This window comes from Eupeodes corollae, chromosome 1 (genome assembly GCF_945859685.1).
Source record: "Eupeodes corollae chromosome 1, idEupCoro1.1, whole genome shotgun sequence".
NCBI lineage: Eukaryota > Metazoa > Arthropoda > Insecta > Diptera > Syrphidae > Eupeodes > Eupeodes corollae.
Genome location: NC_079147.1, coordinates 96,587,443 through 96,656,314, shown reverse-complemented (window position 1 = coordinate 96,656,314; position 68,872 = coordinate 96,587,443). Strand labels below are relative to the sequence as shown.

The following is a 68,872-nucleotide window of genomic DNA, read 5'->3' as shown; positions in this document are numbered from 1 at the left end:
TTATTTTTCGTTGTAGATAAAATCATTTTGTATACGTAAAATTTTCGAGGTGACACATTTTTTTTCAGTTTTTTTTTTATTTTTAAAAAACCGTTCATTTGATTTTTTCCAAAAATATACTTGTTTGGTATCACGTTACAATTTATTATATAAAATTTAATTCAAGTTTCTAGCTTTTTTGGTTCATGAGATATTCAGGGATAACCAAAATGTTCACCTTTTTTTTAAACTGAGATGGTAAAAAAACCAGCGAAGCAATTTTCTTGAGAGACCTTTCTGCATCTTTCTGCCTTATTATCAAAATAACAACATTAATTTGAAGTCAATATCTCTTTTGGTTCTTAAGGTATGGACAACGAAAAAAACGTCGCGAACGTACGTACTCACGCACGCGAAGACATCTTTCTAAAAATCTTTTATTTCGACTTTAGGGACTATAAATTGTTAAAATTGATTTTCGAAAAAATTTCACACATGATTAATTGCGGGTTATCCATTTATAAAAGTATAGGCCTAGAATTCGACATCCGTCAAACTAAGTTGTTAAACATTTTTTTTTTCAGTTAAAAGTCTGACATTTACGAAAATGTTATCCCACAACGCATAACAATTGTTAAAACCTCTCTACAATAATGGAGATTCTGCCACAGTCACATATCGTGCAATTGGCAAAATTGTGAAGAAGCAACTGGATTGATTACAGATATTGTAAGGCATGTGTATCATCGCTTCGCTCGTACCAATTAAAATATCGCTCCTTTAAGTGAAAGTTTTGCCGAAGACCCCAATGTGTCGATTCCTCGTCGTTTTATGGGGTTACTACTGTCCATATAAAGTCCAGCAACACCTGAAGCCAGCTGACCATTAAAAACGCCGCGGTCGTAGATACGTCGAATGGGTGCGTAAACCACAGGCGGTGGACGGCGATTTTTCGAACAAAATTTTCTTCAGCCACGAAGAACATTTCAAACTCGGTGGTTATGTTAATAAACAGAATTGTAGTATTTGGGGTTCTAAGAATCCTCAAGTAATTGAAGAGAGGCCATAACATCCACAAAAAGTCACAGTTTGGTTCGCTCTTTGGTCCGGAATTGTGATTGGACCTAACTTCTTCGAAATGACTATCATCGTCAATTCGGAGTGCTATGGTCATATGATAACCTACTTTTTTCGCCTGCTATTGAAGAATACGACTGAAAGAATGTGTGGGCTTTCAACAAGACGGTGCCAAATGCCACACAACTTTTAAGCAAATATGGCTTTATTTCAAGAGACATTTCCTGGCCGCATAATGCGTAGTGACGATATCAACTGGCCACCACGATCATGCGATTTGACACCGCTGGACTTTTTTGCGCAGCTACGCTAAAACCGTATTTATGCAAATAATTCTTTAACTCTTAAGCAATTAAAAAACAAACACTCGTCAAGTTTTGGCAAAGAAATCCAAAAACATGTGTCAAAAGTGGTCGAAAATTACCTCAATGGGATGGAATCGATGCTTGCAACAATTCATGGTGGTCATTTAAATGATGTAGTGTTTCACACATAATGTCAACGTTCAAAGTATATAATAATAAAAAACAAATATCATGAAGAAATATATTTTATATGTGTTTTGTTTACGTTTACTTTTGAAACCGCAAAATGGATAAGAACTGCCCATACTTCCCATAGTTACAAAAGGCTTGTTTTGACCATTCTATAAAAATTCATTGTATAAAACTAACGTTTGTAGCATTTTTATAATGCTTAGTTTTGGTGAATCACAAAATTGGTCACGCTTATAATAAACAAAGTACAAATTCTCTTTAATTGCTCTCATTTTAATTGTTTTCTTATTTTAAGGCATTATATTCCTTACATAATTTTTATTTCTTACAGTTTATAGCGGTTTTTATTCTCTTCTACGCAAAAGTAAGTTTTACTGTATGACTGCATTCGCTGTTGCATCGTGATCGTTTTTGTGAGTTAGATCGTAAAGACTCCATTTCTTATTTATTGATCTTAATCTAATAAAAAAAGTGAAGGATCGAACAATAAACCAATAAAAATAACCCAAAAAAAGCAGGTTGATGATTTTTTGAGAAAAGCAGCACGACATCGGAAAATTACGGAATTACGTGTATCACTAGGGTCAATCAGTAACATTTGGCAAAACCTCGAAAATTTACATTGCAAAACCAAAGCTGGGCGAAAGCAAATCTTGTCTTCGGTCAAAGAACGGATAATCGTTCGAGATTTAAGAATGAACAAATTTCAAAACCAAGACCAAATCATTCGCATTTCAGCGGAAACAGTTCGCAGGACACTAAGATCCGATGGTTTAAGAAGAAGAGCCATAGTAAAAAACCACTTCTAACTAAATGATACCAAAAATTGAGGCTGGAATTCGCAAGAAAATATTCTTCTTGCGGGCGAGAGTAGTTTGGTTAGATGAGAGCAAAATTAACCGTTTTTGGGTCGGATGGAAGAGGATGGGTTTAGAAAACACCAGGAGAAAAGTTAAAACCTCGTCATCATTTTATATTGAGATTTTGAATTGTTATTTGATTGAATCGCTGGTAAAATTCGGTGTTGAAGCTTCGGACATTGTCTTCCAGCAAGACAATGATCCAAAGCATACTGCCCAGATCACCCAAAAATGATTAACAGACCACGGCTACACAATGTTGATATGGCCACCGCAACCCCCAGATCTTAACCCCATGGAACACTTGTGGGGTGTGTTAAAAGGGTCCATTAAACCCTGGCCGAAAATAAAAACAGCGTGGGAAAATTTAAGCCCAGGGATATGTAAAAATTTGGTTGACAGTATGCCCAACAATACAAAATATTAACTATCCAACGCTTTTGAAAAAGAAAATACTTAAAATAGATCAAGATTTGAACATTTCTTTTTTTTTATATTTGATATTTTGAAATAGAAAATGCAATTATTTCTAATATTTGAAATACAATATTCATAGGAAACTTGAAGTTTTTCATTCACTTTTTAGACTTGAAACAAAATATTTTCATTTTTCATAGAAAAGCGTGATCAATTGTGTGATTCACTGTATTTACATATGTATGTATAAAGAAAAACAAAAATATTTATAGAAAAATATTGACGATAACGCATTTTCTAAAACTGAACTGTTTATTTTAAAAAGTTTTGTAATGAACTGGAATATGTATTCATCCACAAATTTTAATTTTGATTTGGGTTAATCTTAAATGTTAAGCCCCACTTCAATTTTAAGGTACTTATTATTAAGTGCTAAAAACGTATAGAAATATCCCTCCCCCGAAGATTTCGATTTTTTTTTTTGAAGTGAAAATCAAATTTTCCGGGAGTAATAATAATAAATTGATACAATTTTCTAGTTTTTCTCATATTTTGGCACTATTTAATTTTTCTGCGAATTTTGGTTCACGTTTTCCGTATAGAATTAAATATTTTTTAATTTGATCTCCTGTTTTCACATTAGAGGAATTTTACGTTTAAAGCTTATGAATTTTAAACACTTCGCTTAAAGAGCGATAAAAAGAGCCAATTTTGAATTCAAGTTTGCCGCCACAAATACTTTTAGCTTCAAACTGTCACATTACAGAACAAGCTCATTTAATCCACTCATTAATTTTTACAATGAAACAAATTTAAATTCACCTTAAAAATATAAAACACTTAGATCTGTTGCATGCATAAGAACTTTCATATTTGTATAGAGTTATTTAAAGCTAAGACAGCCATAGTTTTTTTCACACGATTATTTTTCCTCCTCAAACTTTTGTAAAAAAAGACATTTTTCTTACAATTATTGATTATTATTTTATTTCTTAAGATGTCATGTTGATGTTGTGGAATTTTGAAACCACCGTCTTCTTCGCTTGAATTTAAATAATTCACTTAATTTAAACGATGACAATGATAACTTGCCATTTCGACTCAATCCAAGATAGCTTAAATTCGTTCTCGTAGAATCCGATGTGACTGTCGATGACTTGGATGGTATCCTCAAAAGACTCCTACTCAAAGGTTCATTTGCTATTCCATCTAAATACTTAAGGCTTGGAATTTTATTGAAAACATAATCCCTGTAATCATTGTTGGGTTGTTCATAGAGTAATTTCATTGTTGCAGGATTTCCCATTATCGACAATTGTTGAATATTCGGACATTGGTCTTGTATCCGATAGAGCCATATGTCTATATTTGTGATATTACAATTGTTGATCCTTGAAATAGATATAAAATAAAATTTAAGCACTTAAAATCAAAACTATCAAATCTTACCAAAGAATCCTTAAGTTAGGCAAAAACGGCAGAGTATTAACATCCAAGCGTGTATTTCGATCCAGGATCAGAGTGTGTAATCTGTCGAAAAACATCAAAAACGACAAATTCGTAAAGTCATTGTTGCCCAAATCGAGAAATTTCGTCTTCGATGAAAACTTCTCGGCGATCCTTTTCGGTATTGATCTCAGATTCTCATAGGCCAACGATATTCTACCGTTTTCTTCGAGGATATCATCACCAAACGAATCGGTCATCGAGACCATTCTATAACAGTCGAATGTGGAGTATTCTTGCACGGAGGCACTGCACTCCGAGTCATCGGTTAAACTGTCGATCGATCTTCCATTGACGCAGTCCTTCAGTATCGAATACAGACTCTCACTGGAGGTGTTCAGTAAAAATAAAATACATTAAAAAAAGAAAAAGTGAAAAAAAAAAAAATTAAAAAACAAGAAAGAACCCATTAGGCTCGGATCATTGATTGGAAAGAGTATCAACTAAGATGACCCCCATCGTGATAAATGATCCGGTCCATGGTTTCGTGTTGTTGTTGTTGCTATTAGTGTCCATCGCTTAAAGTGACTCACCTATTATCAAAGTTGGAAAAACTGATCTTATCTGACATTTTTGTATGATTTTATGTACTTTTTTTTGTTTTCTTCTTTTCCAAAGTCAATGAACGTGGTTTTTCTTTTTCTTATTTTACCTACATGGAAAAAATAGTTTTTCATGTGATTTATTTATAATGTTTTTTACTAAGTGCTTTTTATTTTCTCTCTTATAATTTTATTAATTTTTAATTTTTGTTTTTCCAAAAGACGTTTAAGACAAATCCGTTTTATTCGAACTGAGTACGTGAGTAAACTTCTAGTGACTGTCAACAACACTGTTATCAGACTGATGCTTTGTTGTCATTTAAAGATGATTGTCAACGCGCTCTGAAATGGGTATCGGTAAGTCAAGAAAAAGTCCATGATCGTTCTCATCAACCAACCTAATAAAAAGAAGAAATATGCTCTATACAGCCAGGGTTACCAACGATTTGTATTTGTTTCTTTTTATTTGATGTTTTTTTAGTTTGATATATGTTGTTAAAATTTTATTTGTTTCTAACCATTAATTTTCCTTTTTATCATTTAAGTTAATATGTTATTTACTATGTAAATAAATAATAAAATAAAATAAAATAACTACAATTTTTATTTCAATACATTTTTTTTAATTTTACTGTCAATTAAATATCTTTATGTTATGTTCTATTTCATTTGATTTTCTTTAATTTCCCTTCATATTGTTTATTTTAAAATTTTATTATTTACCTTTAATACAATTTAATTTTAAACCATACAATTCTATTTTATTTGTATATAAAGTTTTTGTTCTTATACTTTTGTATTATTATTTGATTTCTTCATTTTAATGTATTTTCTTTTATTTCATTTCGTCAAATTTATTTAATATTATTTATTTTTTCTCGATTTTTTTTTTTATTAATTTCCATTTTTCTTATTAATTTGATTTATTTAATATTCTTCTATTTAATTATATATATTTGTAGGAATATTACTTTATTTTATTGTATTCTTATTTTCATTGTAATTTATGATAATGCATTTTATTAATTGAATTTAGTTCTTGTTTTGTACATTTACTTTGTTTTATTTATCATTAAACTGCGTTTTACTGTATTTTCCTTTATTTTACTTTATGAATTTTATTGAAATATTTGACTCTACCAAATTTCATTTAATTTATTAAAAAAAGTTTACTTAATTTTTTTTTTGTAAGTTTCACTCTTTCTTAAAAATAAAAGACTAGCAATTTAAACTAAGAAAAATAATTGAAACTTTATTTTCACATTTTGGTTGTATCTACAAGAAAAACACGTAAGCCATATCAACAGTTAATTTATTTATACAAACATTTGATTGTACAGGGTCCGGCAAAAAGATGGGTCCGGCAAAAAGATCACCCATATTTTAAAAGGCAATGACAGATAAATAAACAATTTAACAGATAAATTTTATTGATTTTTTTCAATTAAATACAATGCAATTTAATTACTGTAATAAATTAAAATAAAATAAATTAAATTGGGTGGCGCAACAGTCCGTTGAGAACTACGGCCTAGTGACTTACATCTCTCAACCATTCATGTGTGCTAGTATTGTTGTCAGGGATGGAGGGGACCTACAGTTTGACGCCGAACCCGAGCGGCTAAATTGAGAAAGCATTTTTCATGACAAGAATTACTCTTGGAGAATTTGTCAATTCCTCCAAGAGGCAGTACCCGTGAAAAAACTTTAGGTGGCTTAGTCAGGAATCGAATAGTTTTAAACATTACCATTTTGTCTATAAATAGCTTTAAATATAAACGTCTAAAAATACGGGAGGTTTTTTCTGCCGGATCCTGTGTATAACGCAAAATAGTTACCCCACTTTTTTAACAACACAAAAAAGTTCGCCCAATAAAAATAATATGTGTTTGTTTTTAATAACGGCTGCAATTTGACTTGAGAGTGTTTCCACAAGTGTATAGCAAAATTCAGAAGGTTGTGCCATCCTAGATCTTTTGCTTTAACTAGCTTAAGTTTTTAGCTAGATTTATTTTCAGTACTTTTTTCATTTTCCCTCCACACAGTCTCAATTGGAGACAGATCGGGCTTATTTGAGGGACGCGTTAGCACTAGAATGTTGTGTTCTCAAAGGCAGATCATATTTCGGTTGGCTGTGTGACATGAAGCGCCACCTTGTTGAAAAGTAAAATAGTCATCTTCTGTTTTCAGCCTTTGAAAGGAAGTTAGAAGATAGTGCTCTGAGATGTCCTGATATTTAATGACATTCACAGAGCCTTCGACAAAGCAAAAGTTGTACACTTCTTGGGCAGATTACATCCCCACACTATAACTGATCCGTTAAATTTTGTTTTTCGATGAAAGCATATCTGGGTGAAATGCTTTATCTTTCGTTCTTAAGACTCTTGATCGTGAGTTTCCAACACAAAGCCCGAACCGTACCTCATCCCTCCATATAACACTTTTCTATTGCCGCAACGTCCAGATCTGATGATCACGAACCCACTTTAGGCGCTTCTTTTTTGTGCAAATAAGTTAAAAATGGTTTTTCTTTGGCGTGAGGTTCGATTTGTAAGAACAAATTGTTTTCAAAGACTAAATCAAATGTATATAGAGGTAAAAATTACTTTAAAAAATATATATACCATTTTCTTCATTTTTCTAATATATGTAGGTGTCTCTGGAAACTTGTTTTTTGAAAGCATTTTTCCACTCTAAGGTGACATTTGTGGTTGTAGCTCGACGATCTTTTTTTAAGAATCTTTCTTAAAGTTCTTTTGTCACTGCTGGAAGCAATTGGTGGGCTCTCATTTTTCTTCAATAGGTTCACATTTCCGGTATTTTTAAATAAATTATTTATATTTCGAATTGAAAATCTTGAAGTTTCCTGTATTTTCCGTTATCGTACGTCGTAAAATGTTTGTTTGTAATTTTTTATTATTTTCTCACGCATTTTTTCCGACAGGCATTTGTCACGCGCCGTGGTAAATTTTTAATTCGGATGAAATCGAAGCATTCTTCACTAATAACACCCTCACTTAAAAAACGCAATTAAAATGGCAAACTTCAAAGAAGAGAGGCATAAGCAAACCTAGGCTAACTATTCTCGTCTGTAAAACTTCCGAGACAACTGTTTTGGAATACAAAACAAATCAGTTTATATTAATAAAAAGCAAGAACAAATTTATTTTCTTTTAATTGTTAGTTAAATTATAAAAACCACATACTTATGAACCATATTATGAAATAAATATTAACTTTTTACTAATAAATAAATAAACTAGGTGGATCAACAGTCCATTGAGAACTAGGCCCTAGTGACTTACAGCTCTCAACCATTCATGTGTGCTAGTAATTTTGTCAGGAATTGTGGGGACCTGCAGTTTTAAGCTGAATCCGAACGGCTAATTTAAGAATGCACTTTTTATGACAAGAATTACTCATGGAAAATTTGTCGATTCGTCTCAAGAGGCAGTACCCGTGAAAAACTTTAGATGAACAGGCAGGTATCGAACCCAAGACAGTAACCATCACGCCACAGGTACTACCACTTAATTAATAATTTATTTTGAATAATAAAAAGACATTTGGAAATTAGTTTTACAAATATTATAATATCAGGCCAAATATCTTGGGTTTTTGGCTCTTATATCTTACTTTTAATTTTTATATTATTTTCTATTATTTTGCACAAATTATTTCATTCTAATTAACTTTGTAGTTTATTTCACTTATTTGATTTATTTTGCATTTAATTTAAATAAACTTTTTTTTTAAACAAACCATTTTAAATTGGTTAATGAAACCACATAATCGAATAAAATTAAATTCTTTGGTGGAAAACCCAATGTAAATAAGTTCTTAGTCAAAGAATCTTAATACAGATTCTCTAAATTTAAGAGCAATTTGAATCTAAATTTGGTTAAAAACAAAACCACAGATGGCAACCCTTAAAACACCCTGTGGAATATTTATTTTTCTTGTTCAATTGATAAGCCACTTACTTACTTACTACTTACATGCTGTAGAGGAGAGTAAGGTGTATATTGTTTATTATAAATATATTTGTTGTCTTTTGCTGAGAGCAAAATATTTCTGGGATACATATTTAAATACGAGATAGGGATGTTCTGTACCAAGCTCATCTCATAAGTCGGATAGTAAAAATAAGAATGAGAATTTAAATTGTGATGTTTGTCTTTCTTTTCAATTATGTATAGTAGTAGTTTGTTAAGAATAAGATAACAATATACGTATTTTTGTTAGCAATTTATTCTGATAATGTAGAATAGTGAGAGTATATTATTATTAAATATTTTGTTATTAAATATTTATATGTTTTAATTTGAATAAAGTGGATGAGCAGGTTGGATGGACTTGATTTGTGTATTCATGTTGCGTTGATCAAGTGCGGATGTGGGTAATTTTTGTATGATTCTTTTTAAAAATATAATAATGTTATTCGAATTGTGAACGTTTCTAAATATCTATTAGTGGAACATTTTGTTTAATATATTAAAAAATAAAGGATTTTGGGATGTGACCCAAACTGATAACTTCCCATCCCGTCTGTCGATTTGTCTTGCTTAAAACTTGTGTCAGTTGAATTATTCTAAAAAAAATCAAAATAATGAAATAGTTATATATCAAAATCTATTTTTGCTAACGAGATTTTCAGTCGTTTACAAATTTGAGTTGGCAGCCACCGTTTTGGAGAAGATGTCAAGTGGTGTTAGGTTTAAAAGCACTTCCAGTGCTGGGGTTGGTGTTGAGCGAAGTGCTCCTGTGATGCACATACTTGCTGACCGCTGGACTTTGATGAGCTTATTTAGATTTACCATCTTGTCCAGTGCGGTCCACCATACGACAGCTCCATAAATGAGTATCGGTCTGAATACCGATGTGTATAGCCAGTGGGTTATTTTTGTGGAGAAGCCCCATTTTGATCCTATGGCCTTTTTACAAGTAAAAAGTGCTACAGTAGCCTTTTTGACTCTTTCATCAATATTTGCTTTCCAATTTAGTTTTTTGTCTAAAATGAGGGCCAAATATTTAGCTTGGTCGGAAAAGCCTAATGGTATTCCTCTAATCTTGGGTGGGCTAATCTGAGGAATTTTATATCTTCTCGAGTATTAATTCTGTTTTGTGTGGGTTGACGTCCAATCCACATTGCTTAGGCCATTTAGTTATCCTGTTTAGGGCATTTTGTAGGAGTTCCGAGAGAACTTGCAATATCCCAGATACGGATATTGCAACGTCGTCAGCACAGGCAATCACCTTGAAACACTCTGCTTCCAATGATGTAAGTAGGTCGTTTACTACCATGTTCCATAAAAGAGGCGAAAGGACTCTACCTTGGGGAGTGCCTCGATTCACCGATCTGGTAGTAAAACTTCTCATGTTAGAAATTATTGTCCTGCTTTTGAGCATGAGACTAAATTAGTTTAGAGAATAAATTAGTTTAAAGCCAATATTTTTAATTTTCAAAAGATATCTGAGTCGAAAGTAAATGTTTACCAACTTTTGTGTTTAGGTTTTTATTTTTCATAAAAACTGTCAATTAGTTTTTTCTCAAAATTTTATCAGATGTTAAAATCGTTACTCTTCGTTGCAAAAAATTGTTTTGGAGATAAAATAGTTTGTTGTTTGTAAAATTTTCGAGGTGACAAATTTTTTTGCAGTTTTTTTGATTTATACAAAAATCGTTAATTGGATATTTTCCAAAAATATATTTGTTTGTATCACGTCACTATATAATATAAAATTTAATTCAAGTCACTAGGGTTATTGGTTCGTGAGATGTATAGGGTTAACCAAAATGTTCACCTTTTTTTTAAACTTCTATAGTAAAAAAAACACCAACGCAATTTTCTTGAGAGCCCTTTTTGTATTTTTTTGTACTATTATCTACATAAACAAATTTAGTTGAAGTCGATATCTCTTGTGGTTCTTGAAGACGAAGAAAACTTCCCGAACGTACGGACGTACACACAGACATCTCTCTAAAAATCTTTTATTGCGACTCTAATATAATTTACCTTGAAACGTCGAGAAATGCCAACATTTTCAATTCGACAAACCGGACCGATACAATAACTTTTATTGCTTATAATATTATATAAATGAATTCTCGAAAATTAAAATTTTTTAAAATTATGCAGTAAAATATAAAACGAATTAACACAAAAATTAAATTAAAAGAAATTATCATCGGAAGTCCAATTGTATCTGTTTTTTTTTTAACAAAAATTTTCGATATTTCAAGAAGTACCGTCGTTGGGTTTATTTTTCAGAATGTTAACTTGTTGTTGTTTTAGAGATTTTCCCTTACATTTTTTTCAAAATCATTTAAAACATCTTCTTTTTTTTATGTGTAAAATGAACCCAGTGCCAATACAGAGTTAAAAAAGAGAATATGACGCATGAATTTTCTACTCAAAAATAGCTCAAAAAGAACTAACATATACTTACTAATTCAGTGTTGCGGACCTGGGCCTCAAGTAACATGCGTCTAAAGTCAGCTCGACCCTAGTTAGCTGTCTCCAGTTTCGCACGGCAAGTTGGTTGAGATCCTCTCCTACCTGCGTGCCTCGCCTGAGACGCGGTCTTCCTCTATTGCGCCGCCTTCCTTCGGGATTTTATATTATTCGCTCTATATGACACAGCTATCTAAGTCGTTGGACTTATATTCTTTTAACCAGGTCAGTGTCGCTGTACAGCCCGTAGAGTTCATCGTTGCATCTTCTCCTCCAATCTTCATCTATGCACATTCGACTAAAAATCGCACGAAGTATGTTTCTCTCCAAGCATCCTAAGACGCTCTCTTATTTCTTTAACAGAGTCCAGGCCCCAGCGTTATGAATGAGGACCAAGATGATGAGTGTCTTATGACTTTTCTGCTCAATTGTCTTCTAAGTCCAAAGAAGCAGCGATTTGCAAGAGGCAATTTTCTTTTGATTTCATCGCTGGTATCATTGTTTTAATTGTCCTCTTTTGTCGACAAAATATACTCAGTCTTGTCTCTTTGACCACTTAATCCATCTTCTCCGCTTCCGTCGCAATGCTCAAAACGCTCGTTCAAAACAATGTGTTGATATATCAATGATGTCAATGTCATCGGCGCTCGTATCCGAGTAATTGGATGAACCTTAGAAGATTTAGTTTTTCACAATTCTTTTTTGACATCAAATGCATCGGTGAGATTTATTCCGACCTTGATTGAGCAGCTTGCATTCTCCATCGTCATTCAGTACAAAACGGATAAGTTCGACAGGGATGCCAAACTATACATTGCTCTGTAAAGTTCTTCTTTAAAACCGATAAAGAGATGGTGTGCATTTATTTGAAGTCTATGTTTTTTTTTTCAAGATTAGACGTAATGTGAATATTTGGTCAATGGTGGAATTTTCTGGTCGGAAGCCACACTGATATCGACCTATCAGGTTGTTGTCGAACGGCTTCAGACGTTCACATAATAAGACAATAAGGATCTTATATGCCATGTTCCGGAGACTGGTGATTCTGTATTTGTCGCAATTCGGAGGGTCTTCTTTCTTGAGTACTGGGCTAACTATGCAGAGATTCCACTCATTCCACTGTGCCGTCAACACCAGTAGCTTTGTTGGACTTCAGTTTCGATATAGCTATCTTCTCTTCGCAATGTGGGGTAGGCAGAATTATTGCTTTGCGTTGGCTAGGTTTAGTTGTTCTATCTCCCTTACAGCGGAATTAGATTCGCAATTGCAGTTAAAAACGCTTCAACATTCCAATCAACAAAAATGGCAGTCATAGTCCGTAAAACTAAATAACTTCTGGGTCTTTTTGGGCGGGAATAATGATAACTATAATTTGAGCCATTGGGACAAAAATGAGTTTGTAATTTGAAGAATCTGCATTAATCAAGAACAACTTAGAATATTGCTGTTATAGTCCGTAGTGTTGAGGAAAAACAATTGATATAAAACCTTTCGACTATTTCTAATTCTCGGGACCAGGTGAAAGATATAATCTACTAGCGGCCTGGTACGTGCTTCGCTACGTATAAGGCATAGTAATAAAAAAAATGATTATTAAGTTCTTTTATTCAAACAAAAAATATTTTAAATTGCTAGTTGTTTAAAATTACAAATGATCCAAATGATATATTCTTTATATCATATTTATCAGCAAAGAGTAAAAACTAAAAAATAAAAAAGAATTTGGTGCTCTTACTATGTTTGGTCTATATAGGTTAGTCTAAAACATTTTGATAAACAATATTTTTAGTTTTTCCATTTTGAGCATTAATAAATAAACAGTTGGGAGCATTCCGACTCTGGAATAGGCAACATAAAGGTGGCCATGTGAAAAACATGATTCATCAAAATTGACACCACAAACGTGAAGTGTTTGCCCTTGGACCTTATTTATGAACATCGCAAATGATAAAGGCACATGATATTATAATCTTTTGGATTCAAATGGCATCTTTTTTTTTTTTTATTTATTTTTTTATTTCATTTGAAAAATACTTAAAACTATATAAACTTCAATCCATTAATTTTAAGATTATTTACAAGAATGAAATAGTTAAGTACAATCTGTTGGCCGAAGACAAGAAGCGAAAGTACTATGCTATATAAAATCTCAGTTAGAATCATAGGTATAATCGGTACGGTATCAAACACACTTCTCCTTTTGATTTACCAGTTAATTGTAGCTTAAATCAAATTTGACAATAACTTTTTCACTGCAAATCTGGTGCAATTACACAGTTTTGGTGGATTAATATTTCGCAATAATTTAATCAAAGAACCAATTTTCAGATTCAAGCAATGCGGTGGTATACCAGCCGGTCCCAATGAATTCAAAAATTCAATTGTCTGACGAAAGTCCTCTGACATCAATATCAGAGCACCAGCAAAAAGCTGTTGATTACTGCGTAAATCTTGGATTTTTTATTCGCCATTGTACACTCATTCCATGAAATAATTGACGATAATCGCAGAACTTTTGCCATAGCAGAATTTCTCGAAATATTGCAAGTTGGAGTTTCAATCACCCGTACATTCAATGGCAATTTTATTTAATGCAGAGTGTGCGGTCCCACCACATTCAAATAATGTAGCAGCAATTCCCGAAGATGCAAGTGCCAATGCAAATTCCTGTTTCGATCGAATAGTCGCTAAAATCGAAGATACAAGGAAAGTTTTTGCCTGTAGCACCAGGTGCATCCAAGAAATATAATCCACTGTATTATTGGAAATGGCTTGCATGATTGTGTCGTAAACATGTTTTTGTTGAATATTCAATTTGGTTATATTCGATTCTTTAAATAAAAGTAAATCATTAGAATTGAACTCCTGCTCACACACTGGAAATAGATCAATAATTCACCTGCTCGTGAAACTATCACTAGTATTATGATATGGTAGCCATCGTCACCTCTCCAATCAATATTGGGTATTTTAATGCATCGTTACTACGATGCAGTTCCGAAACACGTTGCAATTGATCATTTCTGCAATGAAGTACAAATTCAAGGGATTGAAACTGATCATCAAGAATAACAAATGCAACCTCATCAATTGTCGGTGCATTAAATCGCCTTGCGTTTTCTTCAAAATGTGTTTTATCAGCCATTATTACAATTTTGTGATTCTCAGATGGCATACGATCAAGAGCAGTTTTGAACAATTGAACTAATGCGTTATGCTGATGGAAAAACCTTTGTAGCTCACGAATAATTTCTCGTCTTGTATTTGAAACTATTGCACAACGTTGATCCAATTCACAATTTTCGTCACCAATAAAATAAATTTGTAAATATTGATGATCAGCGTTGGGGTATGGCAATAAGGAACCAGCTTAATGATAAATCTGGCCCTGAATCTGTAAAATATATGCAATTTTAGGTAGATGTTGAATCAGAATTTTTAAGACTTTATGATTCAGATTGCTATAAACATGGGACAATCCTGTTGAGGTATTTACCTTAAAAGTCGGCATAAAATTATCTCTAATAATTTAAATAGCACCATGAGTTGAATACAAAAACTGCTTCGACGTTTGAGATGACCCAAAATAAATGAGTACAATGGTATGGGTGGATTTTCTAATGTTGGCAATCTCACTTTACCATTAGCACAACGCATGCTGGGCGTTTCACCTGGAAAGTTAGCCGCATCACAAAGTGGAAGTATTGCGTCCATCCATTTGTAGGAATTGGTCATGAAAAATTGTATGAAAAGGATATGGTGCTGTAACCATATCCATTTGAAGCCATATTGTTTCTGTTGTTAATGTTTAAGTTGAAATTGTAGGAATTGGTCATCCGTTCTTACAAAGAATTGATTTCTCTACACAATAACTTGTTATTTGATACCAGAAATAAACTTTTTTTTCTTAGTCATCTATTATATCTTTGCTCAAAAAATAAAGAATCTTAAGTCGACTTAAGCTGTTAATCCTTTTTTTAAATATATTCTCTCTACAAACTATTTTTCTATTATGTCACCCTCGTTGATAAATTTTCCAATACAAGAAAAACATATTGTAAAATAGCTCAAATTTAATTCGGAGGGTTTTTCAAAAGGTAAAACAATTTAAGTAGAGTTTGATGCGGCTTATGTATCAATTTTTATGTATTATCAGATAATAAGCAGATGTGATTTTCGTAAAATATCTTAAGTTGTTTCTATGTTCGATCTAATCTTAAAAGTAAAAACGCTTATGTCAACTTAAGATATTTTACCACAAAACTTTTCTTCCATTTACATTTTTCATATTGACTTACTAAATTTAATAAATAAGAAATAAAAACACAATAATGACTTAAGAACATCTTAGAACATTTAGTAAATGAGAAATTGTAAAAGCACTTTTGATAAAAAATTATCAAAATTTATAAAGGCAAAATTATTAAAAACTGTATCTTCATTCCTTCTTGTATTTTTTTTTCAAACAAAAATTCTAAGTTAAAAATCCAGTTTCTGAAAAACTATAAAAATAGACTTAAGAGATTTTACCTTTTGACCACAGATACTATGGCGATGGTTATAAAAATACGTTTTTGGAAGTATTAATAGTTAATACATGTTTCCAATATCCGAGAAACTTAGAGAAATTAAAATATTGAGGTTAAATTTATTTTAAAATTAAGGAACATTAAAAAAATCTCATAGTATGAATTATGAAAATATTGAGTATTAACAGTGTTTTTGGCGCAGAAAAAAAATTATTGTAATTGGTAAATTCTGTCAATTAATTATTTTAGTTTCCAAATTAGAATACCTTTTAAGTTATGTTAATATTAATTTATTTTTTTTTGATCACCTTCTTTATATTTAAAACCCCTTTAGCCCTGATAGACTTAAAAGTTGTCACGGTTGATAAGGTGAATCAATTTTTAGTTTTTCAAGGGAAATAAATATTATGTTTATTTGAACTTATGCAGGATGAAATTTGAATACAATTTTACAAACTTTTCTCAAAAGCTTCGCTTGGTTTAACTCCTTATACCATATGCCTATTGTTGTAAGGAATAAGGATAGACACAAATTAAATCGTAGTGCTTTACTCCACCTGAAAACTGAGATAAGGCACTGGTGCTTGTACATTACACATTTCATTAAGTCATACATTTCGCTTAATTTTACGCTTCTTCTTTTATTTCCTTTTATGAAAAAGTACGAATGAAATAAAATCGAGCTATTTAATTCGTCTAGGTGAAGCTGATTCTGTCGACCTGTTGAATGCAAACGTGAGGGGTTTATGGTCGGTCCGTATGCAGAAGTCTCTTCCCTCGAGAAAATGTCTGAAGTGGTTAACTCCCGCGTATATTGCCAGAAACTCGCGGCCATACACGCTCAAGTTGTGTTGTCTGTCTGTGAGCTTCCCAGAAAAAAATCCTATTGGTTGCAAACTTCCATTGACGACTTAATGGAGGACAGCACCGATAGCGACGTCTGACTCATCGGTACTTAGTGAAAGGGGTGCATCTAAAACAGGATGATTGAGGAGTGTTACCATTTGCACAAGTGAATCGTTTTATCGTTTTTGATGTTCCCGTTTATGAGCTTTTGTAAGATCATTTGATTATTTACAGCATGAGGTATGAATGATCTATACAAATTAATCGTTGCCAGGAATCTTTTTAAGTTCCATGGTGATAAAAGGTTTTTTTTTAACTCCAAAATTACCTTAACTTGATTCCCTTAGATTTAATTTGATGACCAAGGAACCTTATCTCTGATTGTCCAAAAACACATTTAGATGAATTGATTTTAAGACCATAATTGGTGCCCCGGTTCACGCAAGATTAGTAAAATGCTGAACAATAATAAAATTGTCAACAACGAAGACAAAACCAATAACTCCAAAAACGCTACAGCACCGGCGACAGCATAAGAAGATGCATCAGAACCAATTACCCAAGTTGCAATCCGTATACCTCCATTTTGGCACGTGAAGCCCCAAATATGATTTGCATAAATCGAGGCCCAGTTCAAACCCGCAAATATCTATAAAGATTCTTCGAAATTCAACACCATCATTGGTGCAATAAAGTCTCAAGTAGGTATTGAATCAAGTCTATGGTGAGGTATTAAACCCACCGAACGAAAACAAATACGAGAATCTGAAGTCAGTGATCATAGAACGATTCGGAGACTCTGAATAACGTAAGATCAAAAAACTACTTTCTGATGTCGATCTTGGTGATAAGAGACCATCACAGCTTCTTAACAAACTCAAGGAGCACAGTTCAGCACTGACATGAGGCACATCTATGGCAAAAGGAACACGGTCGCTGACACACTATCCCGAATAAACACAGTACCCAAGATGAAGTCCACAGTACTAGAAGCATCAACCATAGTCGAAGAGCAATCGAATGACCACACTTTCTTGAATATTATGAGTGAAGACAAATATTGTTCAGCATCACTTATTGTCAAACCTTTTGTCATTTCAGGTAGTACTAAAACACTCTACTGCGACACTATAGTTCTACTAGAATTCGGCCAGTCGTCCAAAAACCCTACGCAGTCGAATTATTTCCCGCTTACATGGACTATCGCATCCTGAGAAGAGAACAACTTTTCAACTGATCTCGGAACGTTATGTGTGGCCAGGTATGAGGAAAGAAATTACAGCGGCCGTAAAGTCCTGCATTCCATGCCAAAAATTGCAAAATTTAGCGATATAACAACCAAGAATACGAAAGTGGAAACATCATAGTGGAACCGCAGTCAATGCTGAGGATATGGAAGGACCACTTCTGCAGACTGTATAACGGCGACAAAGAACTGAATTCTGTTCTGTTGACGACGAAAATAAACAATCCCGTCCTCCCGACTTAGACGAAGTAAAGATTGCCATATCTAAGTTGAAGTCTAATAAAGCCGCTGGAGCAGATGGCTTGAAGTCCGAGCTCTTTAAAGCAGCTAGAGATAAGTTGGTTAGGAGCATGCACCAACTTATCTGTAAGATATGGTCGGAAGAAAACATGCCCGATGAATGGAACCTCAGTATTGTTTGCCCTATCCTGAAAAAAGGAGACCCTCTAAACTGCACCAACTATTGAGGAATCAGTCTACTTAACATCGCCTATAAAATCTTCTCTGCCGTAATATGTGAACGTCTAAAGCCCATCGTCAACAACCTGATAGGTCCTTATCAGTGTGGTTTTAGACCAGGAAAGTCCACAGTTGATCAAATATTCACATTATGGCAGATCCTGGAAAAAACTCAAGAACACCAAATCGACACCCACCATCTTTTCATCGATTTCAAAGCCGCATATGACAGCATCTACAGGGACGAGCTGTATAGAGCCATGTCTAGTTTTGGCATCCCTGCAAAACTCGCCGGTTGTGCAGGATGACTATGGAGAATTCACGCTGCTCCATAAAGGTTGGAAAGAACTTAACAGAACCTTTTGATGTCAAAAAAGGTTTTAGACAAGGTGATGCGCTGTCATGCGATTTTTTTAACATCGTGCTTGAAAGAATAGTGCAGAGCTCACACGTCAACACTAGAGGCACTATCTTTCAAAAGTCTGTGCAATTACTGGCATATGCTGATGACATTGACATAATCGGATGAACTCAGCGTGATGTCAATGGGGCTTTTGTGAGTATTGAGGCAGAGGCGTCAAAAATGGGTTTAACGGTTAATGAGGGCAAAACAAAGTACATGCTGTCGTCTAGAAAGGACATACAACACCGACGTTTTGGTCAAAACGTCACAATCGACAGACGTAACTTTGAGGTAGTCAAGGACTTCGTCTACCTAGGCTCCGCTGTAAACGCAGAAAACAACACCAGCGCTGAGATCAAACGCAGAATAACTGTTGCTAACCGCTGTTTCTTTGGACTAAGAAAGCAATTGAGTGGTAAAGTCCTTTCTCGAGGGACCAAAGTGTTGCTATATAAGACCCTTATCATCCCCGTCCTGCTATACGGTGCAGAAGCATGGACCATGACAAAAGCGGATGAAAGCACCTTGGGTCGCTTCGAGAGAAAAGTTCTTCGTGTGATCTACGGTCCCGTATGCATCGAAGGGGAGTGTAGGAGAAGATGGAACGACGAACTGTACGGGCTGTACAGCGACGTAGACTTAGCCAGAAGGGTAAAAGTCCAACGACTAAGATGGCTGGGTCCCGTAGAGCGCATGGAAACCAATGCTCCGGCCCGGAAAGTCTTCGAATCCGCACCCACAGGACAGCGGAGTAGAGGAAGACAGCGGATCAGGTGGCGCGCACAAGTGGAAGGTGACCTCACCCAACTTAGAGCGGGAAACTGAAGACATTTAGCTAGGGACCGAGCTAGATGGAGAAGTTTGTTGGGTGAGGCCCTAGTTCACACAGGACTGTAGCGCCACCTTAAGTAAGTAAGTAACCACCAAAAATATGGTTCATATTCGCAACCTGAAGCCCGCTTTGACTACATACATAAACATTGATCTGTTCGGACATCGCAAGGTTGCCGCTACATCCTCACAAGTATCGACCAGTTTTCGAGATGGACTGAGGCTTTTCCTTTACCTGACATCACCGCTGAAACCGTAGCAAGATCATTTATAGCTGGCTGGATAGCGCATTATGGTATTCCTCATAAAAATTACGCTTGGACGCCAGTTTGAATGTAACATTTTTAAAGAGCTTACACGTTCCTTAGGCATAAAACATCGTAAGACAACACCCTACCGTCCCCAATCGAATGGAATAATTTAAATATGGCATCGGACGTTAAAAACAGCAATTCAGTGTTATGAGACGGATGACTGGCGTGGTGTTTTGCCTATGACTTTGCTAAGTTTACACTCCACCTTCAAGGATAACATCAAAGCTACTCGTGCAGAAATGATGTTTGGAACAACAACGCTTCGCTTACCAGGAGATTTCTTCGGCAGTCAACGATAAATCTAAGATCAGACTGATTTCGTGAAGGATATGCGCCGAACAATGTCCAACCTTTAGCCTTCTTTCACATCATACCATGACAAAGCTAAAATATTTGTCTAACCCAATATTCAAACAGCTTCTCACGTTTCCGAACACCTCTACAGCAGCCGTATGAAGTCCTTAGCCGTAAGGCAAAGTATTTCAAGCTGAAAATAAGGAACCGAAATAGAGATGGCTCAGCGATAACTTTATTGTTCTGTTTTACGCCTCGTGCAACAACATTTTTGTAAGTTTAGGTTAATTAATACATTTGATATATTTAGAGGAAAAGTGTTAAAATGGGTTGTCAATTTACAAATTCCATAAGTATACTCGTAAGTATATTTTTTTTTTAATTTTTATTGAACGCTCAACTACTTCAAATGTGTGCGAATATTAACATACCTTTTCTTTATGGTTCAAACAAAATCTTAATCAAAAACTGAGTAAAAATAATCAAAAATGTAAACAACTACAAATCATGTTATCAAAAAATCATCTTTTCGAGGTTGAAAATGGTAGTAAAATTAATGAAAAGGAAACAAAAGGAATAATAAAATACGTAATTAAAAAGATAATACCATCCACTTAATTCAGGTTCTTATATTTAACAGCTTATATAAAGAATCGGACGATTCTTTAATTAATCATCAAAATATACGATTTTGGTTTAAATTGTGATACTTCGCTTATTATTTTTACTTGTAACGACGACGCAATTTCTTATCTTGCAATTTAATTACTTCACAAAGTTTTGTTTGACATTTTTTGATGTTGACCGACATTTTTAAAGCTTTATTACGTATGAATAATTACTGCTTAAATCGAATATTTAAAATAATTGCTACAGTGACGTAGTTTTTGATTATGTTTGTTTAAAATCTGTATGTTTTGCTAAAATAATGTTGATCCTATAAAAGATTGTTTAAGGCTCATAAATCCTAAACTTGATGATTGGGGTAAGTTATTTTGAATAGATTATTCATGCACAATACAACCATGATCATTTTATCATTTAATCAAAATTGTCTTTCGATTAATATTATATTTGTGATAGTTTGGTTCATATTTTTTTTGCATCGTTAAAGAGTTCAAAGTAAGTAAGTGAAATGATGATTCGAATACTAAGTCCTAAACATAAAATAATAATAAAATTCAGTCTTGGTCCACATGCAACTGCAATGTCATTAAACGCATGACCGTTGCGTCTGCCTTTAATGTAGAACTTGATTAAAGCAATTTAGTTCTTCTATCTGATGTTTATTAAATTTCATCACATAGCATAATACGACCTAAAATTAGTGATTAAAGGCCAAATTAAGTAGGTTTTATGTATGATAAGAAAAACAGTTTTTTGCAAACATGTTTTCTTTTTAGATTTGCTCGCTGACTCAAAGACATTAAACGGTTCTGCATAGTGAAGTAGCTAAAAATAAAATAATTAGGCTACATCTAATTTCTTAATTATGTGTTCATATCATAAGTATGTAGTTAATACAAAACAAAACAGGGTGTTATATAATAAAACTTTTATAAACATAAAATGTAATATTTACGTAGCAGATTTGCTCATTTTTTAACACATTTTTAACATCCCATAGGAAGTTATTGTAATGGGTCCGATTTGTCAAATTGAAAATTTTGACATTTCTCGACGTTTCAAGGTCCCTAGAGTCGAAATAAAAGATTTTTAGAAAGATGTCTGTGCGTGCGTATGTACGTTCGTAAGTCCGTACGTCCGTACGTTCGCGACATTTTTTTGTCCTCCATAGCTCAAGAACCAGAAGAGATATCGACTTCAAATAAATGTTGTTATACAGATAATAAGACAAAAAGATGCAGAAAGGAGAAAGGGCTCTCAAGAAAATTGCGTGGGTGATTTTTTTACCATAGCAGTTTAAAAAAAAAGTTGGAAATTTTGGTTAAATTTTATATAATATATTGTAACGTGATACCAAACAGGTATATTTTTGAAAAAAAATCAATATAACGGTTTTTTTATAAATCAATAAAACTGAAAAAAAATTTGTCACCTCCAAAATTTTACGACTAAAATATGATTTCATCTCCAAAATAATTTTGTACAACGAAGAATAATGTTTTTGACATCTGATAAAATTTTGGGGAAAATCGAATTGACAGTTTTTTTTATAAAAAATAAAAATCTAAGAAAAACATTAATCAAAATTCGTTAAAATTGAATATCGATTCAAATATCTTTTCAAAAACTTGAAATTTAGGCTTCAAGCTAATTTTATCTTATAAGAAATATTATTTCCAACATTTTGAAAAATGTTGAGAAAAAACGAATTGACAGTTTTCTTACAAAAAATTAAAAACTAAAAAAAAATTTACAAAAGTTTGTAAAAAATGATTTTCGACTCAAATATCTTTTCAAAACTTTGAGATAACAACTTCTAACTAATTTTTTCTTATAAGAAATGTTTTCAACATTTAGTACAATTAAAAAAAAAATTCAAATTGACAGTTTTTTTCTTACAAAAAATAAAACTCTAAAAAAAAACAATACTAAAACTTGGTAAAAATTTACTTTCGGCTCAAATAGCTTTTTTAAAAAATTAAAAATATTGGCTTCAAACTTATTTTATTTCACAGAAAATATTGTTTTCGATGTTCATTAATTTTTATTTAAAAATCCAACAGTCCGTTTTTTCATAAAAAATAAAATCTACAAAAAATAGTACGCAAATTTGGTAAAAATTGATACGAGTACATATAGACAAACTTTTAATCAAGACAAATCGACAGACGGATGGGAAGTTATCAGTGTGGGTCGCATCCCAGCCTCTTTTTATAATATTGGTTTGGTTCAACTATGTATGCAACAAAATATCGACCAAATGTCCGCTGCGACCTCGGCGTCACACCTCCATCCGATGGTCCAAATTTTCGATAACCTTAATGTGCCGAATTATCTCATTGTTTAGCTCTTGAATTTTTGCTGGCTTATCGACGTACACTTATTCCGTCAAATAACCCCAAAGAAAGAAGTCCAACGGTGTCAAATCACTTGATCTTTGCGTCTAAATTAAAATCGCCACCACCACGTGAGCCATTAAATTTGTTGCGCAAAAGAGCCATTATTTCGAAAGCTGTGAAGCAAATGGTATCGTCCTCTTAAAACCACATATTGGACACATTCATATTTTCCAATTCGGGCCATAAACAGTTCGTTCAAATTGAGTTAGTCTGAAATTAAGAAATATAGATTTACAACTCAAATATCTTTGCGAAAATTTGAGATTATGGCTTCCAACTAATTTAAGCTTATAAGAAATATTGTTTTCAACATTTGTTAAAATTTTGAGAAAAATCGAATTGACAGTTGTTTTACAAAAAACTAAAAACCTAAAAAAAATAATCAAAGTTAGTAAAAATTGAATTTCGACTCAAATATCTTTTTAAAATTTGAGATTATGGCCTCAAAATAGTTTTAATTTATACAAAATATCGTTTTCAACATTCGGACAAATTTTGAGAAAAATGGAATTGACAGTTTTCCGACAAAAAATAAAAACCTTAAAATTGATTTTCGACTCAAATATATCTTCAAAACTTTAAGATATAGGCTATAAACTACTTTTATCTTTAAAAAAATATTGTTGTCAACATTCAGTAAAATTTTGAGAAAAATCTAATTGACAGTTTCCTAACAAAAAATAAAAACCTAAAAAATACAATGCTAAACGTGACTCAAATAGCTTTTCAATAATTGAAAATAGTGTCAAACATTTTATTAAATTACAGCAAATATTGTTTTTGATATTCAGTAATTTTTTTTTTATAAAAATCCAACAGTCCGTTTTTTTCATAGAAAAATAAAATCTACAAGAAATAGCATGCAAATTTGGTTAAAATTGATGTTCGGTTCTTGATATCTCTCAAATTAATTTCACTCATACAATTTGTAAAAATTTAGGAAATACTACTTAAACATTTGTTTTCGACTTAAAATCTATTTAGCAAAACTAGATTTTCAAACTTAACTGTTTCTTGATGTGAAAAATATTGTTGGTTCAACTGACAACTTTTTTAACGCAATATGAAAACCTGCAAACTTTTAAGCAAGACAAATTGACAAACGGGATGGGAAGTTATCAGTGTGGCTCGCATCCCGGCCTCGTTTTAAATTTTTAGTTATTGAGTTTTTTGGAGAATGAAAGTTACACATTGCGTGCAAATGACAGATATTTTTGTTAACTTTTAAAAATGTAAACTTAATCGTTCATCTGAATTTAAAAATTGTACTTGAAGTTCTTGAAAGACGTACTATTGTAAGGCAATATGTTTCAGTGATGATTATACTTTTTTTTTATATCAATGTAAGCCTTCAATTCATTATGCAATTGAATTTGACTTTTGAATTTGTAAAAAAGTTAACATGTTTTAAAATAATAAATAAATAATAAAACAAACATCTTAATTAATTGTAATTGAAATTTAAAAGATGCACTCATCAATTATATGTATATAATTATATGAAATGAAGTTGATTTATTCCAGTTCTTGACGAAAGCACTTAAAAGGCACAAGGTAATTGATTTCCTTATATTATATTTATTAATTCTAAGAAACACGTATAAAAGAACTTAGTATCTCAGGAAATTATCTTGTAATAATCTTTAGTGAACCTACCTTTTTGATCATAACTTATTTTTTAACTTAAATGTATTTAATTTTGAATAACATGTAATAAGTAATTAAAATTCTTTAGTTTTTAGTCTATACAAATCTAGTATAATTTTGAAAAAAAAGGCTGGGGTGCGATCTGTTAATTCGATTTTATCAAAATTTTACCAGATGTTAAAAACTTAATTTTTCGTTGCACAAAATTGTTTTGGAGATAAAATCATTTTTATTCGTAAAATTTTCGAAGTGACAAATTTGTTTTCAGTTTTTTTGATTTATAAAAAAACCGTTAATTGGATTTTTGTCAAAATATACGTGTTTGGTATCATGTATATTACATAAAATATAATTTTAGTCTCTAATGTAATTAAAAAAACGGTAAAGTAATATTTGTCACCTCAAATTTTTTACAAAGAAAAATGATGATCGAAAAATAAAGTTTTTAAAATTTACGAAAAATAAAAACTTTACAAAAATGATTGCTAAAAGAAAGTTGATTAAAATTGATTTTTGACTCGATTTTCCTGCAAAAATTAAACATATTGCTTTCAAACTAGTTTCATCATTTAAAAATATTATTTTCAACATTCAACAAAATTTAAGTAAAGTTGCTTTTTCATAAAAATTGATGTTCGATTAATATATGAAGATAATGCCTTCATAATGATTTCATTCTGTTCCAAATTTAATTTCAAACGTAAGATCCCAGAAAAATACAATCTGTATTTTTTTCTTTTAAAAAATGCTACTAGAGTTGGTAAAAATTGGTTTCCATCAATAATCAGAGGCACAAACAGATCTGTGTTGGTCGCATCCTAGCCTCTTTTATTTTACTCGTAAATGGGTTGTATTCCAAAAATTTTTTTTTTTTTTTTTTATTTATTTATTTGGTGGAAATACTGGTTTTGATATTTTAGTTTTATCAAAATTCTGCATGATATTGTTTGGTCATAATTCTTTATGTCCTTTCATATTTCAAAAGACTGTTAAAAAATGCCAGTACTTGATCTCCAAGATCGTGGAATTTAACACCGTCTACGCAGTTAAGTCCTAGACGATTGACGTCCTGGAATAGAATATTCGGGGCGTTAATTCGGTCATACAGCCCTAATTGGTGGTTGAATTCAGTTGGAATAAATAGGATTATTGTTGTTAACCGGGCTAGGTGATGAGTACAAGCCTATGGTCTTGGGCTTGGTAAGCTCTGGAGTCCAAAATATTGGATATTTAATAAAAACCGAACTTCCACAATATAAAAAAGATGATGTTCTTGGTGATGACGCCATCGGTTTCTTTGGGAACAAATCAAGAAGAGAATTGTTCCATAAAAATAATCAACGTCGAACAACTGACTTCAAATGTTTCGATGTAAACAAACACGGAAGGTAAATTCTTTTTACATCTTTTATGGTGAGTTTAAATTATTACAACAGCCATGATTGTTTAATTAACTCGGGAGCTTTGGAACATGTGACAAAGCGAAAAGATTGATAAAATATTTAACCATAGTCAAAAAAGTAGAGTTACCGTTGCTGATGCTTATAACTTGGACGTAGAGGCAAAAGGTGACGCCAATTTGGAAATTTCTGTCGAAGGCCATTTGAAAGCTATTACCGTTAAAAAAAATCTTTTATCCGTGGACAAATGACAAAAAATTTTCTTATCATTTCAAGAAGTTACATATTAAATTTCGAACAAAAGAACCTGGGTTGCAACTGGAAACAGAATCAACGGTAAGCTATTCAAACTCAATATTTCATAGCAAGTTTAAAATGCAATTAGTATACTTGCGGAGAAGAAAATGTCTAATGAGTTACGGCATCGAAAAGATGAAGAAGGGATCTGTAAATGGCTTCGATTTTATGAATGAAATATATCGAAGATAAGTACTGAAGAAAGTCTTCAAAATCTTCAGAATCGAAAACAAAGTTCAAAAAGATCAAGAAGATCAAAATTTTTCAAATTGACAATGGAAGCGAAGTTCGTAATAACGCATTTGCCAGTTTTGTAAGCAAATATGGGATAAGGTATTAAACAACTGTTTGTTTTACGCCGCACCGAGCCGGCCGCAGCAAATGCTGATGATGAAAAACATTTTTGGGGAGATGCACCTGAAGAGATCTGGTCAGCCAAAAAACCAGATGTATCTCATTTGCGAGTCGAATCGATAAAATGTTTGTCGACTGGTTACTGTGAAGACTCAAAAGCTTACTGAGTGTATGATCAAGAGAAGAGAAAGCTTATGAAATGAAAAAAGAGAAGAGTAACAACAGCAATTAATATCATGAAACTAGACTTGACCAAAATGAAGAGGAATTTTTTTTAATGAAACCTATAAAATTTAATGATTATGTTACATATTTAGCTAGTGATAGAAACAAAACCGATCCTTTAACCTACGATGACGCTATTTCAAGCAAAGAAAAAGAAAATTGGAAAGAAGCAGTCAATAGTGAATATGCTTTCATGTACTTGTGTACTTGTGGTAAGATGTTGTAATCAACGGTACGACAAAGATTACGAAGAAACATTTTTTCCCTATTGTGAGATATCAGTTCATCCGCCTTTAGCTTTGAAAGAATTCGGAATGAAGCAATCAGAACTTAAGAAATAAATCAAAAACTAACGAAAAAGATGTCACCTCAAACTGAATCCGAACGAAAAGAAATCTAAAATATACCATATCAAGAATTAATAGCAAGTCTTTTATTCACTGCACAAGTTTCACGACAGGACGTCAGCTATGCGTTTGATTACTTAAGCCGTTAGATGTGTTATTCGAGAGAAGAAAGAAGTAATAGCACAGATAATAAATATATATAAATTTATTATCTGTGGTAATAGTTTGATCACTGGATACTGTGATGTCGACTATGCTGCCATTACTGTGTGCAAGTACTGTTGTGGGGGATGGAGGGGACCTACAGTTTTAAGCCGAATCCAAACGGCAATTTTGAGAAAGCGTTTTTTATGACAAGTATTACTCTTGGAGGATTTGTCAATTCCTCGCAAGAGGCAGTACCCGTGAAAAAATCTCAGGATGGCGCAGGCATGAATTGAACCCAAAAACTCTGGCATGACACTCCAACGCACTTTTCTTTTTTAATTCATTTTTATTAATTCATTTTTAAACATGTCTTAAAGCTAGACAAAAATTCATTAAACTAGCCTTAAATATCCATAACGGACACTCTAAGTTAAACCATAACTCTTAATACTAAGGCCTTTCGGCCCTAAGATCTATTTTACTTTTTGTATTTATTAGATAATTAGAAAAAAAACTAATATCGATATTCTTTTTTATTTTTACTTAAAAACTACTTAAAATAAGGTCCTTAATAAAAAACTTAAAGCTTACTTAAACTACCTATTCTACCTATAAACTACTTAAAACTAGAACAACCACAGAAACAAATCTAACTAACTAACATTTTTTGTTTTTCATATTTTGTTGGCTTTTTTTAATTTTTTTTTTGCCACCATGCAACCATGCCACTATTCTACTTAAAACTAAACCCTAAAACTATAAAACAAGTATGTAAGCCGGCCAAAGCTTAAAACCTAATCCCGACTACCAACTATCAAGTGCCGATTGAAGCCACCAACACTGGTTCTCCTGCTTCACCCTATCAGTTTGGTCCCGTTCGGACACAGCCTTACTGAACACTGAACAGGGCAGATTCGGCTGTTCGATATAAGCCAGTACAGCGTCGTAAATACTGCCGTGTGAACACCCGAAACTTCTTCATCTAGAAAGGGGCAACGTTGAACCACACAAGACAACCATAAACAATCATCGGCCGTATGAGGGCCATGTAGCCATGTCATGTGGTCAAGCCGACTGCTATAAAACAGCCGTTTCGTTAGAGCCTCTGTCCCTGGTCAAGGCAGCATTTGTATGTCTGTCGAACCAGATACCGAGGTACTTCACTACACTTTTGCGCGCTAATGGCTGCCCGTGAAGATCAACGATAACCAACTTGCGCCAATTCTTGCACGTATCCCTCGTGGCCCTTGCCAACGGAGTCCGGAACAGAATTGTCTCCGACTTCTGGACATTTATTTTCAGTTTCCAGTCGTCGCAATATCGCCGAATGTTGTCGAAATCACGCTGCAAGAGAATTCTAATAACCTTAACCTTGTGGGGTTAACGGGCCGTTCTGTACGCAATTAGATGTACGCATTTACATTTGTAAGACTACCTATCAGATCGCTGGTGTAAATGCTGAAGAGAATCGGCGAATTCACCGCTCCCTGTTGAAGACCATTTTTAATTGAGAATGTTGTGGTAGAAGTTACATTGCCACTTTTGACAACAAACTTTCTACCGTTAAGCATATCATAAAGTATATATGTACAACAATGACTTGCTTATGCCAAGCCTGCTCTGTTGTAGGTAAGGACCCTCTAACCATACGGTCTCAAAGGCCTATTCCAAATCAACCAGAACAGCACCTGTTCATTTGATGTATTCCATTGTGTCATGACCCGCCTTGAACCCGAACTGTTTATCCGGAATTATTTTGTTGTCCTCAGCCCACTTAGTCAGAGCCCTGTTGATGATCTTTTCGAAAATTTTGCTGATGCTCTTAAGAAGAGTTATCGACCGAAGATTTGGTGGGTTGAAGTTGTCCAACGTACTAACAATCATGCCACGGGTACTGGCTTTATCAAGAACCGAGGTGATGAATATGACAAAACAAGAAGAATTGTGGTTAAATGTGCTTCAAAAAGAACTTCTTTCAGATAAAAAAGACGATATAATTTTATTTTGCGACAATCAAAGTGATATAGCACAATCGTCTATCATCTGCTAATGTTTATCGTGCTAGGTCAAACATAAAGATGTAAGACACTGGAAATTACATCAACGATTAACTTATCAAAATTCGATATTTGGCAACTTCAGATATCATTGCTGATAATTTAACATAGAGCCTTTCAACTGGAAAAACAATCAAATTTGCAAAATGAATGGGTTTAATACATTTTTCCAATTATTCATGTTACAAGCTCCAACAAAATAAGTTGTTTACGATCTGGAACAAATTATTTTCTTTAGATTTTTGCGATTGTACACACATTTGGACGATTAAATTGACCGACAAAATTACGAAATGAACGATATGCAATTTGATTTGAACACACATAAGTATTTATAATTAAATGAAACGACATGACGTTTAGGTGTCGTTCATATTCAACAAAAAGCTAAATTCTTGGCCGTAAAAATAAATTACATGTTGAGTTCAGGGCAAATTTTTAAATGATCACAATGTCTGAAAATTAACTTGTCTATAATCAAATGACATGTAGTGTAGTACAAATGCCACAGTATCAACAACCTAAACAAATACATATACCAAAAAAGAAAAAGAATATATTTTTGTTTTGCTATATTCCAGCTCTAGACCAGCTGACTGACAGAGTGGCAAAGTCAGTGGCAACGAGCAACGACAACGACTATTGTTTATGCTACCGTCTCTCAAGTCTCAACTGAACTCAATTCCATCGATACAAGAAACAACAACAAAACGCAACTACGAAGCTAAAATAACGTCAATAGTATAAAGTCGGATTTCTGATATAGGGCATCCGCTGAATACACTTGGAGCTCTAGACAAACTGAGAACTTGACGGTAGTCTAGGCAAGGCAGTATGCAAGCACGATTCAAATTGAAATGTCGAGTAGGTCGATTAGCTCCTCTGTTACTGTCTTGATATTGTATCGGTCTTCTTCGCATTAAAATCGAAATAATAAAAGGAACAACAATTTTTTCCAAAACAAACGATTACGTACCGACGAGTATTTTGATTTCTTTTCTTAGTTTTTGTATATTCAACTTTTGCCAATATTAGTTGTCATTCAAAAATTCGTTAAACAAAATAAATAAAGTATCTAAGTTCCTTTTCGTTTTTAACTTGAAGCCTGTTTCCATCATCATCTCAAGGCGTGTGTGGTTTTTTTTTGTTTCGCTCTCTTCAAATATTAATCAGCGAAATAAGTTCCAACGAAGTGTGGTGTCATAGTTATTTTATGTGGCGTGTTAACCAAAACAGAGGCCAAGCTGCTAAGTGATAATAATTAAACCTCTATACCTGCCCTTAGACTAAGGGTGCTTGCTACCTTACCTACGTTATATTAAACGTCGGTCGTCTTCATCCCTGCGAAACTCATCAGCATACTTTTTTGCAGGTAGGTTGAGTTAAGTTAAGTTAAGTTAAGTTAAGTTGGTGCATTAACACAAAAAGCTAGTTAAATTATGTAACCTTGGCATTGTTGCGGCATGTACTCAAGGCCTTCGTGTTGTTGCTGTTGTTTTAAGTTGTGTTTTCTTTTTACTAAGAAAGGTGACCATCTTCTTGTATGTACTTATTTATTTTAAAACAGATAGCATTGAGTAATGCAAGTTCTAAGTACGATACATCAATCATAGTCACATAGTAATTTAAAATACTTAGGAAATGATATCTAATGAGGAATTAAGCTAGCTTCAATATTTGCAAACTCGTATAATTATAAGATACTCAAGGCTTTGTTTTTCAGCGGTCAGTTAGATAACTCTGGGCAATAATAAAGTCAAGAAGCAGTCTTAAATAGATATGGATACAAAATTAAGAGCTTTGGCTTGGTTAATCTCGAGAGTACTTCGGAATGTGTGCTAATCTTTAATCCCTCATTGTAGAACCGGGCTTTGAGACCGTTTTCTATTGGTTCTAGTTAAATATCGCTAATCAACTAAGAATCGAATGATTAGATAAATTTGTGATTAAGAAATCAAGTTTGTTTTGTTGTTTTAATAATATTTTGTTGTACAAGTGTGCGGTGGATGATTCACCAAGTGAAATAATCGTGGATTAAAGAGCTTCGATTTAGAGGTTTCGTTATAACTCATCAAATTCTTGAGTAATTAATTATCTAGCTCTGGACTTGTTGGTTAAAGTTTATTGACACTTAAATTAATATTTTTGTCTTTATTCTTAAAGTTGGTATTTCAATATTTATACCCGAATCCTGAATATTGTCAAGAAAAGATATTTATTGAGTATGGACTTACAATTAGATAGAAAGGTATACGTACGTACCTTTTTCAATTTGATACAACGAAAGATATTTTGCAAAGCATAAAGGTCATGAAAAATTGTTGTTATTTGTTTTGAAGTAAAATGCAAATTTTTGTAATTTGGCACAAAAACCAAGGTGGGAATCGTGACTGTGATTTAAAAGAGCTATCGATAAGTATACTCGAAGATAGCCTTTTTTTATAAATGTTGTAGACCTTGCATTTGTAATTAAAATTCGTACTTATGCACAACAAAACAACTGTACAAGGTATTCAAATAGTTTTTGTAAACAATTTTGATTAAAATAAGTTGTGATGGAATGAATGGATTGGTAAAACTTTCAAATTACCAATCTACACGTGGCCTAAGAGAAAAAAGTTGCTAAAAGGTTTTAAATTACAAAATCTCGGCGGGCAATTGTGATTTGTCTTTGAGAAATAGCACGGACAGGAAATATTTCTTGCAAAAGTACGAACTGTGATTGCAAAATGCTCATCATAATTACCGATCGATTGCACTTGCGTCCCTTCTTTTCAAGGTCATGGAAACGCTGATTAATTGTCAGCTCAAGAAATATCTCAAAGATCAAAAACTTGTGATCGACAACACAGCTTTCGCTGCAATAGGTCGACTGGTAAACTCATGGTTTATTTAACCGAACATCGTTTTGGAGAAACTAAGATTATTGCACATAATATTTCAAAGCATTTGATAATTGATAGGGTTTAGTAACAGGCTCTCTTATGGAAAATGCGTGCTTTAGGTTTTAATGAATTTCTCCTTTATTGGATTAGTAATTACCTTTTGAATGTTTCAATACAAGTCGTGTGGGATGGGTTTATGTCTGAAAATCACAAAATAAATGCTGATGTACCTCAGGGCTCTGTTCTGCCTCCAACACTTTTCTCATTTTAATTAATAATCTTCTGTCTGCAACTTATAATCCAATATTTTGTTTTGCTGACAAAAGCACTCTTAGCTTTTAATATTCGTTTTAAGACTCGCATCCCTTTTTCTCGAATTGGGAACTGCAACGAAAAAATATGACAAGCTCATTAAATTCCAACCTAAACTGCATTGTACAATTAGGAATAACAAACCTTGTGGAATTTATTTCTTCGAAATGCAGTCTTGTATCGTTAAGGCGAGATATACCCCAGTTGCCATTACCCATGGATGGCACTTGCATCAATGAGACTGAATTACCCTATTAGATTACCCTATTAGACATGAAGATAGAGCTCCAGCTAATCTTCCATTTATTAAAGAAAAAGAAATCAGCAGGTGTCGATGGAATATCCAACATTGTACTACGATATTTACCTCAGGAAGCTGTGGACATTTATATCACTCTGTTTAAAACCGTTCTGAATAATACATATTATCTGGTCCGTTGGAAGACAGCTTTGCTACATCCTCTCCGAAAAAGGGAAAGGACAACTGCAACCCTGTGACTCTTGGGTCGATAAGTCTTCTGCCGAGAATCAGTAAGCTATTCGAGAAGCTTATAAATAGAGTTCTGTCGAAGTGGGTTGAGAACAACAAAATAATTCCGGATAATCATTTCGGCTTTAAGGCGGAAACTGACACATTCTAAGCTTGTTTCTGATAACCAGTGGAACAGATCTAAAAGGCAATGTACGGGTGCTTGTCTGGTTGACATGGAGATGGCTTTCTACACCGTATGGTTAGAGGGTCTGTATCTAAAGTTAAACAGACTTGGCAAAAGTAAACCCCTGTTGTATATGCTTTATGACATGCCTAATGGTAGACTGTTTACTGTCAAAATTGGCAATGTAACATCCACCAAAATCTATGATATTATAAAAATGGTCTTCAACAAGAAGCGGTTAACTCGCCGATCTTGTTCAGCATTCACACCAGTGATCTAAAAGCAAGTCTGACTCAGGCAATAGCGTACGTCGATGTCCTTATTGCTTACAGAACTGCCAATTGAGGTTATCAAGACACTTTTGCAAAATTCAGCAATATTACGGACTGAAAGTTGTAAATCAACTGAAAGTTGTTAATCAACTTTCAGGAATGCAAAACTATTCTGTTCAATACTCCGATGTATAGAGCCCTAAGGGATACGAGAAAGACCTGTAAAAATCTAGTGATCGTTGGACCTAATCGACAGCAACTGGAGAATAAAAATGTCGTCAAGTACCTTGGCATTTAGTTGGATCTGTACTTGTATTTCGAAAGACATATGAGTGCTGCTCTGGCCAGAGCTAAGGCTAGGCAATTGCCTTGACAAAATGGTTGTTTTTTAGCAGATGTCTTGACAGTAGGGTGAAGGTGATTTGCTACATGGCCCTTATCCAGCCAATGATTGCCTATGGGTGCCCGGTATGGTTCAACGTTGCCCTATCACACATGGAAAAGGTAAGGGTGTTTGAGAGACAATTTCTGCTACGTGGCCTTGTACAAACAATACTATTTCTACCAGGTTCTATACAACGGAGCCAAAACGTCGTCGATTAACAGATTAATTTTTGGGGCTAATACTACCCCTACAATGAGTGGTACGAAAGTGCACATTTAAATGGTAACATTCCGCACGAAGCTTTCCTCTACTTAGACAATCGAGGGCTAATACAGGATAAGGAGGCGGTTCCGCTAATCTACCACGTCAGCCGTAAAACTGTAGATAGGCGACTCCTTTACAGTCGAGACGTCCTCACACTGGATGGAGCCGAGCACCTTCAGTTCAGTAGGACTGTTTTCGATAGGGACCGAAGAGATAGGGTGAGACAGGAAAACCAGTTTTGGTGGATTCAAATTGAGAATGTCATATAAAGTTTGCTAGGGTGTTTGATCTTGGCCGGCTTACATAGGTTTAAGGATTAGGTTAGGTACAATAAAAAAAAAAACATTAAAAAAAAAACACAAACAAAATAAAAGCTTACTCTGGCTGTTCTAGTTTTTAAGTATTTTTAAATAATGTTTGCCTAGTTATAAGATATTTTTAAGATTTTGGTAAAATAAAAAAAAAAACAGTTCAAACGTAAAACTCGCGTTTCTAGGAATGTTCATCAGTAAACCCCAGAGTCCAACTTCGATCGTATTATCAAGTACAGAGATTCGTTTTTTAACCGTACTATGCGAATGTGGAATGCCTGACTACATTCTGTCTCTTCCAGTCATTGCAATATCCAAGAATTCAAAACCAATGTGTACCGACACCTCCTTCCGAACCATCTCTTGGGCGTTGAAAGTTTCCTGGTCCTGTAGTTTGACGTTTCGGACAGGAAAATCGGCTGCCAAGATCATGTGATTTGACCTGATAAGATTGTATTTTGTATGAGGCTACGCAAAAACCGTTGTAACGCTAATACTCTAGATTCATTAAAAAGCAACATTACAAATGTTAAGATCAAGATACCACCCAAAATGTGCGATTAGCGAATTCTTGCTATTTGAATGGTATTGTTGTTCACGCTTAATGGCAAAAAAACTTTATAAATAAATTGAAAACCGAAGAATGAACAACCGGAAAATGTGTTCGAAAAACATTTTATTAAGGCAAGCGCAAAACTATTAACATTCATTTTATGCATAGACGTCATAAATATGGGTACGTACTTAATAAAATGCAGAATTGTTGATGCAAACGTTTGATAACCTTAATTGACCTTGTATTATAAATATTATCAATGAATAGTGTTTAAAGAAAAAAAAATAAATAGAGGGCAATACTCTAGATAAAAATGAAATGCCTTTTAATTGGGCCTTTATGTTAGTGAGAGCTTGTAAAAATACAATCAACACAAAGCGCATGTGATAAGTTCATATTGTAAGTAATAATATTTTATAGTTTCTTTCAACATTTACAATAAATATTTGATAAATACAACTTGAATGGCTTTTTAAATTGCAGAAAGAACTCGATCATTAAAAGAGTTACATAAGGTCTTGAGAAACATAGTAGAATTATGTATTTCGTTTTAAGCAATTGCAACCACTAAAAAAAATTAAGTGAAATTGTTTTTTCAATATGAAATAGCACAACAAAATGTAAAACAAATGTTTTTTGTATTCATATTTTAAAACAAACGTTTTTTTATTTATATTTTAAAATTAACTGTTGAACTAGTGAAGTTCCATTCACAAAAGTGAATGTGTGGAGTAATTTTTATTAGATTATTATTATTAAATACGGTTCGATTTGACAGTATAAAAACTTGTTTAAAAAATTTATACGTAAAACATAGTTATCAATTATTCTAAAATTAAGATTACCTGGTCTCTTAAGAACTTTATAACAATACATGTCGCACTGAAATAATTTTCTAATCCATAAATAGTGACCCTAGTGGAGTAGGGTACAATCGAGATTTACCACATATTTTTTTGAGAACACTTTTCGCAAAACTAATAAAGGTTTTATTTTCCTGTAATAAAAATTTCAACAACAAGAAATTCAATATTCAAGTTTCAAATAAAAAATACCATAATAAGTTTCAAGTAGCAGTTTGGAAAAGCGAACTTCACGCAAAAAGAAGAAGTTTCTAACAGTGCACCGAAAATACTGTCTAAGATTTTCTGTGTGGTTATAAAAACGCATTCTAGAATCAATTATATACCCCAAATACTTCAATTCATTAACTATTTTTTATTTGAAACATTTATGAATGTAATGGGAGTAAGCATAAGATTATAAGTTCAGTTAAAAAGCTTAATTAGATCAGCATCAACAATTTTATCGCCAGACAAAGTGAAAAACATTATCTTGGTTTTAGAACTAGTTATCAATTTGTGCACTGCAAACTAGATTCTAATCAAGATGAGATCCCAATTTATATTAGATATAAGATTCAGACAACTATATACACCATACGAAAAACCAACATCTTCTGGGAAGACTGTCAGAGAATCCTTAATGGTAGACTAAAAAAAGGATGAATGGATACCAATAAATGTATTGGTCCTAAAAACAAATGGCTTTATATTACTCTTAATACCATCAAATTTCACTCTTTAAGCTCTTAATCAACCACCTCGAAAACCAGCACTTTAAAGTTTGCTGATCAAAATTTCCTGAATAACCATGGGCAGGTTCAGACAATATAAGGAACTTCATTTGCAGTCAACTTAATTCTTTGAACGTAAATTTTGACCAAAGCAACTAGTTATAGTTTTTCAAATTTAGAACTTTACGTCATAAACCTCTACCTTGAGTTCATAGTACAAAAACTACCAACAACACGATATATTTCTAATTGGAAAGAAATATTACTTATTTTTTTTTTTAAATTGGCAAATAACCCTTTTCCAAAATAATAATAAATGGAGTTTTGAAGAAAATAAAAAAAAATGGTTTCCATGCGCTCTAAGTGACCCAGCCATTTTAGCAGTTGGACTTTTACCCTTCTGGCTAAGTCTACGTCGCTGTACAGCCCGTACAGCTCGTCGTTCCATCTTCTCCTCCGCTCCCCTTCGATGCATACGGGACCGTAGATCACACGAAGAACTTTTCTCTCGAACCGACCCAAGGTGCTTTCATCCGCTTTTGTCATAGTCCATGCTTCTGCACCATATAGCAGGACGGGGATGATAAGGGTCTTTTATAGCGACACTTTGGTCCCACGAGAGAGGACTTTACCACTCAATTGCTTTCTTAGAAGAAACATCAAGAGTTATTTTCCGTTTGATCTCAGCTCTGTTATTGTTTTCTGCATTTACAAGGGAGCCCAGGTAGACGAAGTCCTTGACTAACTCAAAGTTACGTACTTCGATGGTGACGTTTTGACCAAGACGTCGCGGTCGGTGTTGTAGGTCATTGTTTGACGACGGCATGTACTTTGTTTTGCTTCATTAACCGTTAAACCCATTTTTATCGCCTCTGCCTCAATACTCACAAAAGTCCAATTGACATCATGCTGAGATCTTCCGATTATGTCTATGTCATCAGAATATGCTAGTAATTGGATAGATTTTGAAAGACAGTTCCACTAGTGTTGACGTGCTCTGCACTATTTTCAAGTACGATGTTAAAAAAATCTGTCTAAAACCTTTTTTGACATCGAAAGGTTCTTTTAAGTTGTTTCCAACCTTTATGGAGCAGCGTGAATTCTCCATGGTCATCCTGCACAAACGGACGAGTTTGGCAGGGATGCAAAAACTAGACATGGCTCTATACAGCACGTCCCTTCTGAGAAGTTGGTGTTCCTCTCGCCTCTTCTACTTATAGAGCTCATGAGCAGCTCTCGTAATTTTATGCAGTGCCGTTTTGCGTGCCTGTTGTTTGGCTGCATTTGCCTGCCAACATTCCTCATCAAACCAGGGGTTCCTTGTTGGTGGTTTCTTGAAACCCAGCACATCAGAGGCGGCTTCTCTGATTGCATCTTGGCAATGTTGCCACTGGTTTTCAATACATTGTGTTTGCGGCAGAGAGCTTCGAAAGAGGTTACTTGTAACTCGGTCGGAAAAGGATTTGGCGATCTCTTGCGATTGTAGCCGTTCGACGTTGTACCTTCTCACAGCACCTCCCTGTTTTGCCTTTTGTCTTTGGAAACCTGAAGTGCTGCCTTGGCTACAATGAAGTAGTGGTCCAAATCGATGTTAGTTAATCGGAAAGTTCGGACATCCATGATGCTGGAAGCGTGTCTGGCGTCCATCGCAATATGGTCAATCAGGTTAACGGTAGATTGATCTGGAGAACTCCAAGTTAATTTGTGGATGTTGAGTTGTGAAAAACGCGTACTGACTACCATGACGTTTCGCCCGCAGCAAAATCTAAGAGCCTAAATCCAGTGTCGGAAGTGTTGTCGTGCAGGCCCCCGATTATTCCACCAAAGATGTCTTCCCTTCCTAGCTTGGCCTTGATGCGTATAGGCACCCGATGTTCACCGCGGGGAGGAGAGAGTAGGAGTTGGTAGACAGAGGTGGGTTTTGAGAAAAAACCTGTGGACGCTTGTGTCCTCTTGATTGCACATGTCTACCATTTGAACGCAGTTATTTAGAACTTAATAATATACGTTTTACATTCCCATTGTCAAGATATCGAGTTTCGAAAAAAAAATTTAATATTAAAAAATCAAAATATTTAAACAATAACAATTTATATTATTGAGCTACTTTAATAGCTTATGCAGAAAAATTATTCAAATCGTTTGATTAAGGCAAGGCCAAACAATTTGTATGGGGAGTGGAGTACTCTTATTTTGAGTCAGCTCAACACCTTAATTTTCAAATTTGAAGTCAATCGAACCCATGCTTTGTGCAGTAGGGACCAGGCCAGACACACAGACAAACGGACATACCTACTTTTTTCGACGTTTCTACCATCGCTATGTCATGTTTGAATAAAATTAAGTTTATAATTAACGAATATTTCTTTTTGTTTTTGAATATAAGAAATTCTTAAAATTCAAGCAATTTCTATCAAATCTATTGAAATAGGATGCATACAGATGGCGCACCATTAAATTTTCTCTCGACACTTTAAACTTTGTCATTCCCTTAAAACAAAAAATATTCATGTTGACGTTAATTGGTGGGAAACAAGAAAAGTTGCAACAAATGTTCGATTATTTAATTTCACACAAAACTTTTGTTCTGTAAACTGTTATTAAGGGAAAGTTTTGCTCTTTAAGATACCATAGACATTCTCGAAAATGGGAAATTATATAATTGAACATTTTTGACAGAACCCAATAAAAAGTAAAAGTTGGAAAAAAATTGCTTTTAGGCCTGTTATGAAAAATTCAATACGAAAATAGTTCCAAAGTTAAATTTTTGGCTAAGCTAATCTGTTTTAAATGAGTGAAAAAGCTTTCAAGTTTTAATCTTCCTCAGATATATAAGTAAAAGCAAGTTCGTGAGACTCGTGTAACAATTAATAATCAACATTATAATAATTTATTCAAATATATAATTTATTGACAATGAATCATATTGAAAACTAAAAACTAGAAAACACACCCCAAATTTATATGTTTTTTGACCCAAAATGTATGATACATTTCAAAGTGTAGAATCCTTTGTTATAACTACTACATTGTTTATTTTATAGGCTAGGTTTTTGTACCTTGGGGTGGGTTTTAAGCATTTGAAATGAGGAATTAGGTTATCGTGTTAAGTCTATATCAAAGTAAGACCATTTAGACAATCCCTGAAGTAAAGTATTAAAGAGAAGTGTGTGAAAGATGTCAGTTTCCTTCTAACAGACAATAAAAGCTCCCAATATAATTTTTAAGACATAATACAAAATTAATTTGAAAGTGATTAAATATTTCTTCAAGTTATTTAAAAAATATATAGGTATGTGTATTAGTCGTGTTATTCTATTATTGCGATGTAACTCCTGACAATAGTTAGGTAAAGTTTACGTAGCTGTTTTCATTGTCTGTATAATGTGTGAAAGCTTCGGGAAACGGCGGACTGGTCGATTCAAATTTAACGTTCGATTCAAATTTGATTGCTAACAGTATAATGTGTAAAAGGGAATACAAGTGAAACAATGTTTGACTGTCAGTCTTCATAAGTTACAAATTCCCATTAAATAAATAAAGAAGAAGAATAAAGAGAAAAAGGACATTTTGGATTTTTTTTTCAAATATTAGTTAAGAGGCTTGGCCACATAAGAGGCCGATAAAAATATCATCTGGGGAGTTTTTTTTTCGAAAAACTACAAAATATCAGTGAAACTGTGTGAACTACATACGGCAATGGCTTCACCCAATAAACTTTTCCATCTAGCTTAATAGTCACGTTCCACTTATGCATCACCTGATCCGCGGTCTTTCTCTACTGCACAATCCTGTGGATGTGGATACGTAGACTTTCCGGGCCGAAAAGTCATCTTAGTCGTTGTACTTTTATTCTTCTAGCTAAGTCTATATCGCTGTAAAGCTCGTACAGCCTGCCGTTCCATCTTCTCCTCCATTCCCGCGAAGAACTTTTCTCTCGCAACGACCTTAGGTGCTTTAGTCATAGTCCATGCTTCTGCACCTTATACAGACGTCTCGTCGGTGTTGTAGACAGCATGTTCCTTGCTTTGCCCTCATTAACCGTCAAACCCATCTTTGCCACCTCTGTGTTCTTCCGATTATGTCAATGTCATTAGCATGTCCTAATTATTGGACAGACTTTTAAAAGATAGTGCCTCTAGTGTTGATGACGGGAGAAGGAAGATGTTAAAGAAATCGCATGACAGCGCATCACCTTATGAAAAGCCTTTTTTTAACATCGAATGTTTCTGTTAAGTTTTTTCGAACTTTTTTGGAGCAGTGTAAATTCTCCATGGCCAAATTGCACAAAGGACGAGTTTGATAGGGATGTCAAAACTAGACATGCTCGTCCCTGTGGATGCCTTGAAATCGATGAAGAAATGGTGGGTGTCGATTTGATGTTCTCGGATTTTGTCCATGATCTGACATTATGAATTTTTGATGGCCTGCAGGCTTTCCTGGTCTAAAATCACACTGATAAGGACCTGTCAGGTTGTTGAAGATGGGATGAATGTATTTTCTAGAATATATTCAAAATTTCAAGTTAATCGGATGATAATTGGATAAGTCATGAGTCCGACCAACGCGTTTAAAGTTTTGATTAATAGTAAATCAAGAATAATTTTGCAATACCTTTAATATTTAAACTCAAAAATTATAAGTAAAAGGTTTTTTCTCGGACGTATATCTATTCCCGATAATTAGTTTTTGGGTTTACTTATTTTGAGGTGCTATGGGACCATTTAAAATTAAATTTCGAAAATTCTATGGTGATCCAACCTTTCAACATCAAAACTTGACTTTCAACATTTGACATTTAAATATCAAGCCTTTTGCTTCAATATTAAACCCTTAAGTTTTGCAATGATTTTAAACTATAGGCAAAAGCATCAACACTTCATAAAAATGTATTTGTGCAACAAGTTTCCTTCAGTAATTGTAGTTGAAAAATAGAACGCATTAGTAAACAAAAATATCAAAAAATTAAAGTTGGTTAATAACACAATAATAAAATTTAATGACGCCAATGCAATCGGTCAATATAATTTCAAAATCATCTTCCTAGATAAATATATCAAACTTACCATTACTTTCATAAATTTTATTAACTTCTTCATAACTTATTTAATAAACCTCATCAACACTTCGTCAAGTCAATTGACATGTCAAACAAATGTCAATTTTATTATTAACCTTCTAATTAAGAACTCTTTCTATATTTATACGAGTATCTATACAAATTTTATAGCCAAGCAAATAAATCTCATTATTCTTCAATAGCACAATCAGTGTCGTTTATTTACCTATACAATACGTTTTTGTACGTACTTATTTAAACTAAAAATAGATTTATAAATGCAAATTAACCTGCCAAGTACTGAAGCCGGTGGAGGCCGAGAACCTATTCATATTCAGTATTCAAACTAAAGTATGGGTATGGACTTGGCTATTAATGTATATCAAATATCAGTACGTATGTCGTTGAATGTGGGAAAATTGCAAATTAAATAATGAAGATGTAGAGCTCATAAAAATTACATTAACTGTAATTTATTTGCAATTTTAATTTATAACATGTTCTTTTGAGGGATGCACAAAAGTTTGATAGACTCTGATTAAGCTTGTAAAAGATTTGTTTAAATCTGTTTAATCTTTTCTTTGTTGATAAGCGTTAAGTAATTATTACAACATAAACTTAAAAAAAAGCACTGAGTAGTAATTCTGCTTTGAAAAGTAGTGTGATCTTGAAGGAAATTTAGATATTAATGTTAACAAGGTTTAATATCAGTTTACTTTGAGCCGTGTTATATAAAAGCTTATTATCAGACCTATAGATTTTTATTGTTGTTTCTACACTTTATTGAATTTGTACAATAGTAAAAAAAATGCTTCATAATTTGTATGACGGGTAGTCACTATATACTTCATTTTTGAAGTTTTGTATCTCAGAAAGTATTTAAGTATTTTTTGTATTGAGCTTAACTTCTAACGCTCCTTACCTCAGCTACGAACAGATCGCTAGAAATTGCTTTTCCACTTATACACATAAGAGGAAAGAGGAAACCACAATGGTGGGCCTCAGAGCTTGACTCGCTCAGGAAATAATGCAGGAAACTTTTCAACCGGGCCAAAGCTGCAAGACTAGCCTCTCACTGGGACTTTTACAAAGAATCCCTAAGAGTCTACAAGAAGGCACTAAGGAAATCTAAGCGATCTTCTTGGCCATCCTTCTGTTGCACGACAAACGAAGAAACTTCTGAAACCTCTAGGTTACGGAAAATTCTTTCAACTAGTCCAGCGATGCCAAGCTGCTTGAAAAATGCAGACGGCTCCTGGACAAATTCAAGTAATGAATCACTGAACTTACTATTGGACACTCACTTTCCTGGTATGTAGTTCTGTTACCAAAACTTGCAACAATTATATACGTTCAAGTTGAAATACAACATATCGGCAAGGTCTGATCACAAGGGACAAGCTACAATGGGCTCTCAACAGCTTCAAACCATTTAAATCTGTAGGACCAGATGAAATAATACCAGCCGAGTTACAAAAGGCTTTTGACATAATTGCACCAATCCTTAAGGCAATTTTTACCAGCTGTTTATACCCAGTCTATGTTCCGAAGCAGATAAATGCTCGCAAGTCAATCCTAAAGATCTACGACCTATAAGTCCATCATCTTTTCTTTTTAAGACCTTGGCAATATTGATTGATATCCATTTAAGGGCAAGTATTGATACAAGAATTCTGTCTTCGTCTCAACATGCCTAATGTAAAGGTAAATCGGTGGAAACAGCGTTACACACTTTAGTAAACACCGTCGAATATTCCCTTCATCATAAGAGTTCACTATGGTTGCTTTCCTTGAAATGAAAGTTGCCTTTAACAATGTGGACACATCTGCAATCACATCTGCACTAAGATCTCTAAATGTAGAGAGTTCGATTGGGGGAGTTAATTTATTTAATGCTTACTTGCAGAATAATTAACTCAAAACTGGGCAACTCTTCTGGTAGACGATACGTTAGTAGAGGGACACCGCAAGGTGGTGTTCTATCCCCTCTCCTCTGGAACCTAGTGGTGAATGAAATCCTAACTAGTCTGGATGCGGATGGCTTCATAGTGATAGCCTATGTGGACGACGTTGCTATAGCAGTTTCAGGAAAGCATCTTAATATCCTAAAAGAACTCTTACAAAATGCCTTGGACAGACTAATACTTTGGGCAAATCGGTGTGGACTGGGTGTTAACCCACACAAAACCGATGTGGCTTTAGAGAAAGGTATAAACAGGGATAAGTTAAATAAAGTCCAACGTTCGGCTTGCCTATGTATAAGCGGGTCGCTTCGCACAACCCCATATCTGCGGCACTGGACCCCTTACTCTACCTAACACCTCTTGACATGTTTAGCAAACAAATAGCTGCTAGCTCTGCTATTCACCTCAAAGCTTCGTCGCAGTGGAACAACAACATTGGCCACTCCGTAATTCTTAGGTTTTAAGAATCAATTCCAAAGCACACAGACTACACCATCTCCCAACTGCAATTCGACAGAAATTTCCAGATTTCTTTACCTCCCAGATCTTTTTGGGAGGATAGGACATTCTTGGAGGATGAGTCAATCCATTTTTCAAAAACAAAAGAAGGGGTTGGTGGAGGTGTGTACTCTGAACGACTGAAATAAAGTCTCTCATTCCGCCTTCCCAATTATTGTAGCGTGTTCCAGGCGGAACTTTTGCAGATAAAGGAAGGCTTAAAGAAAACGTGATATCGACATCTGATATCCGTATCTTTTCAGATAGTCAAGCCAAGGAAGAGGAGGAAACATTTCTTCATCTTCTCTGCACATGCCCTGCTCTGACTTGAAAACGCAAGAATTACCTAGGAAAATTCTTCTTTTACGATCTCAACAATCCAAATCACACTGCATAATCAGCCTCTCACATTTCGTAAGGGACTCAAACTGGTTCCATTGACCTTAGGAGGAAGCTTCAAGATTCATGTGGTATCACAATGAGCCATCAAACTGGCCTAAGTATGTCCGTTTCCATCTTGGACAGCCTTAAATTTCTTAAATTGCTTTTTAATGACTAGCTTAGTAAATATTGCATTTGAAGTTTCTACCTTTATTTGTTTTGAAGTTAGTACGAGTCCAACATCTGTTTCTGGAGTTTTTAAAGCAATTTAAGTAGGTACATTTGCTTCAAAATAGCATTAAAAAGAAGAGCCTTAGAACGATGTGAACTTTAAAGTTGAACTTATTTAATAGTACTTTTTTTAATAATTCTATTTTTTTTTTCTTAAAAATATATCACTTCTAGAATGCCATTATTTTCGAATACAGATATTTTGAATACAATAGTATTTTTGTTCGTAAATATTTCAGTTAAAATTCATACTAATTCTTAATAATGTAATAATGTGTAGGTGAAGTAAAACATTTAATTTAAGTGGATAGCAATATTACCTTGTGGGATCAACCAAATTTGCCATTTTGCACTGAAAGCATTGCATTCGTAAGAAATTTCGAACTCAAAATTTTAATGAATCTGACATTACGATGGTAGAATGATATTAAAACGTGGGTCAGCCGTTTCTTTTGTCCTGGCTCCTACAACTCTAAGTATTGGGTGGGCTTACTATAAATTTGCAAAATAAGGTTTTAAGACAATTCGAGCTGGCGTTTTTTAACTTTCGTACGTCCGTACTTTTGCGACTTTTTTTCATCGTCCATAGCTCAAGAACCAATAGACATGTCGACTTCAATAAAATTTTGTTATACAGATACGAGTAATAATGCAGAGAGATGTAGAAAGGGCTCTCAAGAAAATTGAGTTTGTGGTTTTCTTAGAATACCAATTTGAAAAAAAGGTGTACATTTTGGTTAAACCTTAATATCTCACGAACCAACAACGCTAGAGACTTGAATTAAATTTTATATAAATCAAAAAAAAATTTAAAAAAAATGTTGTCACCTCTAAAATTTTGAGAAAAATCGAACAGCAATTGGCTGAACCCAAACACAAAATTCCCTAATTTCGAACATAGGATTTTATATACAGTTTCAATGTAAGATATTTCAAGAAAAATTGTTTTTCAATAGTGTTTTTTGCTATTTTCTTTGATAATTCAATTTTATTGAAACATTAAACACATATTTGTCACAAAAACTTTAGAATATAAATAAATAAAGGCCTTTACAAACAAAATACAAAAATAGATGCCTTGTTTAAGTATTATAGGTATCATGTAATTCAGTCTTTTTATCTATAGAGTTAAAACATATTAATTAAAAAAAACTTAAAACTAAATAAATAAATAGCAGAATTCACAAACAAAATAAAAAGTTAATTAAAAATATATCATGTCTTATATCAGTCTTCAAATTAAACATTAAGAAAATTAAGTGCAAAAATTGCAAACAAAATCTTCATTTTGAGCCTCATTAAATGACATTGTGCAGAGTAAAGTACGCGCTAAATGGTACCATTTGTTGCACGTATAACAACCTATATTTTTTAAACCATCTTCTTCAGCATCTGTGTCAAGCTCATCTTCACAGACTCCACAAGATTGCTTTCAAGGTTTGTTAAAGATTTTCTTAGTCTTTCTTGGTCTGTTGTTCTTCTTCATTGCAAGTTTTTGATTCTTTCATTTCATTCTTAATTCTTTTCTCGCATCAATATCATTTTTTCGCTTTTCTTTTCCTGATTTTTATTAAATTCTTTCCACCTGGAAGATGAAATAGACATTGGTGGTCTATTGATCGGCTGTATTTTTGTTCCCCTCTTAGTAGTAATAGGAACTGGGTATTTGAAGTGTTTGTCAAAACTGGAACAAGTGCTAATTGGTGAGTCTACTAGCTTAAGTAATGATGTTGACGGTCCGAGAGTAGAATTCAAAATTCTGGGAGAAATGAAAAAAATCTTTCGAAGCGTTTTGGTTCGTAAACGAATTTTGAGAACTAGCAAGTGGGCTAAGCGGATTCAAAAAAATTAAATCTGTAGTTTACAAAAAAAAAACTGTTAATAGGTACCTACTGCAAAATGTTAAGGAGGTGAGTAGGTATACCATTATCTTCAAAAATTCTGTCAACAACTTCTTGAATCTCATCAAAATTAACAGTCGAAGAATTGTTTAGCCGAATGGAGTTATTTGTTTCGATAATTGGGAATGGTTCGGACTCAATTGTTTCTTCTTTTATGACCAGGATAGTGTTATCATCCAAATTAAATTCATGTATCTAACAATATCTGACAATCGTCTTGTCCAGCCTACTTTATTGAAAACCTAAGAACAATTCGGAAAAGGAAACCAAAAATAAATAATTGTCTTAAACTGAACACTGAAGAAAAAGATGTTCGAATATTGGAACCTAGGATTTTAAAGAGTTGCCTTTATTCGAACACCTGTGTTCAAGTAGGAAACTTGACAAAATTTGGATTCCTATGCTCGAACAGGCAAAATATAATTTATTTACTGACTTTTAAGCTACAAATTATATGTAAATTACAAATGTTATATATTAACTACAGAAAAAACACAAACAAATATATATTTACCTTAATTTGCCAGCAATGCAAACAGTTTCCCACAACGATCTCAACACTTTTTGTTTTTTTAACCAGAGCAGTAAACCACCACACTCTCTAAAGCAACAAGACAAACTGACATTTTTATAAGGTTTGACCTAAGTTGGACTAGATCAGAGTTTCTAAGGGCTAAGGGGTTATAACAAACATAGCGTTAACATTTGTATAAGCTGAAATCTAAGAAATTCAACAGTTTGAAGACTTTTTAAAAAATAGTGTTCGACTACTGGGAGTGTTTCTGAGTTACGCGACCCTATTCATATTTGTTACCGAGCTACTTTTTAATTAAAAACTACAATTTTAATATTCTCTCCAAATATAAACTATAAGGGACAAGTTTATACAGAATTGTGGCAATAACTATTATTACATTGTCTATTAATGTATTATTAAAAATTGTCTTATAATACACATATCTTCATGTACTCGTATTCATATCACAAACACAAACTTTCTTGAAACAACATCAGGTTTGTTTTGCGTATAAAATGGATTTTCCCACTTATACATTTCTAGGAAAACTTACTTTATATACAATTAAAAAACATCAATAAAAATCAAAAGTGTTGATTTGATCAGGTATTGCAATTCCATAGTATTTCTGATGTGATATCAGGTTATCATTTTTAAATACAAATTAAATGCAATTAAATTCTATATTCAAGTGCAAGTGACTAAGAATATTTTTTTCTAACAAAATAAAAGAATATTTGAATCAAATGCTTCCTTTTATTTCTAACAAGATCAATCAATAAAACAAATGAAATAAATTAACTTTCCTACTAAGCAAATATAATTAAAACACAATACACGCAATAACACTTCTAATATCTTCATATTTGACAGATATCAGTGACATCTAATGTCAGCAAAATGATCAACAACATAACTACTTAAGGCTTGAAAATAAAAATTGTTTTAATTAAAATTCATTATGGAACAATAATTATACGTAGTACATATATTTTTTCTAGTATCATGTACTTAATATCAATTAGTAGGTTTATATGTACTTCTGTTTACGTGCATACGAGTATATAAGGAATAAAATACATACTTTTTTAAGCCTAACAATGACCAGCAACCGATAAAGTTAAGTGCAGAGTGCTCTGACATTAAAATTAAGGTACAAAGTTTATTTTTATATATATAAGCAATTTATTAGTACTATAACTTGTATAAATAAAAATGATTCAAAGGCACAAAACAAAAGAAAGCAATAATAATACATCTCCTGACGTTTTATTAGGTCCAAAGTTCCTAACTTTTTTTTTACACATATGATAATGAATAAGTATAATTCAAAGGGTGTTTTTTAGAGGGTTACAAATTTGAAATTAAATAAAACAATCATTTACATGAAGTTTCCTTTATTATTTATCTTCTGGCTGCGTTAAATTGCCCGATCTTGCAGACAAATTCACTGGGCTCCTAACGAAAAAGCGGTTACCAAACGTTTTCATGAACAAATTAATCATGATGATTGTTGAATTGATGCAGTCACCATTGACTTTAACGTTCTGGCCAACATAAAAGTACGGAGCAATTATTTCACTTAACCATAAAAAACACTAAACAGTAAGTTTATGTTAATGTAATGTTGTCTTAACATACAATTTTGGATTATCATCACTAAAAACGCGGAATTTTTGTCCATTGACGTTTTTTATCAGCCAAAAGTGAGCTTCGTTAAATAAAATTCATGTATTTCAAACAGAACCATGATTTTAAATATAAATCTGTACAATTTTGAAGCGGTGTCGCTCAGGCATCAGTCGAATCATGTTAAAATGTCAAACGGAACTAAACCCAAATTACTTGAGGGCTGTCTAAATGTTCGATAGTGATGTTAAATTTAAGTTTTCTGAATATATTTTTCATTAACTATCACGAAACCTAGTATTTAATGGTATGCAGGATTTGATGGGCGCAAGTCTGAGAACCGCATAACTAATGCTGGTGGTCCCCAGGGCTCTGTTTTGTCTCCAACACCTTTTCTCATTTTTATTATTGATCTGCAACTTCTTATTCAATCCTTTGTTTCGCTGACTATAGTACCTTAGCTTTTTATAATCGTTTTCACATCCCTCTTCGGATATGGAACTACAACGACAAAATATGATAAGCTCCTAAATTCTGGCCTAAACAGCATTGTAAAAACGGGCATGCGGCCTTGTGTCGTTAAAGTCAGATATACCTTCCATGGATGTCACTTGCATCAATATTACTCAACAATTCACTAATAACTAACTGAATAACTCCGATCTCTGGGCTGGTGGTCCTGCAACTTAATTAAGGCCGTTTGAAGAGTATTGAACAAAGAGCATTTATATTGATTTTACCGTTATTTTAGTCGTTTATTCTGTAGAAAAAAAAGCCAACTGCATTCCTCCTCTTGAACAGTTAAAACGTAATACGCGCTTGTCTATTACAGATATGCGTTCTTTAGCCGTACTACGTGATGTGGAATGTCTTAACAACCTCTGTCTTTGCCAATCATTACAATATTCAGTAATTCAAAACCAATATGCACCTACACCTCCTTTCAAACCCTCCCTCACTTCCCCAATGCTTACACTGTGTCACTGCATAATAAGGGTAGTAATATCTCTTTACGTGTGCGCTTTTTATAGCCGTCTTGTTGTTAGCAAATGTCGTCAGCGTTTAGCTAAGGTCATGGAAACGCTGATTAATTATCAGCACAAGAAATATCTTGAAGAACGAAAGCTTCTTAATGATCGGCAGTATGGCTTTCGTAGCAATATGTCCACTGGTAAATTTGGCACCATGCTCTCTTATCGAAAATGTGTGCTTTTGGTATTGATAAATCTCTTCTACGTTGGTTAAAAAATTACCTTGCTAACCGTTCAATACAAGTTGTATTGGATGGTTTCAAGTCTGAAATTCATAAAATAAATGCTGGTGTTCCCCAGGGCTCCGTTTTATCTCCCACTCTCTTCCTTATATTCATAAATGATCTTTTGTCTGCCACTTCCAATCCATAAAATTGTTTTGTCGACGACAGTACCCTCAGCTTTTCATATTCGTTTCTAGATTCACATCCTTGTCCTTCGGATGAGGAACTTCAACGGCAGCGTATGATAAGCGCATTAAATTCTGATCTTGACAGCTTCGTCCAATAATGGGGAATCAAAAACCGTGTAGAATTTAATGCTTCGAAAACTGCTGTCTATGAGTGGCACTTGCGTCCAGGAAACTAATCAACTGTCAGTATTCGGTATGCGTATCACAGATCACCGTTTATGGAATGATCACATATAGTTGATATCGCCGAAAATGCTGGCAAGTGCTTAGGATTCCTCCGACGGTGTAAGAAATTTGTCACCCCTTCTGATCTGGCTGTAACTTACAAAGCCTTCGTTCGTCCAAAACTTGAATATGACTCGCATATTTGGGTAGGAGCCCCTAAAACAAGTTTGAGCCTTTTAGATAGGATACAAAAAAGAGCTTTGAAAATGATAAGCGATAGAACTATAACCGAAACATTTACATCTCTCGAACACCGGCGCAATGTTTCATGCCTTTCGATATTTTACAGATGATTCTACAAACAATGGTCTGTCGAATTAGCCAGTTGCATTCCAACCCCTCCAACAATTCAGCCGTAATACTCGCACTTCCAGGAATGCACATCAGTTTAGCTTGAGCTCAATTTCAGACGTATACTGTTAAGTATAGAGATTTTTTTTTTTACCACTCATCGAGAATGTGGAATGCTTTACCCAACTCTGTTTTCCCGTCCCATTTCAATATTAAAAATTTTAAGACCAATGTGCAACGGAATCTCAAATCTTAAATCCTTTCCTATTTCCCTTATTCTCGCACTGTGTTTAACCGTAAACGTGTTAATAATAATGACTTAAGGATCTTACCTTCGCTTCATATGCGACAATTTCGCTTATTGAGATAGAAATGAGCAATAAAACGCAATTCTTCGGATAGTGTACTTATGAACTTCGCGAACAAATTTATGAAGTAAATTTTTGCAATGAGTTGTTTCCGAGTTAAATGAATCATGACGATTCAAACCTTACTGAAAAAAAATGCCAACAAAGTCTGCCATTCTCTTCTGTCAGACAAAATTTATTGAAACTTTTCACGGAACGTAAAAAACACCCTATATGCATTTGAGTTAGTAGTTGGGCGTGGTTATTTGTGTTTTCTTTTCAAAATTCTTATTTTTGCTAAATAAGTTAAAGTTTAATAAAATTGATATATGCATAGATAAGATAATAATATTAAACTACCTATTGTTTTAAATTTTAAGTCAGCTGTTTCAAAAATGTCACATTTTAAGTCTTGATAAAACTTTTATCATTGACTAACTTATATATGTAATTAATTAGTGGTATAAATTAGGTAGGTACACAGTACACACGTCCTATATTATGATTTTCGTTATAGATTTGAAGGTCTTTTGAAATATTATCTAATCAAGATACTGCATGCTCCATAAAGCAGAAATATCAAAATCGGTATTCATTTTCAAACTTTTTCACACTTTATGGTTATAGGTAATCGTATATCATTTTAGGAATTAATATGCCGATATAATATACTTTGTTTTTTGTTCATTTATATAGTAACCAATGAATACATGTAGGTGTCTATGAGGGCAGCAGATTGATTCAAAATACCAACAGTATCTTCGATTTTCAAAGCAACTAGTTTTTTGGTCCGTAAAATTTAACAAACTTCAGGTTTTTACATTGTTTCACACAAATTATATGGGAACATAATTCTGATTTAAATTATAGAACTTTTTATATTTAAATCATGTACTTTTCTTAAAGGAATTTAAATGACCTTAAAAAAGTTCTAGAAATTTGTTTTGTATTAATGCAATGCATTCAAAGTTATTAAAGCTTTCAACTCGCTAGAAAATAAAAACATCTGCGAAGTTTCTCAAACTATTGTCGATTTGTTGTCATTTAGTTTGATAAGCCATTTTCGCCTCGAAGCACTAACTTCATACTCGCAGACTATATATGGAAATGTTTGTGTGACCTATGGAACGGATCTATGTCACCTATGTACATATATTGCAGTATCATCAGCAAAGTTGGACAATCTCGTTGAATGTTTACATATAAATATAAGCTGGTGGTCCGGAATCCGTTCTTTTTCTTCTATAATGTTACATTTGGTGGTGGCCTCAATTGTTAGGTAAAACAATGACTTCTTCAATTTTCCAATTATGCGGTACATATCTTATTTTACGACATGAGTTTAGTAGTGATAAGATCGTCAAATCACCAAGGACGCAAATTTCAAAATTGGTTTTATGACAAAAAAATTGCAAGCTAAAATGATTACTGTTAGCTTATACTGCTTTAATATTTTTATATTAATAAACTTAGACAGGGCAGCGCACAGAATTCTATACTTTATTAGAAATGTTTTTTAGTATGAAATATCTTAAAAACCATCAATTCGGGAACGTAATTTGATAAAATCAACAAGAACAAAACAAAGCTTTGATTTGTAACACCCGTGTGTTATGTATTGATATTAAATAAAAATAAGCAATAATGAAAACAATACATACAAAATCTTCTACAAGGAAAATACGTCAAATCATGTCCCGGAACGTTCCCGAAATGATCGTTCACGAAATTACGATTTGATTATTCGGCGGCCATCATAAATGTGATCTGACTTTGTCAATAGGAACATATTTCAGGTTTCTTTATTATTTCGAGTCCTAAAAAAAAAAACTTCATCAATAATTAAAAGTAATAAATACGTTCACGGAATGACGGACTATTGATGCACGCTCAACGAATAATGAATAAAAAGGTACTTAACCTTTATAAATAATTTATTTGACGAAAAATACTCTGACAACCGGCTTTGTTATTGTTCTCTTTCTTGACTGACGTTTGACACCGAATGGCTGGATTTACTTAAAATTATTTTTGGTCGATTATCAATGAAATGACTTTTGCGGTATTTTTTTTTCAATTAAGTCAAGATTTAAGGCATTAAATTGCTAGCAAAGCCAATTCTGCATCTTGGTGATGTAGAGCCATTATAATTGCGTTTTTTTAATTAGGTACTTCTATAAGCGTTCCTATTAACAAATTGTAAGAGATATATAGCCGTATGGTTTAAAGAACATTCACGAAATGTTTAGCAAAAAGATCAGCTTTTTGTTTCAGGTTTCTGATCCAACTGCCATCTTGAGATTTTATTGACAGGTTTTGTGCCTAGGGTCTTTTTGGAAGCTCGGCTGATTCCAAAGTTTGACTTCTGAAGACATTTGTATACATTTTCAATTCACAGTATTTTAACACAAACTTCTAAACTAAAAAATAAAAAAAAAAGATTTTATACTCCAATATCATGGAAACAAAGAAAGATATTGATTTCAGACTTATTTCATTTAATACAAAATATTTTTGTTGACATTTGGTAAAATTTAAGATTATAATAATTATAAAGTCTAAACGTCTTGAATATTTCAACAGGAAATAGTGTTTTACCATCAATTTTTGGGCGCTTTTTTTTAAAGTTTAAAAAAAGGATTATATCATTGTGGATTGCATCCAGTTTAAGTTCCTTACGAAACGTGAGAATATGATTAAAATCGTTTAGATAGCTATAGAAGAATTCTCTTAGGTATTTTTTTTCGTTTTTGAGCAAAGGCAGGGTACAGAGGTGGTGATGAACTGTTTTTTCCTCTTACTCATCCATATAGCTTCTGCAAAAGTCGTTTAAGAATACGCCTAGCTCAGTGGCGTGCTTTCCAATTAGACAGTACCCGCTTATGACACCGATTTTCGGGCTTATTTGCGATCTGCTTAGCGATAGGAAGCACCTTGATCTCTTTAAATCTAGTGTAGATGTTTTTTGTGACCTGACACGTGTTGATGTTATTCCACCTGATGGTTTGCCTTCTTCAAACCGTCGTACATAAGCCAAGTTTACATGTAGCGGTTGGTATACCAGCACTAGCCAAGTTTGGTGGAATGGGTTGTACTGTATAATACCTGGCGAGTTCATCTGCTTACAGTTTCCTGGAATGTCTCCATGGCCCGGCATCCAAAAATGAATGTTAAACTGTTGTGTCATCTCGATTAGAGATGATCGACAATTGTGGACTATTATATAATTTGTAGAGACAGAGTCCAGAGATTTGATAGCGGCCTGACTATCTAAGACGTAAAACATATATTTATTAGAATTAGAAAATATATATGTATAAAACATTAATTAAAAAATAAGGCTTTAACAATTTTAAGAAACAAAAAGTAATAAAGATACAACTATTTTGGTGGTATATTTAAATTCAAAGAATGATAGGCACTATTTTTTAACATAATTTTAACAAATAAATTTCAATAAATATTTAGGAAATGGAACACAAGTTTATTTTTTAAAGGTGACTCTTAAAATGAAAGTCAATTACATTAGTGACAGAATTGGTTTCGCTAATACAGTGAGTTATAAATTCATTAACTGCGTAATTAACCCTATGGGCAGTTGATATGTTGCGACGGAATATCACGAATAAATAAAACAGAGAAGATTTTACATCGATTTTCAAGTAACTCTAAACCGATTGTTTTATGCCTCTATAAAACATAAGATCGTCAGCAAATAAAAGTCTTAGAAAATTATGAAAAATATATGGCAAGTCATTAATAAAAATAAGAAAAAGTAAGGGTCCCAGGTGACTACCTTTAGGGACTCCTTATGACACATGTACAGGAGAAGAGAGAACATTACCAATGGAAACAAATTGAATGCGTCCTACAAGATAAGCTTTCAACCATTGCATAACAAAACCAATTCTTGATAGTTTGTTTAGTAGAATAGTGTGGCGGACTCTATCAAAGGCCTTTGCAAAGTCAGTATAGATTATGTCAACCTGATACCCCACATCATTAGGAATGCAGTTTTTGAAAAAAGAAAGGTTAGTAGTTGTCGACCTGCTTGATACAAAGCTATGCTGGAAAGGCGATATTACTACCCTAAGGAAAAAAGAAAACTTATCATACACAAGTTTTTCAAAAGTTTTGGAATGGTGGATAGTTTGCTGATTGGATGGTAGTTAGATATTTCCTGTTTGGGTCCTGCTTTATGAATAGGAATTATGCAAGAATTTTTCCATTAAAAAAAAATTAGTAAAGTAAGACGCAAGAATATTTTTACTTCCTAAAACGATTAATTTTTAATAAATGAATGTGACTGATTTGATTATTTTAATTTTACTTTCAGAAAACTTGCTATAAGATATACGATCATTTGGTTTTGCGAGAATGACTGGAACAGGTAATTTAAAAAATTAAACAAAGTTTTATATAACACCAAAATAAGTTTATTAACTTTTATTCCTGCTATAAAATTTGGAGTTTTGTTTGTTGTTTTGCCATTGACCTGGTGATAGAAAACAAATTTGTATAAAAAAACATATTGCTGTTCTTTAAATTTTCAAAATCCTATCATATAATTTTAATCTTATTCTTAAACAAAACACAATTTTATATGTACCAAGAGTGTATAAGACAAAATTTCATTCATTTGTTTACGTTTGAGCTTCAGACAAAGAATACGGAAATGAAATGGTCAAAAACAATTCTATTTTCAGAACACTCACTTTCACTCATAATCTTATTGATTTCTAAATCAGGTGACCAAGACAATCGATTTTCTTGCTTATTTTTTTTTTTCTTTTTGTAATGGGTTTTCAACTCAGATAATATAGCTATGTGTTCACTGTTCATATGTGGCTTCATCATATGTCGTTTAAATTTAAATTATTTCCGACCACAATAATGTAAGCTATGTGGGTATAGTTAACTATATTATTATAAAACCTTCAAAAAGCCAATAGAGACCTACGCGTGGCTAGTACTGAAAATAAAAAAAAAGGTGAAACATTTCAATTAGTTTGTAAAGTAAGGGATTCGAATTATTTTATTTTCTAATTGAAATTGAAAAGAAAACAATTCAATTTCAAACAATTATTAATTATTATAAGAAAATAATGCATAATTAGATTTTATTCTTTAAACAAAAGATTTGATTAATATGATTAAAAATTGTATTTGATTTTTATTGCACAATTAAAATTGATTCTTTATAATTTGAAAATGCTAATGAAATTACAGACGTAATAAGAAATGTCTTCAATGATGATACTTCGATAGTTTTTTTTTGTTGGTTAAACATTTTTCAGTCTATTTAAAATCTTTTGGTTACCTATGAGTTAACACTTCAAATTTAATGAGTTTACATTGGTTAAAACATTTTAATCGAGGTATAGAAAAAAAATTAAAACAGTATGGTAGTTTTTATTTTTCTTAATTTAAGTATCTTTAATATTAAAAAATGTTTAATAGTTCATCAAGGTCTGAAAATCTCCAACGATATTTGTTCTTCAAAAAATTAATTTTTGAAAATTAAGATTCGCATATATGTGGAGCCAAACATAGTAGCCAAATTGATAGCTAGCTTTTTGCAATTTTGATATTTTTCTGGAACATGCTTACCCCAAATATCTTCTTTAGGGTCTATTAATTCCAATTCTACTAAAGCTTTTAAAAGATCTAAATACTTCGCAGCTACTTCAGTCCATTCTGCTACTGCAATGACTTCATGAGGCAATTTAAGGAATTGAGAGAATTTCTGCAAAATCTTTTAATCTTACACAAATATCGCTTTTAAGATAGGATAGAACGTTTTAAAGCAGTGCATGTCTTCTTCTTCTTTTATATTCAAGAATTCTCTTTATATTCAAGAATTGTTTGAAAATGAATTTCATTCATTCACTCTTTTTTAGCAATATCTTTTTCGAAAACATCCAGCCAACGACGAAAAGCAGACACGCTTTATATTAAGTTACATATTAATTTCCCATTTCCTTGTAACTGAATGTAAAGCTTATTTAAATATTTCGGAACATCTTTAAGAAAAGCCAAAGCTAGTACAATTGCGCTCTTTTGAACTCCAAGTACACTTCCTTGCTTCTGTCGTATCCAAGGTTTGCAGGAAGGGAATAACTTGCTCTTTAATCTTCCAGCAACTTTCAATTACATGACCTTTACTTAGTTAACGAATATTTTTTTGTTGCAGTAAGTCCCAATACGCCGTTTCACATTCCGAAAGAAACTTTTTTTAGTGTAAACGTTTTTAAATACAAAAAATTATAGAAAAATCGATATCGAACTAAAGCTCCGTAATTAGACGAAAATGACTTATCAGATCGTGACCAAATCATTTGAATTAATTTGGAGTTAAAATTTAACTTTCGTTTATTCATTTTGCTAATATTAAAAGAAATGAGACTAAAAACAAAGACTGATGGCTGTCAACCGAAATTTCAAAATCTATTGACTTCTATAGTTCTTTTGACAACTGAATCGATAAATTTTCAGTGATTCAAAATTGTAATACCATTCATGAGGTTAAAATTAAACCCCCATTAAAAAACATGTTTGTGAATTCTGAATTTAGGATTCACTAGATCTGTGTTTAACTCGGAGTTAACTCAGTACTTAAAAACTGAGCCTTAAAGAAACTAAATAAAAGAATTAAATATCAATATGCTAATTGCAAACTATTTATAGGCAGGGCAGATCAATTTTAAATTATTAAAATTAATTAAGAAACAAAAAATTTAATTTCTTTAAACATAATGAAAATCTTATGTATCTTCTCAATGCCTTACTAATATAAGCGAAGGGGGGATCCTGACTTTTAATCACATTCTTAACATAAATTACGCTAAAAATGTATGTAAAAATATTTTAAGGGTAACTTTAATTATTATTAGATTATTTTAGAACACTCTCGTCCACTAAGAAATGGTCTAATTATAGTATAGACGACTCCCTACATATAAAAGCATTCCAAGACAGTTTTCTATACTATTAGAAATAGTATATTCTGTTCTTGTTGGCATTTCTATAGATAGAAGAACGCTACAAAATAAAGATGCAAAACCCCAGACAATGACTAAGTTTGCAAGAAAAAGATTTTACTGGCTTTTTTATACGTACTTTCTTTGAACTCAATTTCCGGGAGCCTATTATTACTATCGTTATCAGCCTGCTTACTCGTAGATTGGAGCCGTTGCCAAAATCTAAAATTCTAAAAAAATACTGTTTGCGTGAATATTTTTTAAATATTTTGATTCTAAAGAGTCAACAAAACTTACAAATTGTAAATAGAAACATGTTTGGTTCTTGAATTAGGAATATTCAATTTCTCAAAATTAAAAAAGAACAAATTAAGGTAAACAAATAAGTTGGGAAGAAACTTTAGTGTGGCAGTCAGAAATAACACGTTGTAGAATTTCCTTTCACTTCAGTTATCGAGAGATTCAAAGCTTTAGATAAATAATCATTATGTTTTTCAACTGGCCATTAGTTGGAAGTATCAATTTTGAGACATTTATATACTTAAAATTCGTATTTAAGTCTCAGTTCTAGAGCACTCAAAGCTTATTCACTTCAAAAAGTAGATTTGAGATCTTAAAATGGTTGCATAAATTTCGAACGTTAAAGTGGCTGTCCAAGATGGAAACGAACACACTTAGGCCAGTTTGATGGCCCATTATGATACCACATGAATCTTGATGTTTCCTCCTAAGCTCAATGGAACCAGTTTGAGTCCCTTACGAAACGTAAGAGGCTGATTATGCTGATATGATTTAGACCGTTAAAGAAGAATAGGTAATTCATTTGTTTTCGAGCCAGAGTTGGGCATGTACAGAGAAGGTGAAGAAATGTATCCGCCTCTTCTTCGTCCATACAGCTTCTGCAAGTCATTTGAGAATACGTCTAGCCGCGTAGCGTGCTTTCCTTTTAGACAGTGTCCGGTTATGACACCTATTATCTAGCTTATATGCGTCTGCTTAAAAACAGCAAGAACCTTGATCGCTTTAAATCTAGTGTTGCCCAGATGTTTTTTGTGACCTGACACGTGGTTGTGTTGTTCCACCTGGTGCCTGGCCTCCTCACAGCGTCCTTCATAAAATAGCGATTGGTATGCCATTATGTGCCAATATCCCGTTTTCTTTAAAGAAGTCTTGTCCTGGTTAAAAGAAAACGTGATAAAGAAAATACATTCCAAAAAAAACACTTTAAGAAAGCCTTACACTATACTTATGTGCATTGAAAAGATGGAACTGAAGAAGAGTTTCAGGAATGTAAAGACAACTTAATATCAAGTTGGTGATCTCTTTTTCAAGGTTTTCTGAACCTGAATATATGAATTTTTCTCTCAAAAAAGATCTTATGAAAATAATTTAAAGCATGACTAAAGTATTTCCAAATTCTAACTTGTTTAAAAACAAAGGTTTTAGTTGTTTTGACAGCAAACCGCTTTTTGGTGAGTGTTGTTAAATTACTAACAAATCTCTATATCAAATCTTTACTTATCCAAATTAACTGTATACGCTTTATGGTGCTTATGAAGGATTGTCGTCAAAAGTTGATGATTTTGTACTGCGCGATTGGTATAGGTCCGGTTGCCGAGTCATATTATGTTGTTTTGGTACTTTTAGCAACAAAATTTAAAGCTGTAAATAAAAATTTTATGTTCATACATAAAAAATTAAATAATTAAAAAATAATTAAAACTAAAATGGGGTCATATCCATTAAAGGAATACTTTAAGTTAAGGGAATTCCTAAGAAAACCCAAACGTTCTCTCTTTCAGTATACTTTTTTCATCTTCTTAAGGAAAAGCAGAGAATAAAATAACGTATTTGACATTTGATGTTATTTTAATGGACATATTTTTTTACAAACAATAAAAAGTTGGACAAAATCCTACTGAAAAAAAAATTTGATTTTCGACTTACATATCTCAGGAACAAAGAAAGACACTGACTTCAAACTTAGTGCGTTTTGTACGAAATATTGTTGTTAGGATTCTGTAGAATTTTAAGAAAAACCCAATTGGCAGTGTATTTGGTTAGAGAACTGATACAAATGTTATTAAATAGATTTTAAGTTTCGAATATGTCGTTAAAGAACGGATTTTGAAATCATCTTTTTGAAGCACTTTAAATGACGAGTTGGCTTCTTATAAAAATGTAAAATGCTATGCAAATAAAATTTTAGTTAACTTTAACATACATTTATGGAAACCCGGTTTATTCCATTTAATTTTGCACTTGGTTGTTTTTATACAATAAAAGTCTAAGAAAATGTTATCTAAATGATTTATTACCTTTAAAAAAAGTATTATTTTTAGAATCATGCAATTATTGCTTAGAAACTGTTTTGTCCTCCAAATGTGTTATGATGCTAATATTAGTAAGGTAAACAATTTTAACACAAACAAATGTTATCTTATTGTTAGATTTAAAATTTTAAAATTTTTGATTTCCTTCGTACTTGTACTTGAATACCAATACTGAAATTTGTTCTTGTACAGAATCATTCGATTACTTAATTGAAACAAAATGTAAAACACACCATCAGTGATAAACTTTAAATGAACATTTTATTTCCTTATAATTTATATGAAAAACAGTAAATATTTAAAATTTTCAACAAGCATATTTTAAGCGGTATCTGGATCATAACTTGAGTAACCTTGTCTAGGGTTTCCGTTTTATATTTTATAAAGGTATCAAGAAATTCCTGGTAAAAATAGAATATAGAACAGCTCATTCAATATATGGTTGAAATTGAAAGAAACAGAAAATTGATATTAAATTTGTACATATTATTAATTGAAAATAATTTTGAACATCAAAATCTAAATGTTTGTCTCCTTTTTATAAACAGTTCAAAGTTGCCAGCTATCTCAATTAAGATGTCCAACTCGTTTAGTAAGTTATCTAAAAATCAACATTATAGAACATGAGATTCAACGCAGCCCTTAATCCTTTAAAAAAGTATTATTTTGTTGTTGTGACAAATAATTTTGTGTTAGAGTGTCGACGTTCCAAACAATAACATGTTTTCCGAATGTTTAGCGAACCCTTGTCGTAAATGACAAACATTCAAATAATATTATGACGCTTTAAATGACAGCTGAGTTCGACTGTCAACCGTCAGCTAGAAACCATGGAATGAATGACCATGTACGAGTCCCTATAGCTTTTACTTCTAATATTCAAATACAAGTACAATAGAATTTAGATGATTTTAGATAGGATTAGATAGATTTGTATTTACTTGACACCTGGACACCTTCCGACAAAATGAAAAATATCCTCTCGTTTTTGCAATGTTTTTGTTGTTGAAACATTCTTTCCATGCCACGTTAATCGCGGTTTTAGCCTTAAGAATTTTTTCGGTGAGGTGTTTTTCCATACCTAAGCTTTGGGTAAAATATACTCCCAAGTATTTGTATCCTGTCACTCTTTTAATGTTCTCATTGCTGAAGTACCATTGTTCACATGAGCTTAACCTTCCTCCACCTTTCTTGATAACCATCACTTTCGACTTGTTCAGGTTCACTACCAAGCTCCATCGTCTACAATATTCCGAAAGTCGATTTATCATAAGCTGTAAGGACTGCTGTGAGTTTGCCAGGAAGACTATATAATCTGCGAAGATTAAGGCTTCTAGGACTGATAGCACAGCCCTGTCATACTCCCGACTGCGTCTGAAACCATTTATGCTGAATAACTCTTCCAAACCTAAACGACATCCCGGATCCAAACAACTTGAACATCAATGCGTTTCGATCAACTGAGTCAAATGCAGCTTTAAGATCCACAAAAAAAGTTTATAGCTTTTTATTTTTTTTGTTTCAAAAAAGACTCAGCAGACTTAGAAGGAATATATGATCGATGGTCGAGTAACCCGACATGAATCCGGCTTGAGACTCACATAATTATTCGAGTCTATCCACGTTTTAAGCCGCTTTCGTAGAATCACAGTAAAGATGTTATAGGAAGCGTTCAAAAACGAGATTCCTCTATAGTTGGATGGATCTTCGATGTTGCTTTTTTTGAGTATCGGAAAAATCAAAGTATTTTTAAACAATAGAATTATATATTTCGATTTGAACAATTTAAATAACAAGAAATCATCCATGAATTGAAGTTAGTGTACCAATATACTTAAACAAATAATTGTTTACAAAAAATCATATAGTTTATTATATCTCCATATCTTACCCTACATAAATGTTTATAGGTATACCTATACGAGTATGTCAAATAATAGATTTAAATATGTTTTTTAAACATATTTTTGTTTACTACTTGAAAAAGATCAATGATCACTTATAAAACCCTTATCATATACAAGCTTTACGATAACGAACCCCCCGCGTAGTATTGTCGTCATGTCACTATGTGCTAATTATTGTAATCTTTTTATAAATAAACTTGAAAAACATAAACAGGAAAAGTTTTTGATTCAATTTATTTGATGAAAAAAAAACTATTGGTATTAAAATAAACACAGGGGCTTTTGTCTTACTGTAAAAATACGAATATTTAAGTGATTTGTTTTTTGATAATAATAAATTTATTGTTATAGGTGTTTATAATCAAAGACGTTTGTTTTGAGAACTTAAGTCTTTTTCTTTTTGTTCGAAAATCAAAAACAAAGGTTTAAACCATACGTGTTATATATGTATGCATGCATTTGCTTAAGAACAAATTCTTGATCAAATAAACAAAATGTCAATGAGGTCGAACAATGTTTTTCAAGCGAAAAGTATTTCTATTGTAGTTTAATAGTTAAAACGTATATTAAAGCAAATAATGATTTTAAGTTAAACTAGTTCAAGTCTGAACCCCTGAAAACTTCAGTTCAATTTCCAATATAATTTTATGTTATTAATTTTGAAAGGAGTTCGTATACGTCATTGTCAAATTATGTTTTAATGTTTTTCAAACTAAAACACTCAGAGGGTTGTATGTATTTTAAGAGCTTGAGAGCTTAAAATAAATTATAAAATTCAAAAATATTCTTAGAATATTTGGCTTTCATCTTGCACATATTATTTATGTCCACCCCAGCTGAGACTTACATTCAATCCAATATTTCACTACTTTTTCCAATAAATCTGGCCGCATGTTTCAATGATGGCTTGAATGTTTTCAAGATCTTTAAGAGTTACTGGTTTTTCGGCATAAATCAATCACTTAACGTTATCTTGCACGAACGAAGGGCCAGTTACCAAGAAATAAAGTTGATAGTAAAGCATGCTGTGCGACAATTTGATTCGGTTTTGGTTACAAAAGTAAGCCAACATCAGGATGGATTCAATATTCAGTGCCACTTACACAACAGCAGTTCCTTCCTCATTTCGACAAAAATTAAGGTCCTCATTTTATAGTAATATTAAAAACCAATTTGAATATATTTTCTTCTATTTTTTTTTTTAATTCATTGATTTTTACTAACTTCTGTTCGGGTGTTTTTGAAAGTTTTTATTTCTTTTACAGAAATGATAATTACATTTTTCTGAGAAAATTACCAACAATATTTTGTACCTATAGAATGTTATAATTTTTAAGTCAATGCTTTCATTTATTCTCGACGTGTTCAAGTCGAAAATCAGTTTTTACCAACTTTAAGTAGTTTTTTTTTTGTAATATAATTGTCGCTTCGATATTTTTAACTTCCCATAGGAAGTTATTGTAATGGGTCCGATTTGTCAAATTGAAAATTTTGACATTTCTCGACGTTTCAAGGTTCCTAAAGTCGAAATAAAAGATTTTTAGAAAGATGTCTGTGCGTACCTACGTTCGTTTTTTTGTGTTGTCCATAGCTCAAGAACCAGAAGAGATATCGACTTCAAATAAATTTTGTTATACAGATAATAATGCAGAAAGGGCTCTCAAGAAAATTGCGTGGGCGTTCTTTTTTTACCATAGCAGTTACAAAATGGTTAACCCTAAATATCTTACGAACCAAAAAGGCTAGAGATTTGAATTAAATTTTATATTATATACTGTAACGTGATACCAAAGGAATTTATTTTTGGAAAAAAATCAAACTAACGGTTTTTTTATAAATCAAAAAAACTGAAATAAAAATGGTCACCTCGAAAATTTTACGAATACAAAATGATTTTATCTCCAAAACAACTTTGTGCGACGAAATAAAGTTTTTGACATTTGTTAAAGTTTGAGAAAATCGGACAGACAATTTAAAAAAAAAATAAAAACCTAAACAAAAAAAATAATATAAGCTGGTAAAAAGACATTTTCGGCTCAAATATCTTTTCAAAACTTTGAGATTTTGACTTTAAGCTACTTTTATCTATTAACAAATATATGCAAAGATTGTAGAGGTTTTTTACAGACGTTGTTGCCATCTTTCAATGAAATTTTACAGTTTTTAGCAAAAAACGGCTCTTTTGAAAAACGTTTGTAAAACAAATTATAAAAAAATGTATTGTTTTGAAGAACATGTCTAAAACGAAGAAGTTAACAATGGTGACTAAACAGTTCATCGAGTGTCGAATATTATCATTGATTAATTCTAACATCATTGGGCTCAAATGGTTAAGATGTAGCCTCCAAAATTTTGTTAAAAGGAGGAGTTCCTTGTGAAGCTGGTTGTTTTAGGTACCATGATAAAACTTGATAAATATTTGATCTAATTATATAGAACCTACTATTTACTCTGCAACTTTTAAATTCCCGATTGTATTGTATTTTAAATTGAAGAAATACTTTAACTGTTCACTTTTCAAAGTAAGTCTAAATCATTGAAAAGTCTTTTCAGTTGAATTTTTTTTGAAACACTTAAGTTTGCAGGATATTAGTTGCAAAGTGAAAAGTGTTTGGTGAAATAAGGACCTAGATGTCAAATACTTTATTCTTTGACGCTTAAAATTATTTCATAGGTAATTTTTTGTTTGCAAAATATTCGAGATGAAAAAATGTTAAAATTCTATGCGACAAATAGGTCCGATTACAATAACTTCGAATGGAATGTTTGTAATACTTTTCAAAAGGAATTTGTTCTCCTGAATTCGAATTTCCGCTAATAATTTGGCCACCACGTCTAGTTTTTCAAATGCAACTCTTTAAAAGTCAGGTAAAAATATGTATCATGATTTTGATACACCTTAAAACTCTTTAGTATTTCACTTACTTTCACTAAGTTCTCATTTATTATTATTATTCTAATATTATGCTTGTAGCTTATAGGTTAGGTTAAATTAAAGCGGCTGTCCGTGCTGGAGTTGGACACACTTAGTCCAGTTTGATGGCCCATTGTGCTACCATATGAATCTTGAGGCAGATGTTTGCCTTCTTTTTAGCGTCTTGCATTAACAATAGTTTACATGTAGTAATTATTATTCCAGTATAACCTAAACGCGTTAGAATGGGTTGTATTGTATCATTTTTATCTTACATCGGTAAGCCGCCCAAAGTTTGTCTAAAGCACTTTGAGAGAGTGCTTTTAGGGTGTTACGATGTTTTACTGAGACCGATATTGCAATGTCATCCGAATAGGCAATTACTTTGCAAAACTCAGCATCCAGACAAGTAAGGATTTCGTTTACGACCAGGTTCTAAAGGAGAGGTAAAGAAACACCACCTTGCGGTGCCCTTCTAATAACGAATCTTCTAGCAGAAGAGTTGCCCAGTTTTAAGTTAATTATTTTGCTAGTCAGCATGAAATGAATTAACTCCCTAAGCATCTCTCTTCGTTCAGAAATGTTAGTCCAGATGTAGTTTCAGATATGTGCACGTTGTTAAAAGCATTTTTGATGTCAAGAAAAGCAACCATAATGAAGTCTCTATGATAAAGGGGGTATTCGATTGTGCGTACTAATGTTTGTAAGGCCGTTTCCAACGATTTGCCTTTACAGTTGAAACATAGACAGAAGTCTTTTATCAATACTTGCCCTTAATTGGATATCAATCAATCTTTCTAAGGTCTAAAAAAGGGACGATGATAGACTCATAAGTCTAGAATCGTAACACGTTTTAAATTTTAAGATTGTATTTTTGACGCTGATTTTTATATTTTTTCATTCAAGTCTATTACGAATTCCATCGTAACCGAAAACTTTTACGAATCCGGAAAAATCGTATCACGATATCCGTCAAATGTCATACAAATTTGCATGCTACAATTTTTCGGAATACGTAAAAGTTCCCCATTACGATGGAATCCGTGATAAGGCTGAATATTATATTTAAAAATTGATATGATCATTCTGTTTTGAAAACTGAACAAAAAATAACCCAGAGTTTTTAGTTTCTTTTTTTTCAAAACCGTTTAAGCACAAATAGTATAGTGTTTCCTACAGGGCTTTTAAGAATAGGTTAAGACTAAAAACTAATAATACTTTTGGCAAAATAATCTCAAAATAGTGAATTTGTATTCGTAACTCTACAAAAAAATAAAATGACGGTAATATTTTGAAACAAGATTCATTGAAAGACCCACAAAAGTCATTGATAAAGTATAATTTTACTGCCAGTTACAAAGCTTTGTTGACCAGTGTTGTTATTTTACTATACTTAAACTAAAAACCTAAGAGAATTTATAAATTTATATTTATCAAGCTTTAAAAATTTAAGAATTTTTTACTTATGAAATTTTGTGTTTTTGTCTTTTAATTCTAGTACTCGAAGATCCCCAATGGAGTTTGGAGCGAAGAGCATCATCAGGTCATTTGGTATGGCGGAAAGATACGCCCAGTTCTAAGGTTCGTTTTCGTTTCGATGTGGAAGTTTTAGAATTTGAAAAAGATCCTGCCGAAGATTTAATCGATGACGTCAATGATGATTTTTCTGTCACGAATTTATCATCAACAGTAGCAATTTGTGTAACATGTATGGCAGCAGCTGCCGTAAGCGTTCTTCTTCCATGGTATCTTATGCATTCAACAACGTAAAAAATAATTATTGTTATAATTGATATCGATTAAGATTGAGTCGATTATCCTCTCATTTAATTTGAGTTAAAAAAAGTGAAAAACTTTCAAGATAAAAATCTTTATAGTGATTATACTGTGATGTTAAGGTATTTTTCTAAGTAGACTACATAAATGTACATAACATAAAGATGAAACAAGTTTGAATAGTGTATTAGATATGTTAATAAATAATTGGAGTCCAATAAAAATAGCTTCACATAGCTTCCTATAATTTAAGAGCCTGATGTTATTTCGAGTAAAAAATGTGCCTTAATTTAGAAACTACGTTGTATACCTTTACTAAAGGTTATACTATTCTTGTTCTACAATATGTAATTACTTATAAGTAATTAAATGGACAGAAATTGTTAATGCCTATTTTTATGAAAATTTGTACGAAAATAAAAAAAATTGATAAAATTGTATGAATTTTATTGTATGTAAATCAAATTGAGTCCATTAGGTCTTAAGATTATTGAAAAGATAAAATAAAAATGAAAACGTTAAAATATTAAGATAAAATAAAATAGTAAAAATAAACAAATATTGGTATATTTTTGCTTTTAACTTCGTGATAAAATTCCTAATGATTGTTGGATTACTGAAAGCCGGAAAAATTAAGTAAGTAAGTTCAATCAAAATCACAGCTCAAAAAACTATTTTTGTAAAATCGCAGATTTAGAAATCAAATTCCGAAGGTCTGGGTTCAATCCCTGAGCCTTCTGATTAGTTAACAAACCTTACAAAAAGCCTTAGCTCTTTTTGCAAAAGAACATACCGCCCAAATTACATTACACACTACTCAGCACATAAATGTACAGAGTAGAGAACACAGCACCTGAGCGACTAGACTATGTAAGGTGATAACAACACAGGACATTAATACAAGACAGGACAGAAGAGAAAGAACAGACAGAAAGAGCACATGACAACAGCACTCGGTAGGTTTCGAGACAGTCCTCCATCTGTCTACTAACCACGCTCAATGATGCTGGATTTCGGTGATAGATGGAAACCGAAGCTTTATCAGTGACTAGTGACTAGACATTTTATTTTTTTTGTGAATTCATTTTTAAACCTATCTTAAACCTAGACAAAAATTCATAAAACTAGCCTAAATAACCATAACTTACAACTAATTTAATGGTTCCGTACGGACACTAATATCAATATCCTTTTTTATTTTTACTTTAATTAAAATTAGGTCCTTAAATAAAACTTAAAATACCTATTCTACCCATAAACTACTTAAAACTAGAACAACCACAGCAGTAAATCTAACTATCTAACGTTTTTTGTTATTCATATTTTGTTGTGTTTTTTTATTTATTTCATGTTATAGGCCACCATGCCTATTCTACTTAAAACTAAACCCTAAAACTATAAAACAAGTATGTAAGCCGGCCAAGGCTTCAAACCTTATCCCGACTATCAAGTGCCGATTGAAGCAACCAAAACTGGTTCTCCTGCTTCACCCTATCAGTTCGGT

At 32.8% G+C, this 68,872-nt stretch overlaps 2 protein-coding genes across 2 annotated transcripts; one reads left to right on the top strand and one right to left on the bottom strand.

Moving 5' to 3' along the window:
* Positions 1–3,788: 3,788 nt before the first annotated feature.
* Positions 3,789–5,198, bottom strand: LOC129939935 (uncharacterized). The gene is made up of 3 exons (XM_056048123.1): positions 4,870–5,198; positions 4,280–4,663; positions 3,789–4,221 (listed from the first exon to the last, which is right to left on the bottom strand). Exons 1-3 carry the CDS (start codon positions 4,905–4,907, stop codon positions 3,831–3,833), a joined length of 813 nt encoding a protein of 270 aa, XP_055904098.1. The 5' UTR covers positions 4,908–5,198; the 3' UTR covers positions 3,789–3,830.
* A 25,193-nt stretch (positions 5,199–30,391) lies between these two features.
* LOC129941573 (uncharacterized) lies at positions 30,392–67,927 on the top strand. Its single transcript, XM_056050247.1, has 3 exons — positions 30,392–31,127; positions 55,795–55,848; positions 67,091–67,927. Exons 2-3 carry the CDS (start codon positions 55,836–55,838, stop codon positions 67,360–67,362), a joined length of 285 nt encoding a protein of 94 aa, XP_055906222.1. The 5' UTR covers positions 30,392–31,127; positions 55,795–55,835; the 3' UTR covers positions 67,363–67,927.
* The last annotated feature ends 945 nt before the right edge of the window (positions 67,928–68,872 follow it).

Bases quoted from the DNA above. Each gene is read 5' to 3' on its own strand.
- LOC129939935 (XM_056048123.1), bottom strand. From the start codon at position 4,907: ATGTCAGATAAGATCAGTTTTTCCAACTTTGATAATAG. The intron at 4,664-4,869 runs GTGAGTCACTTT...GAACACCTCCAG, and splicing joins TTTTCCAACTTTGATAATAG to TGAGAGTCTGTATTCGATAC. The intron at 4,222-4,279 runs GTAAGATTTGAT...ATCTATTTCAAG, and splicing joins CCTAACTTAAGGATTCTTTG to GATCAACAATTGTAATATCA.